Below are 72,089 nucleotides of genomic sequence, written 5' to 3'. Positions count from 1 at the left end.
CGATATTACAATTCTATAGCTGCCGGTAATTTAAAAAATCTTACACATTGTTCAAAACATGTATCTGTTCTCCAGGATATGACTCCAGTTTTGGTCATCTAATTCACAACACCCGGTTGCAGATTATGATTAATAAATGAAGCAATTTGTTTAGAGTCGTTACCTTTGCTCTAATGTGGCTAGAGTTCGCAACAACTGGGGCGTAATCAATTATAACTTAGAACCGATAGGTGATGTGTGTTTGCTATTTATTCTCAACACGTTACCACTTACCTTCGATCCGTAACCCTAACCTGGTCAGCAGTTACGACCTGATCAACATAATAATGTCGGCGGAAGACCATCAATATTTGTGCAACGATGTTGAAATTAAACTGACTTTGAATAAATGGAATCATGACTTCACCTGATTGTGTTACGTCATTGAATTGATGTATTCAATAACAATTCTGAGTGGTGAAACAATGTGACCATACGCGGATTTGATTATTTCTTTTTAGGAGGCGTTTTTAAAATCCTCTTTAAAAGGGGTTCGTATTTTATGTTGTTTAACACTGAACCATGAAGAAGATATTTTTGTTGCATGCGATGTAATAGATATAAGCCTCAAACTTTTATCATGTGAATATTGGTCAGCCTGTGACGTGTAGCGTCAGTGACAGTCCAATATCTTACAAAGGCAGTTTGAGGCGTATATCTTACTTAAATAACACTCCTCTTTGTGTTGATATTGGACAGATTCAATATCGGTTAAGCATGTGCAATCAACCACGAACGCTATTGACACAATATTTGACAGTTGTGTGTTGTTCCATACTTTGCTTCCATTACAGGCGAGAGGAATATGCCCGAGTAGAATTTAGTCTCATTTAAATGATGTTTTCCAACTGTGAAGGTGTGTTCCTGTCACAGTCCCATGTACAGTACAGGACTGGTACATTTTGAGCACAAGCATCTAGTATTGAAATGGATTAAGTAATAATAACGATTGATCTATTTAAGAAAGTGATTACAGTATACTTCTAGGATTATACATATATCTTTGAATGAAATAAACCAAATCACATCATTAAAGTGGAGAAAAATATGTTTTAACACCACATCTAAATGTTCTTATCAAAGATGTATCACCGCTATTTTTGAGATTATACATGTCAAGGGATATGACACGAAACAACGTTTGCTCACATATATTGTGGGGACAACGGTGAAGACTTCAACTTCAACTACAAAAAAATTCAAAGGAAATACAATTGATGCTGGAAATGTGTCTATCAGTGTTTAGATATACATGTACATGTATATGCATCCATACACAAATATGTTTCATGTAAAAAGGTGGTTCGTGATTCAAATCTGCTGTTAAAGGAAATAATTATAGTACATGGAAAATCGACTATTGGAACATTAACCGGACACACTATTAAGAATGTTGATATCAAAATTCTATGTTGAATTTAGTCACGTTTATTTTTCTTTTGCATGCCACCCCGTTGCTGATATTACTATGTGTTCTATTGTCAATTATAATTACGTGTTACTTACAATCTAATAAGTCTAATAAGATACCTGTAACCATCTTATAGGAAACCTGTAACTATCCAATAAGTTACCTAGAACCATTCAATAAGATACATGTAACCATTCAATAAGATACATGTAACTGTCCAATAAGATTCCTGTAACTGTCCAATAAGATACCCGTTACTGTCCAATAAGATATCTGTAACTGTCCAATAAGATTTCTGTAACTGTCCAATAAGATACCCGTTAATGTCCAATTAGTTACCTGTAACAATCCAATAAGATTCCTGTAACTGTCAAATAAGATACCTGTAACCATCTTATAGGAAACCTGTAACTATCCAATAAGTTACCTAGAACCATTCAATAAGATACATGTAACCATTCAATAAGATACATGTAACTGTCCAATAAGATTCTTGTAACTATCCAATAAGATACCGGTAACCATCCAATAAGATACTTGAAACTCTCCAATAAGATTCCTGTAACTGTCCAATAAGATTCCTGTAACTGTCCAATAAGATTCCTGTAACTGTCCAATAAGATATCAGTAACTGCCCTATAGATACATGTAACTGTCCAATAAGATTCCTGTAACTGTCCAATAAGATACCCGTTAATGTCCAATTAGTTACCTGTAACCATCCAATAATATACCTTTAACCATCCAATAAGATACCTGTAACCATTCAATAAGATTCCTGTAACTGCCCTATAGATACCTGTAACTGTCCGATTAGTTACCTGTAACTGTCCAATAAGATACCTGTAACTGTCCAATAAGTTACCTGTAACCATCCAATAAGATACATGTAACCATTCAATAAGATACAATGTACCTGTAACCATTCAATAAGATACAATGTACCTGTAACCATTCAATAAGATACCTGTAACTGCCCTATAGATACATGTAACTGTCCAATTAGTTACCTGTAACTATCCAATAAGATACCTGTAACTGTCCAATAAGTTACCTGTAACCATCCAATAAGATACCTGTAACTGTCCAATAAGATACCTGTAACCATCCAATAAGATTCCTGTAACTGTCCAATAAGATACCTGTAACTATCCAATAAGATACATGTAACCATCCAATAAGATACCCGTTAATGTCCTGTTAGTTACCTGTAACCATCCAATAAGATACTGTAACTGTCCAATAAGATACCTGTAACTGTCCAATAGATACCTGTAACTGTCCAATAAGATACATGTAACCATCCAATAAGATACCTGTAACCATCCAATAAGATACATGTAACCATTCAATAAGATACCTGTAACTATCCAATAAGATACCTGTAACTGTCCAATAAGATACCTGTAACTGTCCAATAAGATACCTGTAACCATTCAATAAGATACCTGTAACTATACAATAAGATACCTCTAACCATCCAATAAGATACCTGTAACTGTCCAATAAGATTCTTGTAACTGTCCAATAAGATACCCGTTACTGTCCAATAAGATATCTGTAACTGCCCTATAAATACCTGTAACTGTCCAATAAGATTCTTGTAACTGTCCAATAAGATACCTGTAACTGTCCAATAAGATTCTTGTAACTGTCCAATAAGATACCTGTAACTGTCCAATAAGATTCTTGTAACTGTCCAATAAGATACCTGTAACTGTCCAATAAGATATCTGTAACTGCCCTATAGATACATGTAACTGTCAAATTAATTACCTGAAACTGTCCAATAAGATACCTGTAACTGTCCAATTAGTTACCTGTAACTGTCCAATAAGATACATGTAACTGTCCAATGAGTTACCTGTAACCAACCAATAAGATACCTGCAACCATCCAATAAGATACATCTAACCATCCAATAAGATACCTGTAACTGTCCAATAAGATACCTGTAACTGTCCAATAAGATACCTGTAACTGTTCAATAGGTATCTGTAACTGTCTAATAGATACATGTAACTGCCCTATAGATACCTGTAACTGTCCAATAGATACCTGTAACTGTCCAATTAGTTACCTGTAACTGCCTTATAGATACGTGTAACTGTCCAATTAGTTGCCTGTAACTGTCCAATAGATACCTGTAACTGTCCAATAACATAAATGTGCCTGTAACTGTCCAATAATATGCCTGTAACTGTCCAATAATATACCTGTAACTGTCCAATATATACCTGTAACTGTCCATTAAGTTACATGTTACTGTCTAATAGATACCTGTAACTGCCCTATAGATACCTGTAACTGTCCAATAAGATACATGTAACTGTTCAATAGGTATATGTAACTGTCTAATAGATACATGTAACTGCCCTATAGATACCTGTAACTGTCCAATAGATACCTGTAACTGTCCAATTAGTTACCTGTAACTGCCTTATAGATACCTGTAACTGTCCAATTAGTTACCTGTAACTGTCCAATAGATACCTGTAACTGTCCAATAAGATACCTGTAACTGTCAAATTTGTTACCTGTAACTGCCTTATAGATACCTGTAACTGTCCAATAGATACCTGTAACTGTCCAATAGATACCTGTAACTGTCCAATAGATACCTGTAACTGTCCAATAAGATAAATGTGCCTGTAACTGTCCAATTAGTTACCTGTTACTGTCCAATAAGATACCTGTAACTGTCCAATTAGCTACATGTAACTGTCCAATTAGTTACTTGTAACTGTCCTATATTATACATGTGCCTGTAACTGTCCAATAAGATACATGTAACTGTCCAATAAATACCTGTAAATGTCCAATATATACCTGTATCTGTCCAATTAGTTACATGTTACTGTCCAATTAGTTACCTGTAACTGCCCTATAGATACTTATAACTGTCCAATAGATACCTGTAACTGTCCAATAAGATAAATGTCCCTGTAACTGTCCAATTAGTTACCTGTAACTGTCCAATACGATACATGTGCCTGTAACTGTCCAATAAGATACATGTAACTGTCCAATACGATACATGTGCCTGTAACTGTCCAATAAGATACATGTTACTGTCCAAAAAATACCTGTAACTGTCCAATAGATACATGTACCTGTATCTGTCCAATTAGTTACATTTAACTGTCCAATTAGTTTCCTGTAACTGCCCTATAGATACTTATAACTGTCCAATAGATACCTGTAACTGTCCAATACGATACATGTGCCTGTAACTGTCCAATAAGATACATGTAACTGTCCAATAAATACCTGTAACTGTCCAATAGATACATGTACCTGTATCTGTCCAATTAGTTACATTTAACTGTCCAATTAGTTTCCTGTAACTGCCCTATAGATACCTGTAACTGTCCAATTAGTTACCTGTAACTGCCTTATAGATACGTGTAACTGTCCAATTAGTTGCCTGTAACTGTCCAATAGATACCTGTAACTGTCCAATAACATAAATGTGCCTGTAACTGTCCAATAATATGCCTGTAACTGTCCAATAATATACCTGTAACTGTCCAATATATACCTGTAACTGTCCATTAAGTTACATGTTACTGTCTAATAGATACCTGTAACTGCCCTATAGATACCTGTAACTGTCCAATAAGATACATGTAACTGTTCAATAGGTATATGTAACTGTCTAATAGATACATGTAACTGCCCTATAGATACCTGTAACTGTCCAATAGATACCTGTAACTGTCCAATTAGTTACCTGTAACTGCCTTATAGATACCTGTAACTGTCCAATTAGTTACCTGTAACTGTCCAATAGATACCTGTAACTGTCCAATAAGATACCTGTAACTGTCAAATTTGTTACCTGTAACTGCCTTATAGATACCTGTAACTGTCCAATAGATACCTGTAACTGTCCAATAGATACCTGTAACTGTCCAATAAGATAAATGTGCCTGTAACTGTCCAATTAGTTACCTGTTACTGTCCAATAAGATACCTTTAACTGTCCAATTAGTTACCTGTAACTGCCTTATAGATACCTGTAACTGTCCAATTAGTTACCTGTAACTGTCCAATAGATACCTGTAACTGTCCAATAGATACCTGTAACTGTCCAATAAGATAAAGGTGCCTGTAACTGTCCAATTAGTTACCTGTTACTGTCCAATAAGATACCTGTAACTGTCCAATTAGCTACATGTAACTGTCCAATTAGTTACTTGTAACTGTCCTATATTATACATGTGCCTGTAACTGTCCAATAAGATACATGTAACTGTCCAATAAATACCTGTAAATGTCCAATATATACCTGTATCTGTCCAATTAGTTACATGTTACTGTCCAATTAGTTACCTGTAACTGCCCTATAGATACTTATAACTGTCCAATAGATACCTGTAACTGTCCAATAAGATAAATGTCTCTGTAACTGTCCAATTAGTTACCTGTAACTGTCCAATACGATACATGTGCCTGTAACTGTCCAATAAGATACATGTAACTGTCCAATACGATACATGTGCCTGTAACTGTCCAATAAGATACATGTTACTGTCCAATAAATACCTGTAACTGACCAATAGATACATGTACTTGTATCTGTCCAATTAGTTACATTTAACTGTCCAATTAGTTTCCTGTAACTGCCCTATAGATACTTATAACTGTCCAATAGATACCTGTAACTGTCCAATACGATACATGTGCCTGTAACTGTCCAATAAGATACATGTAACTGTCCAATAGATACATGTACCTGTATCTGTCCAATTAGTTACATTTAACTGTCCAATTAGTTTCCTGTAACTGCCCTATAGATACTTATAACTGTCCAATAAGATACCTGTAACTGTCCAATTAGTTACATGTAACTGTCCAATTAGTTACCTGTAACTGTCAAATAAGATACATGTAACTGTCCAATAAATACCTGTAACTGCCCTATAGATACCTGTAACTGTCCAATAGATACCTGTAGCTGTCCAATTAGCTACATGTAACTGTCCAATTAGTTACCTGTAATTGTCCAATAAGATACATGTTCCTGTAACTGTCCAATAAGATACATGTAACTGTCCAATAAATACCTGTAACTGTCCAATAGATACCTGTAACTGTCCAATTAGTTACATGTTACTGTCCAATTAGTTACCTGTAACTGCCCTAGAGATACTTATAACTGTCCAATAGATACCTGTAACTGTCCAATTAGCTACCTGTAACTGTCCAATAAGATATCTGTAACTGTCCAATAAGATACCTGTAACTATCCAATAAGATATATGAAACTGTCGAATAGAAACCTATAACTGTCCAATAAGTGCATTCGTTTGTGTACTTATTGGGCAGATAGAAGTAGCATAATAGACGGTTACTGGTGACGACTACGCATTTGCATGAAAACCGAACAAGATCTGTATTCTCACTGACTTTACAATTGATGCTGAATTCTCTATCTCTGTAGGTCAGGGTTTAAGGAAAAAAGTCATGCTTATTTCATGTGTGCTTTTCGTTTTCGCAAAGCTCAAGTCATGTGAAGCCATTGTTATAACATAGCACAGTTACATTACACTGAACCGTTACTGGTTTCATGTCTGTTATCACGGTTATAGACTTGTGCTCAGTGACAGCAGAATGACATCTCTCCAGCTGCTTTGTAATACTGACAACGGACTTTCCGGTACTTATCCCTCGGACTAACCGGTACTTATCCGACGGACTAACCGGTACTTATCCGACGGACTAACCGGTACTTATCCCTCGGACTAACCGGTACTTATCCCTCGGACTAACCGGTACTTATCCCTCGGACTAACCGGTACTTATCCGACGGACTAACCAGTAGTTATCCCACGGATTAACCAGTAGTTATCCCACGGACTAACCAGTACTTATCCGACGGACTAACCGGTACTTATCCGACGGACTAACCGGTACTTATCCGACGGACTAACCGGTATTTATCCGACGGACTAACCGGTACTTATCCCTCGGACTAACCGGTACTTATCCCTCGGACTAACCGGTACTTATCCCTCGGACTAACCAGTACTTATCACACGGACTAACCAGTACTTATCACACAGGCTAACCGGTACTTATCCCTCGGACTAACCAGTACTTATCACACGGACTAACCGGTACTTATCCCTCGGACTAACCGGTACTTATCCCTCGGACTAACCAGTACTTATCCCTCGGACTAACCGGTACTTATCCCTCGGACTAACCGGTACTTATCCCTCGGACTAACCGTTACTTATCCCTCGGACTAACCAGTACTTATCACACAGGCTAACCGGTACTTTTCCCTCGGGTTAACCGGTACTTATCCCTCGGACTAACCGGTACTTATCCCTCGGACTAACCAGTACTTATCACACGGACTCACCAGTACTTATCACACAGGCTAACCGGTACTTATCCCTCGGACTAACCAGTACTTATCACACGGACTAACCGGTACTTATCCCTCGGACTAACCGGTACTTATCCCTCGGACTAACCGGTACTTATCCCTCGGACTAACCGGTACTTATCCCACAGAATGTAGAGTTAACATACACCATTACTATAGAAATAGAATATAGAGAATGTATCTAGCACAATCATCATTTAGTCCGATGTTCCAAAAAGATGATTGGTTTGGTTTGGTTTATTTTGTTTAACGTCCTATTAACAGCTAAGGTCATTTAAGGACGGCCTCCCGTGCGTGCGACATGCATGTGTGTGTTGAGTGCGTATGTGTTTTTTGGGAGGCTGTGGTATGTTCGTGTGAAGTCTCCTTGTGGTAGGCCGGAACTTTTGCCGATTTAAAGTGCTACCTCACTGAAGCATACTGCCGAAGACACCCAGCAGCACACCTCACCCGGTCACATTATACTGACAACGGGCGAACCAGTCGTCCCTGTCTAGCACAATCATTATTTTGTTCGATGTTCCGAAAAGATGATATCTAGAACAATCATTATTTAATTCAATGTTCCAAAAAGATGAATCTATTTAACGCAATCATCATTTGGTCCGATGTTCCCAAAAGATGAATCTATCTAGCACAATCATAATTTAAGAAGATAGATTACCTCTAAAAATAATATATTATAATGTATATGCAATGTACATGCTTTGCCACAAGGATATACATTGTATATTCAATTCTAATTATATCAAATACTTCAATTAAAAGAGTTACATTACATGTAGATTTGTTTGAGGCTTTGTTTTAGTTATTTATTGATGTACATCAGCACACTTTCGTATTGTGTCGTCCTAAATATGTTTATAAATTAAAATACAACTAGATTGGCGAGATCATAATAAAGATTTCACATGGTCCATTATAGGTGTTATTACAAGAATTTTTTTTAAAAAATTCAATTTCTCTTTATACTTTTGTTGCATTATGTAACATTATATCTCTGTTTATTAGCTCAACCGAATAAAAATTAAACATACTTGAAAGGTGGCACATACAAAACCTTTCTCTTTGAAGTACACCGCAGAGAGCAGCTCTAGGTCCTTACTCATATAGAAACAAGGAAACACGCATTGCGTTACCCAACAAGGACGTCTGTCTACTTCACTATACCTATCTAGCCGTCGGGACGGTTACTCACTTCTTATAAAGGTAAACAGAATAGATGTGAAGCACACTTGCTTATATCACATTTGTACACGATACCGAGGATAAAATCGTTATTCATTACTTTATACATGCATATGATTAAGATCAATCTTATTATACATGCATATGCAAAATTTCCCTTCAACTTAAATAACAAATCCTTTTATTTGCACTACGATATAGCCATCACAAGGTACCCCTACTACCATCATTATAGGTAAATATGGCTGTAGAGTGTTAGGACTGTTGAATGTCTGCACGACAATAATGATCCCGGTGCCAGCATGTGACCGGTACAACTAATGTAACAAGAGGCCCAGAGGGCATGTATCGCTCACCTGGTTTCATGAGATATGAAACAAGAGAACTATGCTAAAGTATATTTGTCACTGGTATTGCTATGTCAATATATCATAAGCATTTTATATGGACGTACATGAACATTGGTTTTATTGTAATTCTAAAAATGTCAATTTAGCCAAATTGATCCCTTTTGGCCCCGCCCCTCAGCCCCCCGGGGGGTCAGCCCCACCAATTGTACAATTTTGAATCTCTACCCCAAGGGGATGCTACCAGGCGAATATGAGTGATATCCATTGCTTAGTTTCAGAGAAGAAGTTGTTTATATCAATTTAGGCAAATTGACACCTTATGGCCCGCCCCTCAGCCCCCAGGGGGGTCAGCCCCATCATTTGTACAATTTTGAATCCCTACCCCAAGGGATGCTACCAGTCAAATATGAGAGATATCCATTGCTTAGTTTCAGAGGAGAAGTTCTTTATAACAATTTAGCCAAACTGGCCCCTTTTGGCCCCGTCCCTCAGCTCCAAGGTGGTCAGCCCCGTCATTTGTACAATTTTGAATCCTTACCCCAAGGGGGTGCTACCAGGCAAATATGAGCAATATCCATTGCTTAGTTTCAGAGGAGAAGTTGTTTATATCAATCTAGCCAAACAGGCCCTTTTTGGCCACGCCCCTAAGACCCCCAGGGGGTCAGCCCCACCATTTGTACAATTTTGAATTCCTACCCCAAGTAGGTGCTACCAGGCAAATATGAGCGATATCCATTGCTTCGTTTATATCAATATAGCCAAATTGACCACATTTGGCCCCGCCCCAGAGGTTCCCAGGGGGTCAGCGCCATCATTTGTACAATTTTGAATCCCCACCCCATAATGATGCTACCAGGCAAATATGAGCGATAGCCATTGCTTGGTTTCAGAGAAGAAGTCGTTTATATCAATATAGCCGGATTGACCACATTTTGCCCCGCCCCTCAGGCCCCTGGGGGGTCAGCCCCATCATTTGTACAATTTTTAATCCCCATCCCATAGTGATGCTACCTGGCAAATATGAGCGATAGCCATTGCTTGGTTTCAGAGAAGAAGTCGTTTATATCAATAGCTCCAAATTGACCCCTTTTGGCCCCACCCCAGAGGGTCAGCCCCATCATTTGTACAATTTTGAGTCCCCTACCCATAGGGATGCTTCTGACCAAATTTGTTCAAATTCTGATCAGCAGTTATGAAGAAGTCAAATAAGTCAATTGCTGACGGACGGACGGACGGACGGACGCCACGGTATGGCATAAGCTCACCTTGGTCCTTCGGACCAGGTGAGCTAATAAAACAAATAAAAGTCAAAAATGTGATTTCCCTATATAAACTACAGTAAAGTTTACCTCTTCCTCAGGGGCAAACGGGAGACCCCTGGGTCATGAAATTCATAATTTTGATAAAGCACCTTAAGACCCTTCCATCTATGAAAAGTGTTTGATTCCACCATATCTGAGACTAGAGAAGAAGATTTTTGAAGTTTTAGTCAATTTGACCCTTTTTGGCCCCGCCCCTCAGGCCCTTGGGGGGTGGGGACCATATAATTTACAATTTTGGTTGAGCTTTAGCCATAGAAGCTTCCGGCCAAATTTCATTGAATTTGGTTTAGCGTTTTTTGAGAAGAAGTCGAAAATGTAAATTGTTTACGGACGGACGACGCCGGGCAAAAGGGGATTAGAATAGGTCACTTGAGACTTTGTCTCAGGTGACCTAAAAATATGACCGCCCTCGCCAAATGATTTTTCACACCAAATTTGGATGAAATCCGCCAAAGGGTTAAGGAGGAGTAGGATTTTAAAGCGAAATTTCAGCAAAGTTCCCCTTTTGGGGCCTTGCCCCTCTGTACCTAGGGGTCAAACCAGCCTCATTTATAACAAGAGCCCCATGAGCCTTAACGGTCATCTGACAAACACTTACAGCAAGGACATCCCCCTCAATCCAGCATAATTACCATAAATTATCTATACGCAGCCATGCAGTTATGTTTCAGATCAAATTTGGTTTTTATCCATTTTGGCTTAAAGGAAGAGCAGCATCTTGAAGCATAATTTTAGCCAAGTTCCCATTTTTGGGGCATGCCCCTCTGTCCCAAAGGGTCGGAAAAGCCTCATTTATATCAATAAGGAATGCCCTTCCCCAATGATGCTTCATACTAAATATGGCTGTAATCAATTAAGGCATTAAGGATGAGTAGCATTTTTGAAAAAATGTTTAACCTATATAAGTGCTCCTTTTGCCCAATCCTTCTTTCCCCAGGGGTCAGACCTTTCTCATTTATATAAAATATGATTGCAGTCCAAATCAAATTTGGTTGTAATCCACCCAGAAGTTAAGGAGGAGTAGGATTTTATAGCAAAAATTCACATTTCCCCTTTTGGAGTCTTGCCCCTCTGGCCCTAGGGGTCAGACCAGCTTTGTTATATAAAAGATGATTTCCCTCCCCAAATGATGTTTCACGCCAAATTTCGTTGTAATCCACTCAAAGGTTAAGGAGGAGTATGATTTTATAGCAAAAATTCACCAACATTCCCCTTTTGGGGCCCCGCCCCTCAGGCCCCAGGGGTCACATTAGCCTCATTTATATAAAATATGACTGCCCTTCCCCAAGGATGTTTCATACCATATTTGGTTGAAATCCACTCAAAGGTTAAGGAGGAGTAGGATTTTATAGCAAAAATTCACCAAAGTTCCCCTTTTGGGGCCCCGCCCCTCAGGCCCTGCCCTGCAGGTATGGCGTAAGAATTGTACCTGCTGCCCCCATTGCATGATCGTAAGAGGCGACTAAATTTGGGATCTTATCTTTTCTCTTCTTTCTGAACAACTTTCTTCTTCCTAATGTCTCCCTTGACAATGCCTCACTTTTGGCCTTTAGTTGAGCGTTCGCCGCTGTGAGGAAGGATTTGGATTCTGTCCCCTAGCCGAGACATATCAGAGACTTTAAAAATGGTCGTTGCTTCTTCTGCTTAGCGCTCAGCATATTTGGAGTGGGACGACTGGTTGGCCCGTTGTCAGTATAATGTGACCGGGTGGGGTGTGCTGCTGGGTGTCTTCGGCAGTATGCTTCAGTGAGATAGCACTTTAAATCGGCAAAAGTTCCGGCCTATCACAAGGAGACTTAACACGATCATACCACAGGCTCCCAAAACACACATACGCACTCACCACACGCATGCATGTCGCACGCACGGGAGGCCGTCCTTAAATGACCTTAGCTGTTAATAGGACGTTAAACAAAACCAAACCCCTCAGGCCCCAGGGGCCACACTAGACTCATTGATATAAAATATGACCGCCCTTCCCCAATGATGCTTCAAACCAAATTTAGTAGTAATCAGCCCAAGGGTTAAGGAGAAGTAGGGTTTTAAATCAAAATTTCAAAGAAGTTCCCCATTTGGCGCCCCACCCCTCTGGCCCCAGGGGTCAGACCAGCCTCTTTTATATAAAATATGATTTGCATCACCCAATGATGCTTAATATTAAATTTGGAAGTAATCGGCCTTGAGGTTAAGGAGGAGTAGGGTTTTGAATGGAAAAGTTTACGCACGGCGGACGGCGGACGACGACGGACGAAACACGATGGATATAGGTCATCTGACCCAAAGGGTAGGGACTGCATTGTAACTGGTACAACTCAGGTAATAATTAACGTTTGGGACTGCATAGCCCGAATTTTCTCTGGCCCTGTACCCATGTCTGGTGTAGGGGCCCTACACCATGGTGACAGGGCCAGAGAAAACTTGGGCTAGGGACTAATGTAATAATAAATGGTAGGGACTGTATTGTAACTGGTACAACTTATGTAACAAGGGCCCAATGGGCCCAAATCGCTCACCTGCAATGCAGTGATCTTTTCATATATGGATCCTGCAGTTATTTGAAAGTATGCTACAGGACCAATATAATGTCTCTCTGCACTTTGGCTTTTCACTAAAAGTCATTTAAAGATTTAAGCATACTTGATCGACGTGACCTTGAATGTGAGTCAGGGTCATTCATTTGAAAAAAACTTGGTAGCCCTTCACCGCAGCATGCTACAGACGCAATATTAACTCCCTGGGACTCTTGGTTATTGAGAAGTCGTTTAAAGATTTTAGCCTTTTTGACTCCTGTGACCTTGAATGAAGGTCAAGGTCATTCATTTGAACAACCTTGGTAGCCCTTTACCCCAGCATTTTACAGACCCAATATCAACTCCCTGGGACTCTTGGTTATTGAGAAGAAGTCGTTTAAAGATTTTAGCCTTTTTGACTCCTGTGACTTTGAATGAAGGTCAAGGTCATTCATTTGAACTAATTTGGTAGCCCTTTACCGCAGCATGCGACCGATCCAATATCAACTCCCTGGGACTCTTGGTTATTGAGAAGTCGTTTAAAGATTTTAGCCTTTTTGACTCCTGTGACCTTGAATGAAGGTCATTCATTTGAAAAAACCTTGAGAGCCCTTCACCCCAGCAGGCTACAGGCCAAATATTAGGTCTCTGGGACTGTTGGTCATTGAGAAGAAGTCATTAAAATTGTTTAGCCTTTTTGACTCCTGTGACATTTAATGAAGGTCAAGGTTATTCAATTGAACAAATTTGGTAGCCCTTTACCGCAGCATGCTACAGACCCAATATCAACTCCCTGGGACTCTTGCTTATTGAGAAGAAGTCGTTTAAAAATGTTAGCCTTTTTGACTCCTGTGACCTTGAATGAAGGTCAAGGTCATTCATTTGAAAAAAACTTGGTAGCCCTTTACCCCAGCATGCTACATACCCAATATCAACTCCCTGAGCCTCTTGGTTATTGAGAAGAAGTCGTTTAAAGATTTTAGCCTTTTTGACTCCTGTGACATTGAATGAAGGTCAAGGTCATTCATTTGAACAAACTAGGTAGCCCTTCACCCCAGCATGCTACAGACTCAATATCAACTCCCTGAGACTGTTGGTTACTGAGAAGTCGTTTAAAGATTTTAGACTTTTTGACCCCTGTGACCTTGAATGAAGGTCAAGGTCATTCATTTGAACAAACTTGGGAGCCCTTCACCCCAGCATGCTACAGGCCAAATATTAGGTCTCTGAGACTCTTGGTTATTGAGAAGAAGTCGTTTAAAGATTTTAGCCTTTTTGACTCCTGTGACCTTGAATGAAGGTCAAGGTTATTTATTTGAACAAATTTGGTAGCCCTTTACCCCAGCATGCTACCGACCCGATATCAACTCCCTGGGCCTCTTGGTTATTGAGAAGAAGTCGTTTAACGATTTTACCCTTTTTGACTCCTGTGACCTTGAATGAAGGTCAAGGTCATTCATTTGAACAAATTTGGGAGCCCTTCACCCTAGCATGCTGCAGGCCAAATATTAGGTCTCTGGAACTGTTGGTTATTGAGAAGAAGTCGTTTAAAGATTTTAGCCTTTTTGACTCCTGTGACCTTGAATGAAGGTCAAGGTCATTCATTTGAACAAATTTGGTAGCCCTTCACCCCAGCATGCTACAGACCCAATATCAAGTCCCTGGGTCTTTCGGCTATTTAGAAGAAGTCGTTTAATTTTTTTTAGCCTATTTGACCCATGTGACCTTGAATGAAGGGCAAGGTCATTTATTTGAACAAACTTTGTAGCCCTTCACCCCAGCATGCTACAGGCCCAATATCAAGTCCCTTGGCCTCTTGGTTATTGAGAAGAAGTCGTTTGAAGATTATAGCCTATTTGACCCATGCGACCTTGAATGAAGGCCAAGGTCATTTATTTGAACAAACTTTGTAGCCCTTCACCCCAGCATGCTACATGCCCAATATCAAGTCCCTGGGCCTCTTGGTCACCTGCTCGGGCAGGTGAGCTAATAATAAATGGTAGGAACTTCATTGTAACTTTTACCACTATTGTAATAATTATTACATTAATAGTAGCTATATAAGTCTGCACTGTAACTTCTACCATAAATGTGATAATTATTACATTAACGGTAGGGACTGTACATCATAATTACATTTTGTACAACATTGTTGTAATAATCATTATATACCCGTGATATTATCGTATTCTCTCTGTCCGTGTCACTGTGATTTCCAATGTAAAACCTGTGTTGAATTTCCTATTGAAACATTTTATGCAAAATGAACTTGTAAAACATAATTTTATTGGCTTGAATGACCGAGTTACTGTATATAAACAGGCATCAAATCTGTTATAAAAGTTAAATATTGACTTAAACTTAAGATAATTTCCCACTATTTTATAGACAAACATATATATATATATATTTTTACAAAGTTAGACCATAATCCATGAAAGAAGGAAGTCTTTAAGTGTTTAAATTGAATCAGGTGATGATTTTCCATATATAGCAATTGTGACTTGGCCTTGACATTGGACCCCGACACATAACTTATATATGTTTACTTGTGTACTTGACATTTGTATAAAGTTTGTTCAAAATCTGTCAAAGGATGAAGTTGCTAAGTGTTTACATTGAATCGTGACGGAACGGGACGGGACGAGAGGTGACACGACAGGACAGACATTGGCAACACTATATCCCCCTCTTTTATGGTGCAAGTATAATAAAAGTTTACACACTATTTTGTTTGGAAGTTGTGAAATGTACTAGATGCTTACTGATTCTATACATACATTTTAATGTATCCAACACATTTGGAAATGCATGGGAGCATACATCTTCATCAAATATTAAAAAAAAAAAACTATCCCAGTCTACCGATGTAGCTACACCATATTTGACTTACTAGACATATACCTGGCCCTAAAAGCACACACCTACCTTTATTCAGGATAAGATGATGGGTGTGATAATTGAAACCTAGAAAGAAATGTTCTGTCATGTCACTGATCTGTCAATATAACTTTTTACCATATATAGACTCTAAATTGTTTTTGCTACTTAAAGGTATGTAAAAGGAATTTATTTACCAACCAGATTTCATACTTAAACTTTTTCCATTACAAAATTTGGTTTTAGTAAGAGCACCCTTATTGTGGTTTTTCAAGCAAACAGTGAGTTTATTAGGTTCATTATGGTACTAAAAGAATTCTCAGTACTAGTAACATCGGTTGCTCAAATCTAATTGATAACTAATTACAAGGAAAGCTCAAAAACAATTTTTTCTTTGTATTGAACACAAAATGTTTTAGAGTTTGAACATATTGTACGAGCAGCTCTGATATTATCTAAAAAGGATTGAACAATACACAAATTAATATACATATGTAGCACCCTTAAATATTAATGATAGTAATGTGTTTGTCATTATATTGTGCATTTTTTTTTTTTTTTTAATTTTGACTAGTTAAAGTAAAGTTTGTAAGAATAACAGAATCATCATCATAATCTTCCTCTCCTCTTGAATATATATATAGCAAAGTCTGGCTCTCATTTATTTTTATTAATGCTCTCTCCTCATGTATCGCTCACACTAAATTCCTCCCTCATCATCTCCTTTGCAGCCTCCCTCTCGGCAGAGACACCCACAAGCTCTGCTTCCTGCTCCAGCTGAGCATGCTCACACTCATATTTGTCCATGATAGCATTAATAAGTTGACAGCGTGAGGCCCCACATGTACAAGGTATAGGATGTTCTGGACCTTCCTGTTCTTCATCCCCCGTGTCAAAGTCATCCTCGCTACCCTCGTCCTTGTCAACCATCTCCAAGGAGATATTATACTGTCTTTTATTAGCCTGGTCCTGACTTAGCTCGAGTTTACATGTGATTACCTCCCCTACCTGGACTAAGAAGGCTGATGGCAGAAAGAACACAGTTTGTTTCCAGTGTGTCGTTGAGGCCCCAGGAGCTGTAGATAGGGTAACGGAAGTACAGCTGTCCTGAGGAGAAGTTCCCACTGGACCTTGGAAGTCCACATCAAACCAGGCAGCAAATCCATGCACAGTGCCATCCACTAAAATGTTAAAACTAAGTTTAGCATACAGCTGTTCAATATCCTCCTGTGTTGTTTCATACAAATTCAGATCCACTACTGTCTGAGGCTCAGCAAGCTTTTCATCGTTGGATAAAGTTGTAATTACAGGTTGTTGTATAGCATTGGCCATGGCAGTGGATTTAAGGGGAGATAAGTCATATCCATAGACATTGTCCCAGAACTGGAAATGTTCCCAGATATAATCGTCCATAGCAACAGGCATTAGATACAGGGTTGCCACTGATGGCAACATGAGACCACCAGGAGCAAGCCATCGGTCACGAGCCACTATCACAGAGTCCAGCATGGACTCATGGACGAGATAGAATCCCATCCACTCTGAGATAATTATGTCTACCTTGTCTACAGGAAGTGTCACACTTTCCACACAACCATGGATCACCTCAATTCGACCTGCTAGATTACATTTATTCATTTCTACAATTTTCTCACAAGCACTTGCCATTCCGCTTGCCTCCACAGCATAAACAATTCGGGCACCAGCAGATGCAGCAAATAGAGAGAGAATGCCTGTCCCTGCTCCAACATCTAGAACTGTTTTGTCTTTAAACAGATGGGAGTTTTTCTCAATGAAATTTTTATATGCTAATGTACGAGGTTTATCCTTCAGCATGAGCTCATGTACACTCAGGTCACCATAACTTGTAAAGTAGGCCACATTACTTGCCCTGCCCCCAGTGGCTCCCTCTGGTGGTTGATTAGTGTCTGAAGAGTCCATCCTTCAGTAATGTATCTAAAGATTCATTTGATCTGAAATTGAAACAGATAAGCATTAAGTAAAATACTGTATTCTGAGCTGCGTAATAACGAAACATTACCAATAAAACATTAAGGAGATCCTGTGATATGTAAGTGATAAAGAATATGTTTTAAAAATGGTTGGTCTCAGATCATGCTAAAGTGGAACAATATTATTCAATAAAAAATAAATAAAAGACCTGATTAATACATTATGGATAAACTTGTTTTATCTTTTTAAATTATTAATAATGCTAGTTCCAGAAATGGCTCTGATTTTTTTGAAAGGAAATAAATTTTGCCATTGGATTTGCTAATATTGGGCAATGTATAGGTGAAATACACAGATACTAGTGTCATTGGATTGTAAAAGTGCAAGGTAACCTGGGGTCCATTGCGGGTAAAGTATACCTTTTCAATGAAATCTTACATAACAACGAGTTCAGTTTCGTTAAACACCCAATGCAGGACCTCACCAGGAAAACCTGTTTGGAAGCCAGTATGGTGCCCGTGGTCAAGCATGACGGTGTTACAATAGGATTCACTGAGTGTTGTCTCAATAGCCCTGGGCATATACTGCCAGGTGTGATTACAGTAGTTGCTTCGTAAGAAGCCCTGGGTTTACAGGTAAAATAAACCTGAACGGAGATTTTATGTCAGAAGTGTGGACATGTACCAACCTTGCAAACCTACATATTTACTTGGTACAGTTGGTATTAATCTTGCGACCTGGTACAACATTGTTTATTTAGAATATAGCAGTTATACTGATCTGTTTACATGTCAAAATGGCAAGTTTAATTTACCACGAGCTGCTGTACACGTTACACCTTGTCCGTCGAAACAGGTGACGCTAGAAAGGGAGAATACACATTATCATGAATGGGGCCTTATGTTTTCTGACCATGTTTACGCTGAACATTCTTTTTCTTACTATCATATTTTCGCAACGGTTTTAGCGCTGAAAACGAGTCGTTAACTGCTCCTATCTAAACAAACTTACCTATTAACTGCTTCTACACAACACGTGTTTAGAGTAACCGGAAATATAACGTAGAATATAAACCAAAAGAATTGAAACCAACGTCGGATTTTCCTTTCCGGAAAAATGAAACTTTATGTACGTTATTTTATACATAACGATAGTTAGGAACAAATATACATTGCACGTCAATAACAATAAGAAACCAATTGGCTATATATGCATGTGCTGATTTATAACTCGAGCACATATATCACATTTAAAGAAAAGAGAGAATGAAAGATTGAAATAAACTACACTTAAAAATATTTACAACAGGATATGTGATTTGCAGCTATCGTTTAAACTTTCTCATTTATTTTGTCAGCAGGTACGCATCTAACTATTATCTTAACCTTCGCCCTATACCATCAACGCATTTTCTGTAAAATTATTACTGTACAGTCGTTTTAACATGATAGTTAAATAAAAAGCGCTCAAATCGAACGCAATTGCAATCAAAACCAAGACAATATATCGTTCACAACAAGCGACTAGTTAGCTAGGATTTAATGCCTAGTAGGGATATTGCATTGTCTATGACTTCCTTCAGTTATGAAATTCTGTATTAAAAATCACATGCATCGACTGCACATAGACACAATGTTTGTTTATAACTAGACTCCCTATATATCATATCTACTTAGACGACTTATGACGACTATCTTGGGTTTGTAGGCGATTAAGAAAAGAATTAATGCTCGTTAGGTACAATTTGTGAAACACAGTATTTGATGAAATTTTTCAGCTTTCGAAAACACTTGTCTTCCCGAACCTAGATATATCAAAAAAACAAAAAAAAAAAACAATGTCATTTGGCAGTAAAACATCGGGACATGATGACGTGTTACATTATAGAATAACAATGACACATCATTAATATACTTCACAACATCGAGACCAATAGCACATTAACTACAGAAAGTGGATACAGACATTGTCTTTATAAAAACAAACAAACAAATAAACAATAAATAAATAAATGAATAGATACTCCCTCTCCCAAACAGATAAAAAATGGAAGAAAAATAAAGAATAACAAGAAATATCTATAAACGGCATAGTTTTAATGCTGGTGGTTATAATATAAAACTGCTGGTGAAATAAATCAACGAACTAATGCGTTCCAGGACGGATAACAAAATTATATCAGTTTGAAGAATTTTTGGTGATAATAAGACTGCATTTGAATCCGAAATATAATTTTATGAATGTGTCATTTGAAAAGATACATCCGCTTATTCAGCTTGCATTCAATCTTAACTTTGTTTCGTTTTTAACTGCATACATGTACATGTATCTGCATTTTCCATCTATCGCTACATTGACCAATCACATACTTCATCTTGACCAGTAACGCCACCTGCCGCGTCATATCCGGGGTCAAAATAATATTATACGGTTAGACATGGACCAGTATCTACTAGACTCGATTTGTACATTATAACATGCACCTTTATGGCGTTCATAGTATCATCACGATATGGTGGAAGGGAAGTAACTCGTTCTATCAATACGGGGATGTTGTACTGAACGGTAATGAACTATGTCCTTCAAGAACTAAGGAAAATACAAGAAGATATGTATTTATAACATATATAGAGTACATGTTATTTAATGAATTAAATAAATGTTAGACGCAAGACAAAAATAACTAGTTAAAGTAGAAAGAACACCATCGTTAAAAATGTCTCCGTTGTGTCACCGAAGCTCCGAAAGCATTATAATCCGCTTCAGGTGTTGGTGGGGTTTTCTAGTGTATAGGAAATTGGAAATTTTGAAAAGGGGGAGGGTGCGTTGGTGGGGGTGGGGGTGATCTTCAAAATTAAAAAAAATATCATACTCATAACTAGACTTATATATACTGATGAAATACCTTTGCGACATTCATGGTACAATATGTAATTATCTTCAGTATCATGGATTTATATTGAGTGTTAGAAATTTCTTAATATTTTCAATGAACCAACTAAGTTGTTTAGTTTTCTAAATTATACCCTAAAATCTTGAGATGTTCTTGGAAAAGAAACGTGGTCATCAGGACAAAATTCTGTTGTTATAACTGACCAAAATAAATGGAGAACCATGTTTGACTGTGATCAAGAAACTTGAAAGCAGATATATAATGTACCCTTAATGTCTGCTAATAATACTAAACTTCAGCGGTTACAATTTCAAATATCACATAATTTTTCAAAAACTTAATCATATCATAATAAGATTGGACTCTCAAATAAGCCCCATTGCACGCTATATTCTTTAGAAAGGGAGATAACCACTCATATATTATGGACGTGTACTGAAGTGCCAAACTTTTTATCAGATTTTGAAACGTTTGGCATTCTTGTTATTCTTTTTTCAATCAATACAGATTTTTTTATTTATCAATCAAGCTGAATTATATAATAGGACTGACAATGAAATTATTCTCCATATGAAGCATTACATCTACAAAAGTAAATGTTTACTTAGCTCATTAAATGTAATATGTAACGAGTCTAAAAGGAGTAATTTTGCTTTAAAACTCTGCCTCGGTAGATTGCAACCTTTACTACTAAACATCATTGGAGGAGGACAATCATATATTAATGAGGCTGGTCGACCCATGTTGACAGCAGGGCGTACCGAAGAAATAAGAACTTCGCAAAATATAGCTATAATACTCCTCTTCAACATCCGGAGTGGATTACACCAAATTTGGTCTTAAACATCATTTCACCGAAAGTGGTATATTTGTCTCAGATGACTGTTTAAGCCCATGGGCCTCTAGTTTATGAACTCGTGGACAGCTCTACATGTCACTAAGCCAGTAAGATAGTGAGTGGGTACAGCATTATGTAGGCTGTATGTCTGTCAGCTCTCGTCTGTCAGCTCTGTCGTTTGTGTGTAGACTATGACTCAGGATGATTGTCACTGGTGTAGGAGGACACCAGACACGTGACACCCAACTAGGAAATCACCATTATTTAAATGGCTCCTATATTACATCCAACTTTTTATTAGCAAATTAAGAATTATTGTAGTAATCCGATGGCTATAAATCTGCATCATTAGGATCTACATTCAATGATAAATTCACGATATCAGTATATGCATGTACATGTGTATAATACGTTACACACGATGAACAGGCATATCTTCCTCACTTCTAATGACTGTTTATTGAATATGCACATCTGAAATATAAATTTCACATTATCAGATAAAAAACACATCGGAGAATTCCAGTATTCATACTATCATCAAAATATCCAATTTGTTTGTTGTTGTTTATCATGTGTTAGTATTAGTATATTAAGTCCTTATACACTGCCCAGTAAATTGATATTCAGAGAAAGTAACTCTGGAGTGAAATTTAAAGATAAATGAACTACATTGTACTAAACAAATAAAAATATATATAAAAAAAAATGGTCATTAAAAAAAACTAATAAAAATTGTATTAGAAATGTAATTTTAATTGATCATTAATGTTTTATTGTGATTTGAAATTATTAAATAACTAAATTGTATTGACCTATCACTATGTCTCGTTTTCAGCAGTTTTTTTTATTCTATTATGATAGATAAGTTATATATGCTAGCAGCCAGATCATACTTACGAAAGTAGGAGAACACAGATCATATTCTAATGCTCTGAAATACTACCATAACAACTTCACAAATCTCACACCATCCTCGCCATAAACGGTTTCTTTGTTACTTATGGTCCCAAATTACACGAGAATACGGTCCTGGAAACGACACAGTAGTTTCAACTCAAATCGCTAAAGGAGGGAAACGTTTGTATGGAGATCATTGCAACATTATAAGATGAATAAGGCTAGGAGTTCTTGGTGTCTTTTACAAATACTGCATCGACAAAAGACGCCAGATAATATAGGTCAAATAACATTATCAAGATGAGGATTGGAAGGTAACAACATTTCAAAACGCCCACTCACTAACATCATCATCAGCCAACATCATGTGATTATTTATGAACTGTACATAATACCAAACAAGAAATATCTTTAAAAAAGATAAAAGGCATAGTTTTATGCTGGTGGTTATAATGTAAAACTGCTGGTAAAATAAATTAACGAACTAATGCGTTTCAGGACGGATAACAAAATTATATCAGTTTGAATCATTTTTGGTGATAACAAGACTGCATTTAAATCAGGAATATAATTTCATTAATGTGTCATTTGAAAAGATACCTTCACTTATCCAGCTCGCATTCAATCTTAACTTTGTTTCGTTTTTAACTGCATATCTGCATTTTGCATTTACCGCTACATTGACCAATCAAATATACTTCATCTTGACACCTGTCGCGTCATATCCGGGCCGAAAGAATATTATACGGCTATGCCGAAAAAGAACAATTTGTGTGTATATATAGCATTTACATGTATATATCTACAACCAGGAGGCGTAAAATTATTATTGAGAAATAATTATTGGAAACCTAATTAACCAATGCGTAACCGTTGTGTCACCATGCATGGAGACTTAACCATTACTCCTTAAAGAAAAGATGAAAATGTGTCATCAATAAGCTTTCAACGACACTGAGACATGTACAGCGATTCTGTCATACAAGCTTTTTCAGTTGCAGATTTACATTAACACTTTTCTCGACAAAGAGTTATTATGACGGGCCGAAAATAATAATACCTTATTGTATTTAAAAAATAAATAATTTTGCAATGCCAATCGTTACCACTCTTCAAAAGTTAGAGCTTCTGTTTCTATCTTTAAAACTTTAAATGAATGAGGGATGATTTATAGCGTCGGACAGAAATCGTAAGAAATGTCTCAATCCGAAAGGGGGTGTGCAACAGATCGATGATTAAATAAATTTCATTATTTCAAATGTATGATAAAAAAAGACCTTCTTCGACACAGGTGTAGCATTTGACATTGTTGACAGGTAACATTTCAAAAATAAATACTTTTAACAATATCGGCGTTACTGTTAAACATGATATTATGTTTTTTTCGTTCGTGAGTAAAATCTAGGAACACGTGTATATCATTTGATGTACATACACTGTAAAAGATCCTAAGATGCCAGTATGCTCCAAGTATTCATAATCAATGTATTAGTATACTTTTTAATTTGAAGTTGTCCTATAAGTGCTATTGAAACAGAATCAAGGTATCTCGATTTTCACAAAAGCATAAACGCTGAAAGATACACCACAGACACAGTAACTAATATTCAGAAAAAATATTAACAAAAGAGAGAAAACAATACAGGAAATATTGGTGTCATTGACAAGTTTAATGACAGTGTCACATCATTGACAAGTTTAATGACAGTGTCACATCATTGACAAGTTTAATGACAGTGTCACATCATTGACAAGTTTAATGACAGTGTCACATCATTGACAAGTTTAATGACAGTCACGAACGTTTGTTCCTACCTACCTGCCCTGTATATGTAAGTAACCTGGTGTACACCTGATTTAGGCCATATACATCGGTATGCTCTTCTTTATTACTATCGACTAGACGTTTTATTATGACTTCCTCAAAACAGACAAAACTTTTATTGATTCTGCATTATTTTATGGTCAAACTCATTTTGTTACAATTAAAGTTAGAAAAACAAAAAAAAAAAAAAAAAAAAAAAAAAAAAAAAAAAAAATAAATAAATAACCAACAAAAAAACTGTTAACCACCCTTCGTTTGTACTTAAATGAAGGTATCTGTACGGGAAATAAAATATCGTGTACATATGTACATGTACATAAGATCACGGGATACGTTATGTATATACTGGACAATCGTTAACGCGGCTAATGTAGTAATTAATTGAACATGCTGGATTCTGTGCTATCCTCAGGTGCTGTACAAATTGGTACAATTTTGTCAGGTTTCATATATATATATATATCATTATGTTAGACTTATTTAAGTTTTGACAAGTAATCGTGATCTTCTTTCATTTTTCGAATCTTAGTACAAAATATTAGTATTGATATCGATCAATCAAAACAGACATCTTTTCCGTTGGTGTGCAATGAGGCAACTCCGAATGATAACCATTATCGTAGGCTAAACATATTGATTTACATTGTTTTGATAGATATCAATATCAAAATGTGCTATAGATTTGTGTCATTTATGCGGTACTCTGAAAAAGCGAGATTGTTTCCCGATCTATACCAAGGGAGGACATCTGATGAACACTGCGGTCAAAAAAAGAACTTTTATTATCGTGTTTACATGTTTAAGGCACGTTAACTGAGGCATGACGAATGCATGTCCACACACACATAACAATAAACTACGGAATGTCGTTTGTATCTCTCTTCCGATTCTGACGGTTTTGGGCGGGGCGACTGTAACACGCTTTACGACACCAAATGTTACTTACCGGTGATTTGGTGTAATGATGTGTGCGAGTGACCTTTCTCTTTGGTATAATGGCTATTGTTTCATGTTTCATTGATCGGTACACTAATGTACACGTCTCTCATACAATTATTCATCATTTGATCTAAACCCATGTAGGATATTGTGTCTCTGGTATGTAATGTGTACTTTAAAGTTTTCTTTCCAGGGGCTCTATTTTAACTGTTTTCGAGGGCGAAATGAGAAAATTATGATCCGTTTCATGGTTTCAGGTCAAATCAATCATATGTATTCCAGTTATTTTGATGGTGATTTATGAAAATCATAGTCCGATTAAGTTAAACATTCACATCGGATCTTAAAACAGTGTTCATTTCATATGAGATTTTATAAAACGAGTCTTAAACATGTTTATGCGATCCTTAATGAGCAAAACCTAACACTTCTAGACGAATTTAATAAAATTTCATATGAAATGAGAACAAACTTAAGTTTTATCACATAAATCAGAAACTTTGACCGGTTTTAAGTAAAAGAATACACTTTAAGAACTTAATCAAACAGGGACAGCCATTTTGTTAATATTAATGTGATGTCACAACGATATCTGATCAGCGTAACAGACGGAACGACTTGAAAAACGTTATATATCCAGAATGTTGATCAACAGCGAGATATTTCCCTTTTATAAATAATAGATTCTTATGCACATATTTCATCGAAATTCATCATAAAACCAATGTTTTACCGAGATGTCCCATTAACACTTGATATATATACATGTATATATATATATAAATAGATAAAAAACAAATAGGTTCAAAACAATTGTTTTATATGGTGGCATATATCTGCCATCGAGTTGCCGACTTACGACTTATAAGATGTCGACATATTTCTGAGAAGATGTCGACATCATAAACAAATATGTCGATATAATTCGAAAAATATGTCGACTTATTAGCTTAACTGCCGAGATAATAATGCCGTGATAATTATCTAGGAAGTCGCAAACTCGGCTTTATATCGCACGGTGGCATATTTCTGCCATCGACTTCCTAGATAATTATCACAGCAATATTATCTCGATAAGTAAACTATTAAGTCGACATATTTTCCGGTTTATGTCGACATATTTTTTGATGATGTCGACATCTTCTCAGAAATATGCCGACATAGTTTTACAATGATATGTCGCTTTAATTATGCATCATTGATAGTCGCCATTATTGATATATATTTGAAACAAAAACCAATCATAGGTAAGTAATGTATATCATGCAGTTTGATGTCAGTGCTAATGATACCTTTGTGTATACTTAACGCGGTTATAGTTAGGAAAAGAAAACTGTAAATGTTTATAAATACCATACCTTAATAAGGTGTGTCGTGAATACCTTTTAATTGCGTTCACTATATAGCAACGCTGCATTCTGTGTACACTTTAAGAAAATAGGTCATGAGGTGTATAATGTTTTACATCAGTTAATTTGTTCACATCATTCGTCCTTCACATGTTGAACAATCCGTGTTTTAGTGATGTGTTTTAGACGTATTTATGGCGTTGTATATGATTAATTATTGTTACATGTACACGCACGTTGTGGAGTGGTGTAGATGTTCATTAGTGCGCGACAATTATATCTAGATGTGCGCAGAGGAAAGCCTATCAGCCTATCATATGACAATATCCGCCTTCTTATTTATTAGTAAGTGTATAGGATGTATACACATCCTAACTAATTATAAGATGGGTGTCAGACGAATACCTCGGGGCATGCGCAGGGTGAGGTGTATACAGCAAAAACCGAGTCAAGTAGATGTCCAGCACATTTGTACATAATTTGTGACTTTATACAGTGCGTTGAGTGACGTATCCTAGCACGACCATCCGCATTACTGATCTGGTATCACAGGACGTAAGTGATCCTCGTCCGTCAGGGAGAACATGTCGCCAACATGACCTGTTATGATTGGTGTTTTACAGTGATCGTGTGTTTCAATGTAGAAATGACTAAATGATGAGTTATAGATAATATTTAACAAATCTTCTCGATTGTGTAAATTCTGGGATGATAACCAACTTTAGTAAGTAAATAAACATTTTATATTAGTACTTTTTTAAACCTGTAGACACATGCGTTGTTCTCGTGATTTGTAAAAAAAAGAAGATGTGAAGATAATTAACATTATTCGTCGAATGAGTGACAGCGTGACAACAATTCAGTGGCTGATTTTGGATTACTATGGAAAAGGAGGAGTGACTGGTTTGATTTTGATTTATTACGCGATAACTATCTTAAATTAGTTCCAGTTTTTACATGGCAACAAATTACAGCTAATGGAATGACAATTGTTGTCACAAAATACAGTCATCGATTCCACGAGAGGAAAATAATACCGTGGCACTGTTATTGTGACAAGTGACCCACACAACACTGTGTTTTTCCTGTGAAAACCAATTATTAAGTGGTTGCTTAAACTGACTATATATATTATAAAAGCCACTGTTTTAATTTCTTAAAATCAAACAACAAGATGGAAACTAACGCCACGATGGACGAGCCAAGTTTATCTGCGTTAGAATTCCAGGATTACATTGACAATGATATCCCTGTGTCCGTATACCTCGCCATTCTTTGTGTTGTTGGAACTATCGGTAACGGACACGCGTCGGTGGTTTATTACTTCCGGTACAAATCATCAAACCATAAGACGTTTGTTGTTTGGTTGGCGGTTGTCGATTTCATCGCCTGTTTCTTTAGTATACCATTTGAACTCTTTGACATCCGGTTCAGCTGTACGTTTACCATAGATTGGTTGTGTCGATTCTTCCGATATTTGAACCACTTTGTAAGTATTTGCAGTGGTTCACTTCTTGGTGTTATCGCGGTAGAGAGGTTCCGAAAGGCGTGTAGGCCGTTCGATCGACAATTAGAAGGAAATGGCGCCAAGATTGCCTGCATGTTAACTGTTGTTATATCAGCTTTAATATCGATACCTTCTCTTGTGATGTACGGTGTCCAGGTCGAGGTGGTCGACGGTTACAACATAAACGGCACAGACTGTAAAGTGCTTGACAAATTCAAAGGCAGTTTAGCATTCAAAGGATTTAACTTAATGTTATTGTTAATATCCACCGCCGTGTTCACCGCATGTGTGGTTATATATCTATTCATTGGGCGTGTTTTGTACCAACAATATAAGTTTAGAAGTTCTCTACAGATTAAGAAATCAGTGACTACATTGTCAGATAAACCATCGGCAACATCGGACATTAATCACACCCAGCAAGAGGACGAATCCAGTGTGGCCAATCCCGCGATGTCAAGGACGAAAATTTGTGATCAAAACGGAGATAAACCAATGCAAACCAAGAAGAAAACCCCAAAACGGTTTGATAGAAGCAAACAAATAACATTTATGTTTCTTGTGGCGACTGGTGTGTCGTATTTGGGGTATCTCCCTTATCTAATTCTTACAATCATCAAAGCAGTAACGAAGAGTTCCAGTTCAGTTATCGATAGCGTGCTTGGCCCGTTTGGCGATATCCTGTTGAGGGGCTATTTTATAAGTAACGTCACAAATCCTTTAGTGTACTGTTTCCTTGACGATAAGTTTCGAGAAGAGTGTAAGACGTTGTATAAAACACTGGGGGCTCGTATAGGGAAATGTTTACATCGCTCTTAGTCAAGGGGGCGATGAATGATGAGTGTGTCATTATCAGTGAAACCAGAAAATTGTAGTATGTTATAATTAGTTGTCAGGTGATTCTGCTATACCAAGGAGAGTTTCCAACACGGGGTATAGCGTTATAATGTTAAACATTGATACAAGAGAAAATTCCAGTGCTCTACTTGATGTTGTAATATCCACATATACAGATACCCCTGTTGTACATTAGAATATTTTTCATTCATTTGTTAACTTGTTAGCTGTATAATAACGTGTAACGTGTACATGGAAAATAACAAGACAATGTATACATAACATTAAATCAATGTTGATGTAGGTTGGTCTTCTTCAGCTCTAATGACTTTCCAATAATAAACATGTCTGTAGTATGATCTTGGAAAAAGAAATTAAATAAATCATTGAGTGAATAACAACTTTACATAGTCTTTTATTCCGTGGTTGCTTTTTTATTCTACCTGTATCTATTCCGAGGACACCTTTACACTAGATCCAGGTATACTTCTACTATCTTACTGTTAAGGTTGTGGTGGACACATTAACCTTACCGAGTGGTATCAGGGTCATGTGTCTGTCACCATCTTAACATGATAATACAAATGTATATACAATATATAACTGGATTTATTGACCAAATGGTCCAGGTGCCTTATGACCTATAATGACCCTGATACTTTGTATACTGTTATTATGATTATATAATTATACTATAAATACCTTTTTATACACTGTTTTCATAAAGTAACACATACTTCCGTTTCAAAGTATAATATTCATAAAATGTATATAAACCAAATATTGCATTAGTAGCAATTAAATAAAACCACTCAGATAATTGGTTACATGGTCGTTAACACTATACAGTTTTAGAGACTATCAATTACCGGTATATTCTGTCTTTCTACACGATTCATTTAGTCCTGCCTTACGGAGCCTGGATCAGATAATAACGTTAAATAACGTTAGGTGAAAGCAAGCTAGAACGGAAACTGCAATAGGCGGTGAAACGCTGCGTGGCAATTCTCGTATAATCTGACGTGGTATTGATCCCGACTATTCAAATATAGCAATTGTTGCCTTAAAACGTTTCAAACTGCATTAACATTTAGAAGAGAGAAAAAAAGAGACCCCTGTGTTGTTTTCAATGAACGATATTTTGTAGTAATATTTGAGATATTCTAGTTGCCCCACCACACGAAATGCACAATCCATTTCCCCGTGTAACATTAGATGTCTTCTATATAGAAGCATATACTTATCTCCAATTAGAATCCAATCGCATTGGACGTCATTTATCTCTTGCCCTCAAAATGAAGATTTCAATACTTTATTAAACACGCCCATTTGTAAACGATCCCCACTAGACTTGAAATATAAAAGAGAATGAATTATACAAATATAAGAACTTAAAATCTCAAACCTTGTGTAATTTGCCTGACCAGCTCTGGTTAAAATATCTCCACGGAACAGGACCATGTAAGATTCGATTATTTTTCAGTCAATTAAGTAGAAGATAAAGCAGAAGACGCTCGCCCTATTGAAACACGTGGTCTTATTCTTCTGGTACTTTTTGTTGGGTGTCTATGCAAATCGATATAAATGTATATTGTTTGTATCCTTCCTTCTTTAATCGATTTTGAGTCTGAATTGTAGTTTGATTATTATGTCGGTATTCTTTGTCATCATTGTTCTAAAAATATTCCTTTCGATTTGACACAGTATGCAATAAAATGTTGGCCAACGTGGAGCACTTTACCATCAAAACACAGTGTCTGATATCGCTGGAAGGAAATTATTTACTGGCTTTCCAGCAAGGTTTTTCCTAAATGAATATTCGTTTTTATACCATATTTAACTTCCTCTCTCCAAATACGTTCTTCCTCATTTATTATATAACTCTTGTGCATCCAGATTGCAGTTTCGATGATGTCAATTTTAACACACTCACTCTAGAAGAACCGGAAAAGGAAGATTAGTCATTATGTTTGAAACGGAAATAGGGAATGTATGCACCCATAGGGAAATGGGAAAACCTATGGATCTTTTCAGGGAAAAGAGGTACGTTTTGCTTGATACAACTATTTGTCTTTATGGTACATACAATGTACATGTATATTGTCTGTCACTACATACAACTGTCAGCTTTCAACTTTATTTATTTCAAATTATACTGTATAGTAAACAAGGAAGACAAATCTATAAGACGTTTTAAAACAAACGTTTTATAAAAAGAATTTGATGTTAGTAGCATTCATTAGTTCTGTTAGTTATGGGACAATTTTTTTGTTTCATTTGAACAAATTGTATTAATTCAACAAACGGATTAGACAACAGGCAATACCTATATAAGTCTTCTACTGAAATAGTTGATAACATCCAAAATAACTAGAAAACTTAGAATTACATGCATGTAATTGTAACATTTTTTATCAACATTGTTATCAAATGACCCAAACAGATATAACGCCAACAAATAAAACCTACCACTTGTTAATGCTAGTTTATATGGTGTATTATATGTATCGTAAGTACGGATTGTAAGAGATACCAACGAATAAATATCACCCTAAATATGTGTTTAGTAATTATAGATGCATTTCGTACTGAATAATGAATTTCGAACGACATCATACAGTTGGTCCGTCCTTCTAGGTCTCGTCTGTGATAACAGCATCATACAGCTGTTCCATCCTTCTAGGTCTCGTCTGTGATAACAGCACCATACAGCTGTTCCATCATTCTAGGTCTCGTCAGTGATAACAGCACCATACAGCTGTTCCGTCCTTCTAGGTCTCGTCAGTGATAACAGCATCATACTGCTGTTCCGTCCTTCTAGGTATCGTCTGTGATAACAGCACCACACAGCTGTTCCGTCCTTCTAGGTCTCGTCAGTGAAAACAGCATCATACAGCTGTTCCATCCTTCTAGGACTTGTCAGTGATAACAGCATCATACAGCTGTTCCACCCTTCTAGGACTTGTCAGTGATAACAGCATCATACAGCTGTTCCATCCTTCTAGGACTTGTCAGTGATAACAGCATCATACTGCTGTTCCGTCCTTCTAGGTATCGTCTTTGATAACAGCACCATACAGCTGTTCCGTCCTTCTAAGTCTCGTCAGTGATAACAGCATGATACTGCTGTTCCGTCCTTCTAGGTCTCGTCTGTGATAACAGCATCATACAGCTATTCCGTCCTTCTAGGTTCTCGCCTGTGATAACAGCATCATACAGCTGGTCCGTCCTTCTAGGTCTCGCCTGTGATAGTAGCATTATACAGCTGTTCCGTCCTTCGAGGGAAGAAGAAGAAGAATTGAAATTGTTCAATTAGAAATAAGTTTATAGCGAAAGTATAACTTAACAATGCAGTTAGGAGGTATGATTCAAGAGCTACTAAAGTTCTTGTCCTAATCAGACCGGTGACGTCACATCAAATAATACGTTGCTAAAACGGGTTACAATCAATGCAAGCATTTCATAGCATATTATACATAATTACATAGAGATAATTGGGCGAGTGTAAACAGATCTTAATTAAACGACACATGCGTAATTGTAATAAACCCGGAAGAAATGCCACGGCTAGAAATCTGTTTATATTCCTGCCTACCGGACTTTGTCGGCAATATCGTGTAGTATGACTAAATGCGATACATTGTATTTAACATGGCGGCGGTACATTGTATTTAACAAGGCGGCGGTGCACTGTATTTAACATGGCGGTACATTGTATTTAACATGGCGGCGGTACATTGTATTTAACATGGCGGCGGTACATTGTATTTAACATGGCGGCGGTACATTGTATTTAACAAGGCGGCGGTACATTGTATTTAACAAGGCGGCGGTACATGGCGGCGGTACATTGTATTTAACATGGCGGCGGTACATTTTATTTAACATGGCCGCAGTACGTTGTATTTAACAAGACGGCGGTACATTGTATTTAACAAGGCGGCGTTACATTGTATTTAACAAGGCGGCGGTACATTGTATTTAACATGGCGGCGGTACATTGTATTTAACATGGCGGCGGTACATTGTATTTAACATGGCGGCGGTACATTGTATTTAACATGGCGGCGGTACATTGTATTTAACAAGACGGTGGTACATTGTATTTAACATGGCGGCGGTACATTGTATTTAACATGGCGGCGGTACATTGTATTTAACAAGGCGGCGGTACATTGTATTTAACATGGCGGTGGTACATTGTATTTAACATGGCGGCGGTACATTGTATTTAACATGGCGGCGGTACATTGTATTTAACATGGCGGCGGTACATTGTATTTAACATGGCGGCGGTACATTGTATATTTAACAAGTGTTTATGCAAATTATAATTCCTATAAACCTCCTTTTCTAGAGAAGTGGTCTACAGTGACGGCGGTTATATAGAGAAGGGGTCTACAGTGACAGTGGTTATATAGAGAAGTGGTCTACAGTGACAGTGGTTATATAGAGAAGTGGTCTACAGTGACAGTGGTTATATAGAGAAGTGGTCTACAGTGACAACGGTTATATAGAGAAGTGGTCTACAGTGACAGTTGTTATATAGAGAAGTGGTCTACAGTGACAGCGGTTATATAGAGAAGAGGTCTACAGTGACAGTGGTTATATAGAGAAGAGGTCTACAGTGACAGTGGTTATATAGAGAAGTGGTCTACAGTGACAGTGGTTATATAGAGAAGTGGTCTACAGTGACAGTGGTTATATAGAGAAGAGGTCTACAGTGACAGTGGTTATATAGAGAAGTGGTCTACAGTGACAGCTGTTATATAGAGAAGTGGTCTACAGTCACAGTGGTTATATAAAGAAGTGGTCTACAGTGACAGTGGTTATATAGAGAAGTGGTGTACAGTGACAGTGGTTATATAGAGAAGTGGTCTACAGTGACAACGGTTATATAGAGAAGTGGTCTACAGTGACAGTTGTTATATAGAGAAGTGGTCTACAGTGACAGCGGTTATATAGAGAAGAGGTCTACAGTGACAGTGGTTATATAGAGAAGAGGTCTACAGTGACAGTGGTTATATAGAGAAGTGGTCTACAGTGACAGTGGTTATATAGAGAAGTGGTCTACAGTGACAGTGGTTATATAGAGAAGTGGTCTACAGTGACAGTGATTATATAGAGAAGTGGTCTGCAGGGACAGCGGTTATATAGAGAAGTGGTCTACAGTGACAGTGGTTATATAGAGAAGTGATCTACAGTGACAGTGGTTATATAGAGAAGTGGTCTACAGTGACAGTGGTTGTATAGAGAAGTGGTCTACAGTGACAGTGGTTATATAGAGAAGTGACCTTTATAAGTACAGGGATAGCGCCTACCGAGTGGGTGTGGAGACAGTAACCGGTATATAATTTCAGAATGTCATTAACTTTAAAATACACTAATAACACCAGTAATGCTTAATCACGTTATTAAGTAGAAAAACCGCTGTGTACATATTACTGTAATATCGGCGTGTCGACGGTTAGTACAAATATGATCGACGAGTGTGTATCTACCCTCTAGCCTTAACACTATGCTGACAGGCGCTCTATCTTGGCGTGTAGGACATACCTATATACATATATTACTGATTTTGTCGTTTCAAAAGTTGAAATATTTCATATCTTGTTATTGCACAGAACATCACATTCACACAAGTCCAACAGTGAACATTTGGTTTGGTTTGGTTTGGTTTATTTTGTTTAACGTCCTATTAACAGCTAAGGTCATTTAAGGACGGCCTCCCGTGCGTGCCACATGCATGCGTGTGGTGAGTGCGTACCTGTGTTTTGGGAGGCTACAGTGAACATAATATGGTCATCATCATATTCACATTTTAATATTTTGTGTGCTATTTTCAAAATTTTGCAACTTGTATTTTAAGTTCAATGGCCATAATTCAAAGCGTGTGATGCTTATGCGAATCATGTTATTTCTGTGAATGGTATTATTTAATATAAATTGCCGGTTGACATCAATTTTGAAACTTGTTTTTTTCCCCGATAGATTGAAGACTAGTTACACATTTTTCATGATTCTCTACTACCATCCAGTAGATACGGGGGTACATGGTAAATACGAGGGTACATGGTAAATACGAGGGTACATGCTAAATTAAAGGGTACATGGTCAATACAAGGGTACATGGTAAATACGAGGGTACATGGTAAACACGAGGGTACATGGTAAATACGAGGATACATGGTAAAATCGAGGGTGTATGGTAAATACAAGGGTACATGGAAAATACGAGGGTACATGGTAAATACGAGGATTCATGGTAAATACGAGGGTACATGGTAAATACGAGGATTCATGGTAAATACGAGGATACATGGTAAATACGAGGATACATGGTAAATACGAGGATTCATGGTAAATACGAGGATACATGGTAAATACGAGGATACATGGTAAATACGAGGATACATGGTAAATACGAGGATACATGTTAAATACGAGGATACATGGTAAATACGAGGATACATGTTAAATACGAGGATACATGGTAAATACGAGGATACATGGTAAATACGAGGATACATGGTAAATACGAGGATACATGGTAAATACGAGGATACATGGTAAATACGAGGATACATGGTAAATACGAGGATACATGGTAAATACGAGGATACATGGTAAATACGAGGATACATGGTAAATACGAGGATACATGGTAAATACGAGGATACATGGTAAATACGAGGGTACATGGTAAATACGAGGGTACATGGTAAATACGAGGATACATGGTAAATACGAGGATACATGGTAAATACGAGGATACATGGTAAATACGAGGATACATGGTAAATACGAGGATACATGGTAAATACGAGGATTCATGGTAAATACGAGGATACATGGTAAATACGAGGGTACATGGTAAATACGAGGATACATGTTACATACAAGGGTACATGGTAAATACGAGGATACATGGTAAATACGAGGATTCATGGTAAATACGAGGATACATGGTAAATACGAGGATTCATGGTAAATACGAGGATTCATGGTAAATACGAGGATACATGGTAAATACGAGGGTACATAGTAAATACGAGGATACATGGTAAATACGAGGGTACATGGTAAATACGAGGATTCATGGTAAATACGAGGATACATGGTAAATACGAGGATACATGGTAAATACGAGGATACATGGTAAATACGAGGATTCATGGTAAATACGAGGATACATGGTAAATACGAGGATACATGGTAAATACGAGGATACATGGTAAATACGAGGATACATGGTAAATACGAGGATACATGGTAAATACGAGGATACATGGTAAATACGAGGATACATGGTAAATACGAGGGTACATGGTAAATACGAGGATACATGGTAAATACGAGGATACATGGTAAATACGAGGATACATGGTAAATACGAGGATACATGGTAAATACGAGGATACATGGTAAATACGAGGATACATGGTAAATACGAGGGTACATGGTAAATACGAGGATACATGGTAAATACGAGGATACATGGTAAATACGAGGATACATGGTAAATACGAGGATACATGGTACATACAAAATTCAGGTAATTCAGCTTTTCAAATAGAATATCTAAAGAGTAATGTTTCTTTATTGTTGTTTACTGGTATGTAAACTGCAAATTAACATATACATTTTTGTATTTTAATGACGTTAGGTTGACATTTCTGGTTAAAAAGGCAGTTTAAAAACAAGTAAACATAAAATAAAGTTGTAAATATTTACAGTCTGACATTTTTTTTAGTTACACCAATGCTAACAAAAATCCATTTCCTTCATTCATTGGACGTTTTACGAACTGACGGAACAGCCCAACAACTGACGGAACAGCCCAACAACTGACGGAACAGCCCGACAACTAATGGAATAGCAAAACAACTGATTCCAGTTGGACGGGAAATGTTGTCAACTACATTAAACGTATTGTTTGTATTTGCATCCTAGATTATAAAAGGTAAATTTTTAATTAGGGGAAAAACGGCTGACCGGCCTCACTCACTGTCAATTACAGTGTAACCCAAGTGTAAAGTCATTTCATTGTTACAATTATATAAGGTCATCTAGAAAATACACACCAGAAATGTAAACATTGACGCGTGAACGGCCATTATCAGTAAAAACGTGGTAAAATATTGATATACACGAATACTCCTGAAAACGTACGAAGAGAATAAGCCTATGTGTTTGAAAAGGGTTAACGTCTCTTACTGAAAGTTAAATCAGAATCTCTGGTAACAATTTGAAATCTTTTTAAAAATTACTCGATGTGTAAATATATACCAATTCTAATTCTTTATTAGTCTTAAGAGTGTACATGTCATCAACCATATACAATTACAAAGAATATAATTCAAGTCAGCTCGGATAGAGCAATGCACTGGCATATGACATGATAGCATGCATAAGCCTATATATAGTATGGATCAAACTACTAGTTTCTAGAAGCCATCAGTGTAGAACGTAGTAAAGATGCTTGGTATACAAACTTGCCCAGATTACTTAATACTTTAACATTACCCGGTTGATAGTAAATTTATTAACTTATAAACAGAGGGATTAACCCGATAATGAGGCTTTATATATTTTATTCTGAGAACGTTAAATGAGGGACATTTTAAAATGAAATGGTATGCATCTTCTACGTCATTTTTACAGAAAGGACAAAATCTTAAATGGTGAGGAATTTTTCTGTACCGTACAGTTTCTATTGACAGGTTATGTTAAGACAAACGTATTTTGACAATTGCCTTTTTATATTTAACAGGAAAAGGCTTACTTAAGTAAGGTTGCAGACATACATAGTCAATAATATGTTTATGCAATGCGCATTTGGATGAGGTTAAAAAGAAAGACTCACAATCTTGCTTAAAAATGTCTAATAACCGTTGTTTTACTAACTGAAGCCATCCAATTTTTATAATGTGGTTTGATATGTACCTATATGTATATATCTTGATAACATGCACTTAATATACACTTACTAGACCTCAACAATCTACACCAGTACTTGAAGATTCGTATTTTGCGCAAAATGAGAGGAGGAAATCTATACCACGTTCAAAATAGATCAGGCGCTTTGTGAAAACCCTAAACCTCGCACGCATAGTTGGCTACACTTCCAACGTATGAGTCAAAAAGAGACAGCAAAATACAGAAATTGAATAACATTGAATTACATGATAATTTAAGAGAAAAAAGTGCTTTCCTACACTGTGAAGCTAACTGTTTCTGTGTCAAATTAAAATTTCTATTGTAGTTAAGTTCAACCCCTTAATACGAAAAAGATTATACGCAGAGGGACAAGGAGGTACAATGAAGAAAAGAAAACAGCAGAAATACCAATACTTTCTTTATAAGCTTTGACGATAAAATGAGTTAATCATGCATGGAGGAAGAGACGATAAAATGAGTTAATCATGCATGGAGGAAGAGAGAGAGGTGTAAGTAAAGGGAGGTAAATTAACATCTAACTCCCGGAACAGTAATTACCTTCCTCTCGTTGTATGTTGTGTACATGTATACAGTGTAGTTAATTAGGAGTTGTCATTTACACCTATACTTACCTTTGGCAAGCTTTCCTTAAATAGCCGCTAATCACTGCGGTATCCTGTCACAGACGACAAGGATGACACCAGTAGGTATGTTTAGCAAACGTGTGAGTCACAAGGGCTACTGTACCATCTCATCCAGTACTGACGACGACAACGTTTACTCTGATGATGATGATGCTGCTGCTGATGCTGATGAGGATGACGATGACGATGCTGATGCTGATGAGGATGACGATGACGATGCTGATGCTGATGCTGATGCTGATGAGGATGAGGATGAGGATGCTGATGCTGATGATGGGGACGACGACGACGACGACGAGGAGGAGATATATTTAATTATACTTTAACATATCTTAACATATAGTTCCATATATCTTCGTTCGTATTTTATGACATCTCCCAGTTATATCTTAAAAGCAGACAGTGATATCAAGAGGTCATGCTTTGTGATGGCTTACTCATAATGAAAACATGTCAACAACGTCCAGCTACTCAATACAGACATACATGTACTTAAATTGTTTTTTAAAAGTCAGACAGTGTGCAACAATCCGATGGATTAATAAAAACGTATATATCACAAGACATTGAAAGTCAAAACGAAAATATAATGTTTATATCTTGTAGAACAATACTTCACTCATTGTTTCAAGTTCCTGATAATGTTTTCTCTCTGAGAATCCAATAGGGTTGAAAAGAGGCTTTAAGGGGTTGTATCCATCCCCCACCCCCAATCCGTCAAGCCCCAACCTTACTCCAACTCCACAGCCCCCTCCCTCCAACCTTACTCACACCCCACCCCAGATAGCGAGGAATGTACAGTGTACGTAGTACAGATGTACTATAACATCTGTGAGGTCACAAATGACAGATGGAAGGAAACATGGGATGACCATTACGTGGATTTGAGGGAAACTAGATACTGTTTGAGGTAGGGGCGGTTCTTTATTATTCAATAAATCAAAGCTTGTAACGTCAGTTGCGAGTCCAAGTCACCATCGATACTCCAGAATAACTAAAGCGCTGATTCAAATATATCCTATTGACATTCAATACATCATAGAGAATGGGCACGGGTTTAAGCACCTCTTGAATATCGGGGAAGATCCTGATCGGTCAAAATATAGCTTCATGCCATCATCTTACTTAAACCATTACCTCCTGCACGCGTTACATATATAATGTAAGTATCTATCTGATCTTTTATGCCAAGTATGTGAATAAGAAACTATAAAGTTCAGGATTGACCCGATGAAGGATTTAAGGAATGTGTTTATGTAGACAGGGATACGTGATGTGTATTGGATGTGTAGCTACATATGTAGAACGTGCCATTATTTTTAATCAAGTGGATTTAAAGATGATTATTGTGTACATCGTTTATGAAACTTAATTTGTAGTTTATCCTAATCTAGCATAGTTCATCTTACTCTCAGATCTCAAGATCGGTCTTCCTTCCTTTCATTCTTCTTTGCTTTTCGTTCTTTATAAATTATCATAAGTATACTGTGTTGCTATCACAGTCTTTGAAATATATCATGGTGGAGAGGCCTTTTATAAGTTGTTTAAAACTTGTGTCCAATCCAATTGCATTTAAACAATATACAATAAAGGCCTGGCATGGTCAACACTTATGATACATCCGTATTGTGTGTCTAGGAAGACGATGTTCGTTGGGCGAAGTACAAGTGGTGTCATTTACCTAATCACAGCATTCCTAATCTAAATCAACAAATGTTGCATTCAAACCCACTCTGAAACCAAACCAGACCCATCACTTAAATTGTACAATGCACTTCACCGTATCACCCATCCCGCTTGTTCCGCAGTCTATTGATGCGCCGGTTTCCGGTTTTTGTCCGATTAAGTTTCCTACTTGGACAAATGACGTCAGATCACGTTGAAGTGCATAAGAACATTTCAGATCTGTTCTCTTCTAAACTATCCAATAGGATAAAGAACACAAACACAAAAAATTGTATTTCCCAGCGACATAGGCACTGACTAACTGATGAACTGGTATTTCCCAGCGACATAGGCACTGACTAACTGATGAATTTATTGTCAAATAACAATACATGTATTACAAAATAACATATTTCACACACACAACTGCTACCCTAACCTAACCTATACTGTATTATAATACACCATATGAAAATTACCCTTAAAAGTTTAAAATTTACGTGTGATCTGGTATACCTGTGTCGCCTGAATGACACGTATACGCTATACCTTGCCCGATTTGCACGTGCAAATACCAGTAACGCCACCTATTGGCGTACCTCATACCGAAGAGAAAATAATTACATCCTAATTCCTACCGTCAACCGGTTGAAATTATATTTACTGTCTGTTTTCCTGGATAACCATTACTGTAGTACAATATTTTGCCATGTCTGATTTGTACGGCACAATTCACTTTACATTGAACTTTTGTGTTTAGAATGGAGGGTCGCCTCTTTTAAACTTAGTCTTACGAAATGGACAAATCCATGTCATGCGAGCGCGATTTACTGATACAAAATCAGACTAAAATATCAGATGCACACAAACTTCAGTGATTGGTTGACAGCCTCTGTAAACAATGCTAACTATAATTGTCAACCAATCAAACTATCCGTTCTAAAACAGCTTTAAGATCGAGAGCCTACTTCCGTTCCACAATCGATAATATGTCACACAGTTTGATTTTTTCTATTTATGAGAAAAGAAATGTGTAGAACAATGGCGCACAAGGTCCGTGACCTTGATTGTAAGAATTGTCATCTGGAAAGCATGTTAGGTTGTTTATTTGCGACATGTGTACGTATAGTTACTAGACGGCGCCCGACGTGTTTCTAGGACATGGCGAGGTCATCCAATGTGTCTGCGCCCTGCGGAAGTTTAAGGACTTTATTTAAGCTATAGCGTACTTTGGAACGCTATCTAAGTACAGTATTTAAGGTACCAGGTTCTGACCCAGTACAGTATACATTGTATGCGGTGCGCCCTATTATCATCATAGGTTGATATCATTCAGAAAGTGAAGAAGTTATACAGTTTCATTTACAGTATGTTAAAATGTACATGTGACCGTCTCTCATTCACTCATGATAAAGGAAAATATTGACATATGTAATGAATGAACTATTTTTTGTATAAAGTTTTATCAAGGAAATGTTGTCTGTAACCCAAAGACAAGGTGTAATAACATGTATTCCTAAGGGAGGTAAGCCCAGACAATTTAAAAAAAAACAATTGGCGACCCATTACACTTCAAAATATAGTTTATAAAATAGCCTCAGGATATATAGCAAATAGGATTTAAAATGTTTTAGATAAGATCAGACAGGGATTCTTACTGGTCGCTATATTGGGGAGAATACAAGACTTGTTTATGATATTATGCAGTATGCCTGAAGAAAAATATATTCCAGGTATGTTACTCATGTTAGATTTTGAAAAAGCCTTTGATTCTGTGCCGTGGAAATTTGTAAATAAAGTTCTGAAATATTTCAATTTTGGTCCAGGTATACAAAAGTGGGTTAAATTGTTTAATACTAATATTACTGCAACTGTGAACTAGGGGGGGGAATTTATCGTCTTTTCTTCATATCAAAAGAGGCTTTCGTCAAGGGGACCCGCGATTTCCCCATATATTTTTATTCTGTGCGTTGAAACTCTAGGAATCAGGTTAAGAAATAACAAAAAGATTAAGGGCATAGATGTAGGTAATTTTCCCATATTAATGTCTCAGTATGCTGATGATACCACACTTATACTTAATGGCTCAGAATTATCTTGAAAGGACTCCATTACTGAGTTGAACACCTTTGCAAAAATCTCTGGGTTAAAACTTAATGTTGATAAGACACAAGTTGTTTGGATAGGGAGCAAATGTTACAGTGATGCTAACTTTCTACCGGAGTTAAACTTACAAGGGGTGAAAGAAAAAATACAAAGGCTGACAGGTACATTGACAATACCACTTTGGTATTATAAAAGTATAACTATTGGAGGAAAGACAGTTTTTTACAAGTCCTGGCATAATAGAGGTGTAACAATAATTAATGATGTGGTAAAAGATCCTGGTACAAGCTCCTTCTATACAATTCAAGAATATATATCAGCTCAATACAAACTTTCTTCAATTTCAGCTTGTAATCTCAGCTGTCAAAGCACTTTTAACGAAGCTGAAAGATGAGAATCGCACGAAAATAGTATATCCAGTTATTCCTAATAATATATTATTGCTCATGAAAAGTGTCTTTATGATATTATGGTAAAAAATGCTCTTATATCAACTGATAGAAGAAAATGGGAAGAATCATTTGAAGATATTGAATTGAATTGGGTCAATATATTTAATGATCTTTTCAAGGTTACTAAAAGCACAAAATTACAATGGTTCCAGTATAGGATAGTTCAAAATATTTTAACGACAAATTCGTTTTTATTTAAAGTGGGATAAGTAAATAATCCAATATGTAATTTATGTAGTCTTGAAAGAGAAACTATCGTTCATATTTTATGGGAATGCAGAGAAACTCAGAGATTTGTGCAAAGTATAGAGACACTTTTGGATGCCCTGTATATCCCATTTCAATACAATAAACAAAGTTTTTTTTTGGTGTGTTTTTAAATAATAGATATTCTCCTTTAAACAGAATATACACTGAAATTTTAATCATAATTAAGTTTTATATATACAAAACAAGATGCTTGCATAAAATGTTAAGTCCTCATGCCTTAATTAATTCAATTAAGTATATAGCCAAAAGTAAAGGTGAAGGTGCACAACTGAAATGTGAAAATTAATGGAAAAAATGGGAAAAACTAACTGAATTATCTTATAGTTAATTTTCGTTACAATTTTAATTTAGTGCAGCAATATATGATAATATTATTATTTATGTAAATATATATGCGTACTCAGTTGACGTGGCAAGAGCTGATATGACCAACACAGAAACTGAGCGCTCGACAGGATTGATCAGGCTACCAGGAAACTGAATGTGTGTGTATGTGTGGATGGATGTATGTTTATCAGAATATATATATACAGGTAGGAGTATGTATGTTTTTTTTTATGTATTTATCCTTGTAGTTTAATTGATGATGATGATGATGATGATGATGATGATGATGATGATGATGATGATGATGACTACCCAGATAACAAGGGTATGTTTAGAACGAATATTCATACCCTGCCTACACTGCTCTCCGGCAGGGTATGAAGTCCCTCCCATTGCCGATAGTGTAGCAAGCCCCGATGTGATTCACATCGGGCAGTATTAGCAGTGGTAAAATTTTCTCGGATAAAAAAAAAACCATGTAAATTGATGATTCTGGTATCTATGATGAATATTCAAGCAACAAACCTGCACATTACTTCAAATGTTTGACAATAAATAGTAAAATCCAAAACGAGCAAGACACACGGAGATATCAGTTTAATCATACCGCCATCTTTGATACAAGTGTAAAGGTTAATTTCCTTATAAGGGAAATCAAAATAAATTGATGCTAATGAGGTTTCCCGCGAGATTTCAACAGAAAAACAGATTCGGAGTAATATATCTCGGTAAGGAAGGTCAATTCATTCTGAAATTATTTAATTACGCAAAGTAAGATTCGCTTTCTTCACAAGAGTTACAAAAGAGTGGTTAAATATATCTGATTATGTATTTATTTATCGTAGTAGCTTCATCCATATATGGATCACGGGTTCCATATTTGGGTTAGAATCCTCGCGAGAGTTCTTCGAGAAGTATCATGGCGGATCACGGAGACAACTCCGAGCAGTATGATATCAGAATATGCGAATTAAAGATTTCTAGATTAGACGGTAGGCTAATACATTGCAAAATTGAATTAGAAATGTTTAATTATACGAACTATTACTCCAAAGTTAAACGATATCCGCTATTTGTAGCATTTTCGAGGTTCACTGTTTTGCTACATTACGAGCAATGGGAGGGAATCGTAGCTCTGACGACGACCATCTGTCAAAAATTATCCGTCCGTCGTCCAGAGCTACGTTATCGCAGCTAGGGTATGTTGGGCCAACATCGGCCAATCGTTGTATAGTTGGCGGACCGTTGTGGTTGGATTGCTAACGTTAGATTTGCCTGTTGAGATAATTGTAAGCGAAAAAGTTGTTCTCAGTTGATATGCATTACGTAATGTATGGAGCTGTATTTCGAGATTTATTGGCAATAAGTTAGCAAGAAAGTTAGGTGCAATGCTATTTGATATAGAAGCTCATTTTTTTTATAAAGCGGAATCCAACACGTTTCGCGGTATAATAGTTTTGTTTAGTGTATATGGACCGTAGCCCTGTGACAAGAGCCTTAGAGAAATCACAAAATATTAAAATAGAGTGCTCATGATTTTCTAGAGAAGTGATAAGGAAGTCGTACGTTTCAATAAGCTGGTGTGTTGTAGAATGACTAGATATAATACAGGGGAGTGGTCAATAGGCTGGTGTGTTGTAGAATGACTAGATATAATACAGGAAAGTGGTCAATTAACTATAAATTAGATCATATTCAAAAGAAAAAATTATAAACATACTTGTATACTTAACGTTCAAAAGTTTACCTATGAAACTAAGCAGTGAAACTTAGTGTATCATTGAAAGTACTACTTGGATCATTAGCCTTAAAAACAGGCATGACATGAGCTACTGTCCATCAATCAGGGTATACACAAGAAGATAATGAATATTAAAACATAATAGAGAGAGGTACAGAGACTTCTGTGGTTACTAGTTTAAGCATTTTATGGATAATACCATCGGGGACTGTTGCTTTGTTTACATTTATAATATCTTCTACTTCACTGGGAACTATCTTTTATTTCAGGCAAGACAGAATTTGTACGCCCCTCAAAAAAGGTAAATCTTTATCTAAAACTGTTTCTGATAAATTACATACAGAATTAAGATAGGTATTCATTATCATATATTATTTCATTTGTAACACTGTCTAGTAAAGAGGATATACAATGTATATTTGTTTGTCCTTTGAGTATAGTACGAAGAAGTTTCCAATACATCTTAAGGTTTTTATTACTTTTATCTATCACTCTATCTTTATTACAATAAAATATTTCTTTGGCTCTTTTAATCATGTTATTTACTCTATTTCTCATATGCTTATAGTATTACTTATTAGGACCTGTGTTGTTATTAAACATTACCCTTTTAAATCTGTCTCTTTTTCTTACATTACGTTTATCCACGGTTTGTCAATATAACGTACTATTATTTGTTTAGAAGGTATACAAATATTGGTAGCTATTATTGAATTTCTCCGTGAAGAAGTCACACGTTTGATTAACATTTAATATATGTCAAAAAATATCTAACCAAGGAATACTATTTATCATGACCTTCAATTTATCCATATTTGCCTGATCATACATCCACACCTTTCTGTAAACAATTATAATTTTTACAGGAATATTGATGATAAGGAATACAGCGTAATAATCACTAAGGGGATGGTTTTACACAAGCTCTAAGCTTGTTACCAAATCCTCTTGTATACTTTGGATTTATTGTTTTGTACAATTTATTCTCAAATTAGATATTGTTCAGAAAAAGCTACATAAATAGAATCACTAACAATAATAAGATCAAGAAGTGTGGATGAATTGTCAGGAAATTTGATGATATGCCAGTGCAAAAAAGTAGGTCAGATGCAAGAATGTGCAGTGGTCAAAAGGTCGCCATCAATTGGCCTGTGTACGTACATTGTACATGTATACACGGTCATAACTGACCACGGCAATGCTCAGTGACATGCCAGTCATTCCTCCTCCCTGATTCACCAGATGAATGTTTTAGCTGCTAAAGTCGTATATATCGAATGTAAATATGTTTGAAGTACTTTGTCAACGTGCCTCTGTTTACATAACTAGCGTGATCGACTGATGGATATAATCTATAAATCTTAAATCTGGCAAATAGTCGGAAATACAAATTCTTAATTCGATTCCATCAGAGACCTATATTGTGATATATAAGGTATCTGATCCCATGTTGTTACCGTTTTAAAGTTGCTATGATGAGGACGTCAATACATATCCAAGCATTCTTTAATTAGGGTGATAATAGAAGTCAACTACGAAATGTGATCGTGTTAATATGTATGTCGGGATAAAATATTGATTCAAGGGAATAGCCTTAATTACTCCTTTGGACCAGGGGCCATGTAGTTTTATCAGCGTTCCCTAACCTTAACAAACTCCTTAATATAGTATGTCTTAAGGCAAACATAACAGAATTTAAGGAAGGTTCCTTAACTAAGATTGTTTTCTTAATTCTGTAATGCTTTCTGATGAAAATAATTCTGTTAAATGATTTCAATTAAATGATATTTACACCATATCTCAGTTAGTTTCCTCCCTATACTATACATGGACATCAGTCACCACGTCGTCACGATCAGTAGTTGATCATACATGTATATGATCGGTCTAGTGTGAAAAGTGTGCACAGACCGACGCTGCCATGCAGGTCCACACACGAACTCGAATACCTACATATGTATATCGACTTGAACTCTATATCAACCGTCATAGAACCATTAATCAATAATATTTTCACATCTATTAATATTCCATGCCAACCGTCATAGAACTATTTATCAATAATATTTTCACATCTATCAATATTCCATGCCAACCGTCATAGAACTATTTATCAATAATATTTTCACATCTATCAATATTCCATGCCAACCGTCATAGAACTATTTATCAATAATATTTTCACATCTATCAATATTCCATGCCAACCGTCATAGAACTATTTATCAATAATATTTTCACATCTATTAATATTCCATGCCAACCGTCATAGACCTATTTATCAATAATATTTTTTCATCTATTAATATTCCATGCCAACCGTCATAGAACTGTGCCCTGCAGGTAGGGCGTAAGAATTTACCTGCTGTCCCATTGCATGATCGTAAGAGTCGACTAAATTCGGGATCTTATCTTTTCTCTTCTTTCTTAACAACTTTCTTCTTCCTAATGTCTCTCTTGACAATGCCTCACTTTTGGCCTTAAGTTGAGCGTTCGCCCCTGTGAGGAAGGATTTGGGTTCTGTTCCCTAGCCGAGACATACCAGAGTCTTTAAAAATGATAGTTGCTACTCCTGCTTAGCGCTCAGCATATTTGGAGTGGGACGACTGGTTGACCCGTTGTCAGTATAATGTGGCCGGGTGGGGTGTGCTGCTGGTTGTCTTCGAAAGTATGCCTCAGTGAGGTAGCACTATAAATCGGCAAAAGTTCCGGCCTATCACAAGGAGACTTAACACGAACATACTGCAGCCTCCAAAAACACACATACGCACTCACCACACGCATGCATGTCGCACGTACAGGAGGCCGTCCTTAAATGACCCTAGCTGTTAATAGGACGTTAAACAAAATAAACCAAACCGAACAAAATGTCATAGAACTATTTATCAATAATATTTTCACATCTATTAATATTCCATAAGGACCGTCAAAGAACTATTTATCAATCATACTTTCACATCTACTAATTGATATTCCATTCCAGCCGTCATACAACTATTTATCAATCATATACTTTATGTTCCATACCGACCGTCATAGAACTGTTTATTTACCATACTTATAGAACGATCAATCATACTTTTACCCATATCAACTTATACTTTATACCGACCGTCATAGAACTGTTTATTCACCATACTTATAGAACTCTCAATCATACTTTTACCCATATCGACTTATACTTTATACCGACCGTCATAGAACTGTTTATTTACCATACTAATAGAACTATCAATCATACTTTTACCCATATCGACTTATACTCCATACCGACCGCCATAGAACTGTTTATCAATCAAACTTTCACATAAATCGGTTATATCCCATGCCGACCGTCAAGGAAATGCAAATCAAACATACATGTACTTCTACATAAATCGACGTATACTCCATACCAACCGTCATAGAACTGTTTATAAATCATACTTTCACATAAATCGACTAATACTCCATAACGACCGTCATCAAAATGCGTATCAATAATACTTTACTAGTGAAAGAAAAAAAAATCTATTTTGGCAAAAGCTAATATCGTACATCACAACTGGAAGATCCTTATGAAAACTATATAACTTTACGATCAGATATGATATATCTAGTATTCACTGTAGCTGATGAATTCCAATATTTTCGCTACATTAATAAGATTGTACTAACCTGAACATTTGATATTATTTTCGCTTACAAGCTTTATCCGAAAATATTATATAATCGTCATCATTTCGCTATCTCGCAGTCGTTTTTTCGCGTTCTCGTGTTTTCGACCTGATTTTAATTTAAACATGTTTTATTGTAAATAACAAATATTGCTAATAAGACACATTGAACAGACGTTTTGCTAAATCACCAAAAGACCTCTTCGACAAAAAACATAGACTTGCAATACACATCACACGAATGTTTATGAGTTATATATGTAGCATAATATGCATGCATACATTATAACAAGAAAAACTTGTAGATAAGAGAGGGGACAAAGTAGGAAGAGAGATTTATCGAAAAAAGCACTGCAAACATCTAACATAAGTTGTATCGTATGTCATAATGTGTTTCCATCTAGATTGTGAACTATGTGAGTGTTCATTTATCTCGCACACTGACTAGTGATATACTGATCATTGTCCACACACCTTCAGCTTATCTATTGTCCATCACATCCCGCGCCTTGTTGGTCTTTCTTCTTGACATCCCTTCCTTGTTTTCGACTTGAAAAGACAAGGATACACGTGATGATAGGTATCACCTGTCCCGTTTTCTCAATAATTCAACAAAAGTTCAGTATTGTGTCTACATCTACTTCTGCTTCTATATACAAAAGTAATAGTATGGAAGCGCCCCGTATACATTATAGACTTGTACCAATATTGATGCATTGCAAAACAAACGTCAAATCTCGGAAGCGAATTCTTAAAATTTACCTAAATATGTCTAGTCGGTCGAGTAAAATAGTCTGCAGTGTTAGGATTAAAAACAGCATTATTTTGTCAAAATAGAAGTATTTAGCATATGTGGTCTTTAATAAAATACAAGAATACATTATAAATTTGATAATTTAATAATTATTCCATGTTTATAACAACAATGTAGAAAAAGTGAAATCGTTCCGCGGAAGGATTTTAACCATGTATTCATACGCACTGATCGGTGTTAATCTGGTCAAATTCATGAGCAAATGAAACAGCTTAAGTTTGGTAGTTTCATTGAGTCCAACTTGAGTAGAAATTGAAATATTAAAATTTGGCTTTAACTTCGTTGTACATTCTGAAGTTGCAAGAAAGATTTTATATCAATTTCCCCAAATCTAAGGTTTTTAGCCCTAAAATACAGCAAATTAATAAAATTCATGTTACCGTAGGATGTGTCGAGATGTCCATACTTCAATGCTACAAAATTCAAGGCAAGGCTGAAATAACATTGATACTTTTTGAGAAGTTGAGCTAAACACAAAACTTTTAAAGTCCAGATTCAAAGCATCCCTAATTTCCAGAGTCACTGGATCATAAGTTCTGGATGATATTCCGTAAACGAAGACCGTGTTGAGATGTCATCTCAACTGTCGCCGCCGAAAATGTAACACCACATTCTCGCTTCGCGACTTCGTCGAAGACGAGACAAAAACCTCCCTTAAAATTGCGCACGCATCCTTGCCATCACCCAACCCATCTCTCTTTTTTCAATATTATTTTTTTTATCTATGTACATTTAGGTAAAATACTGAAATTTATTAACATTCAAAGTTTATTTTTGGGATGAATACCAAATTTTTTTCAAAGGTATGGAAGATAATCTCTGTTCTATCATTAGACTTTATGAGTGGTCAGGTGAGGTACAATGTGCTAGAATGGTGCATACAAAAGTGACCGCGAGGATCTTTGATATGGTTTATGTTAATCATGTTTGGTGACATTATACTCAAGAGGTGTTGACGATCAATTTCAAAATTCTGCGCGGAAGGGAACTTGAACCGCCGAAACGAATTTCACCAAAACCATCGACGAAGCTGATGCCATGATCACCATCAGGTAATTCATCTGAAAACATCACGCAAATTAATAACGAAAACAGAAATAAAACGAAAAAGGACAAATATCTGATACGATAAAAATATAGTGGTGAACACAGATATCGTACAGTGTATATAGATATTGGTTAATACATATATATATGCTGGTAAATACCTATAGGATTATATATAGATAATGGCAAATACCTATATATGATTATATATAGATAGTGGTAAATACCTATAGGATTATATATAGATAATGGTAAATACATATAGGATTATATATAATAGTGGTAAATACATATAGGATTATATATAGATGATGGTAAATACGTATAGGATTATATATAGATAGTGGTAAATACATATAGGATTATATATAGATAGTGGTAAATACATATAGGATTATATATAGATAGTGGTAAATACATATAGGATTATATATAGATAATGGTAAATACATATAGGATTATATATAGATAGTGGTAAATACATATAGGATTATATATAGATAGTGGTAAATACATATATAATTATATATAGATAGTGGTAAATACATATAGGATAATATATATAGATAATGGTAAATACATATAGGATAATATATATAGATAGTGGTAAATACATATAGGATTATATATAGATAATGGTAAATACATATGTAAATTATATATAAATAGTGGTAAATACATATGTAATTATATATAAATAGTGGTAAATACATATATAATTATATATAAATAGTGGTAAATACATATATAATTATATTTAAATAGTGGTAAATACATATGTATTTATATATAAATAGTGGTAAATACATATGTAATTATTTATCCTCCAACTTGCACCGCATTTTCCGAAAGCACCCACCATATATATATTTGCTGAATACGGCAGTGACGGAAAATTGCTGTATTTTCGAATCTTAGCACGTGTATCATTTCGACTGACCTACTTCCAAGTGAAACAACATTTAAAAGGCGAACACATTTGGCACTTGTGATATGAACTACATATTTGTTACATGCATTTTGTTTATAAATTGATAATATTGATAAATATTTATTTCAGATACAATATAACTGAGGTAGTTTAGATTAATATATAGTATATGTTTTAAATGATATACATTTGTATATGTAAGTCATAATAACTGTGATTACTAAATTATTGATAAATTATTTGTAACTGGTTAATAAAATAAAACATATAAAATATCAAAAATGTGGTGACTTCATTCTCTTCCGAGTTTACCTGTGTCTACCTGAGCTGTCATTGTGTTTTGATAGTAGGCATCTGTGCTGTTTTAGTAAAATACACCTATTCCACTCTGGCCAAAGATTTTCCTTTACCTAGTTCTCACCTAAAATCTCAAATATTGGCTGGAAGACATCTTTGGGACTCTGTTGATACCATTTCATTATAAAATGATTATTTTTGATGACTGTTACATGATAAATTGAAAACATGGTCAGTGTCTTAAAATATAAACTATATTGCTAACTCGGGACAGAAAGACACAAGTGGCTCGCCAAGGCTCGCCAAGGCTCGCCACTTTAGTTATACATTTTAAGACACTGACTATATATTCTCTATGTATAGATTGCGATACATACAAAGTTATACATACTTTTTAATTCGCCAGAGATTATGATGGTAATAGCCTTAACACGATCAGAAACTTGAAAACAAACAAATGATAATTTTAATTTTTTTTCAAGAGCAATGTGATGGGAACAGGTTCAGTCACATGTCAACCGGAAGTGTGATACGTATACTTGTGTAAATGTGGGAAGTTTAACGGAGGTCGGGATTAAACATGTAGTGTGTTCCAGCGTAGTGTGCTGTGGTAACACTAACCAGGAACAGTTATAAAGTGTTAGTAGCTTTACCCAGTTTGTAATTGCTTCCCTAAAAATGTGTAAATTCCGATACAAGGACATATTAAAAAATAAATAAACAATTTGTTTTATTTTCATTAAAAACAACTTACCTCTAGAACATAGCTTGGAATGAGTTCTAGCTTCCTAAATCAACAAATTTTTGACATGCGAGTTAATTTTTACTTATTTACTTGCTGAAAACGTTGCCAAGATTTTCTAGTTTAACTTTACATCATGTACATAACCTCTATTAAAAAATATGTTCGGGGGGGGGGGGGGGGGGGGGGGGGGGGCAATTTCTCTAAATAATGGCATTCAGTTTGGTGTGATACTTAATCCCTACCATTATCGTAATGATATTCAGATATTCATCTCAACATAGCCTAGTTGCTTTCATTATCAAGAATTTATTATATTGAAATGTTTACTGTGATTCGTATTCTCCAAATATGTTGGTTGGTACTGTACCGTCTTAGAAATTGCAACGAGGTCTACTTGTCGAATATTTAGACTAGCTAGCTTTTACAGATGTTTGAAGTATCTATTGCATTCTAATTCACAAGTGCATGTTATTCAAATTCATAGTTGCATGCTAATACTGTATACAATTATGTAATTACATATAATTCTCCGCCAGAGAAACCTTCCCAACTAAAACAGGAACATGTCTCATATAAATTAACCTTCCCAACTAAAACAGAACAAGTCTCATATAAATTAACCTTCCACTTTGTGTATCGTTATAATTTTCTGTAAAAATAAACATAAAAAGATAATGAAAACATACAGGAAATGTCCGATTGTTAAATCAAGCTAAATGGTATACAATGTAGGACTTAAAAAAAAAGTGATTGTTTTTATATTTTATCATACAAACACAAATTGTCACACGATGTGTTTGTAATGTAAATTGGATGGGATATTACACAAACTAGTTTTGATATTACACCAAATCATTTAAAACCTTTGTTTTAGAGATCTACCCCGATTTGCCCCCGTTCACACTGTTACAAGCATTAATCAGACTGTGTAGCAGTCTGCTATCACGCATCGCCAACAGTCCATTCTGACCTTAAGTTAATTAAGACATATCTAAAGCTTTTATCTTAAAACACATTCTACATAATATCTTCCAATCTCTCTGACACTCGCAATACTGAACGCGAGTAACGAATGGAGTTTAAGTGGAAGTCAGCGTTTTATTAAAGATGACCTCGGCTTCGAGGTTTCTGTTCGGGTCACACGAGTGTAGGTGATTGTAAGTCTATATTTCTCACGACTGGTATATATACGTACTGAAGTAGGTGATACTACGGCGACAGTCAAAGGTCACATATTGAAAATCTTACTTTCGACTTGTGTTCCGGAAGTGAGGGCTTAGTTGGAAGTGTTGAGGCCACACGGGGTATTTGTATGTACCGAAATATAATTGTATTCATTATAAAACACATGTATGATTAACTAATTCACATGGACATTACAGTTGTGTAACTTTTGTGGGTACTGGTTGATGCACAGAAGTATTTGATCGTGCACGAAAACATTTTGATATATCTGTTTCAAGAATAAAGATCCCGTCGTGAGCCTCGGGGGTACCGAGTCATCGACCATGTGAGATCATCCTTGTGCTATATAGATGATACCTATGTCAGTAAATATCATCCATGACAGGGAAATGGCTCGAACTGTCAACAAAACAATTAACATGTCAAGCTGACGGTGAAATTAATTCCGACGGCAGGATGTGAGATACACCGGAACGTAAAACATTTACAAACAATGGCCTCCGCCAGTGGGCTTCCATCACCGTTAACTACGACCACAAACAGAACGGGTGTGTTTGGATCTACAATCCCGGTTAAGTCTTCAAATGTGTCCAGTTCTGCAGACTTGTCTCGTATTGAATTTGACTTGTTCGTACAGAATGACCTTCCTGTTGTGATATACCTGGCCGTGTTGTGTGTTTTAGGAACAGTGGGTAACGCCCATGCCGTGGCGGTTTATTTATTTCGATACAAACCATCAAATCACCGCACGTTTGTGTTATGGCTAGCGTCTGTGGATCTCACCGCGTCATTGTTAAGTATGCCATTTGAAAGTTTTGACATTCGCTACAATCTTACATTTTCCATTATTCCTCTGTGTAAGTTTTTCAAGGCCCTGAACTACTTTGTCAGTACATGTTCCGGGTTTCTGCTTGGAATAATTGCTGTAGAACGGTACCGGAAGATATGTGTTCCGCTCGGGATGCAATTGACGATGCGAGCTGCGAAATACGCATGTTTGGTTGCGACACTAGTTGCCACGGGACTTTCGTCCATTTCTGGTGTAGTATACGGTATTGTAACGAGACAAGTTCCGTCATTTGTAAACCTCACCGGAACGGAATGTACGGTAATGGATAAATATAGAGAAGCGTCTCTGTTCAAAGGATATTCGGTGTTCCTATTGTTCATCAGTACTGTTGTGTTTGTCTTGTGTATATTTACCTATTCATTTGTTGGCAGAATACTCTATAAACAAATGCTGTTTAGGACAAAATCCCATTCAAATTCATCCGCCTCGACTTCAAATCGGAAGTCTAGTACCGGAAATGAGAATCAAGACTTTGGCAGTAGTGGGCACCAGGAGGAGGAATCCAGTTTTGCGCATGTCACAACTAAAGAAATGATAGCTGTGACGTCACCAAGAGAAAACGGTAAACAGAAGGGCAGAAGAAAGCGAGGCTTGGACAGAAGCAAACAAATCGCTTTCATGTTTCTAGTCGCTACAGCAGCCTCGTATGTGGGATATTTACCAAATATGGTGCTGTTAATCATCAAAGGAATACGCAGTGAAACGTATGATGCCATTGATGAACGTCTCGGAGCTTTTAACGCAATTCTTGTGAGATCTTACTTCATGAGTAACGTTGCTAATCCAATTGTATATTGTTTTGTAGACGAACGATTTCGACGAGAATGTAGACTACTTTACCAGAAGTTATATCGCTACGTATGTAAAAATGTCAGATGTCAGCGACAGTCTTGATCAAATGCTATCATCTTCTCTATTTTTCCTTGATGTATATAGCGAAACAGTCGTATTTGTGTCATATTAGATAGGACAATGCCAGTAATTTGGATAATATCACCAATGAATAATCCAGATAACACGTGATTAATGTTTGTGCTCCGGATAAACGGTTAACATGATGCTTGTTGCATGGATGAAAATGTCGGGTTCTGGAAATACTGTAATTGCTGGTTTTACCAACGTTTATCATGACATATGGGGGAGGGGCTGTTATTTCGAGAATTACTGAACTCAGTATTGTTACTTTAACCTATGTGCTTGTTTTTAAAAGTTTATAAGATCGTTTATTTTCCCCAGTTCAGATTTGTTTTCACTAATTATTTATAGATATTGTATTTGTTCGATTATTGATTGAAAGTTAACCCATTCCCCTGTACCAAGTCTTAGTCTAACAGCATACATGTTGTTGAATAGTTTTACTGGCATTTAGCCTTTCGGCCAATCAGTATGACATGGACATGTACAACACATAATCAAAAATAAATTGAGTGAATCAGTAATAATATGTGTAACATTCCCAGTTGTATGATTGTCTTCCAACTCTGATTATTTGACATCATTTTATACATACCTCTTATTGAAATAAAAATTAAAGAAATATAACCGTTCAATAAGTATGATTTATATTTTTGATTGTTCTGTGGCTAACTAGGCTAAATAGTTGAAAGTTATGTAAAGTGGTCTAGTGTATCACCTGTGCTGTCCTTGCCGGAAAAGATCTGCCACTTGATCTGATATACCACTAATATAATGATGATATATATGTGTGTGATTGAGTATAGATATATGTCAGTTCAAATGTGTTATATATGCGTGTGTATGTTAGTTTGTATACTACTTAACATGCATATGTTATTTTCCCTTTAGTCCATTTCATACCATGATCCCTCCCACATTCACCCTCATTTTTCCCGCTAATTCTCATTCAATACATGTACATACTTATCATTTTTTTGGCATCTTATGATGTACATGTATACTAACAAAATGTACATGAAATAATATTACAAAATGTATTAGGAACGGGCGTTATAACGTTCTTTGCCCAAATCCTATCCAAAAACTAAAATGTGTATACGTATACAGATAGACTATTTGAAATAATAAATAAAAAACACTTCGTCGGAATAAAACTTTTGCAAAAACACATAATGCAAATATTTTTTGACAACATCTAAGAGATACACTTCCGATTTTCAACGAGCATTAAAATTCCAAAGAGTAAAACCAATTTGAACATGTATGTATTACAAGGAAGGGGATACTTACCAATAAAATAACATTTTTTGTTACCAATTCAATATGTTTTAATTCACGTAAGGATCTTGGTAAAGTTTACGCCTCGCTAGAGCATACTGCGATAGTAAAGACGATTTGATTTTGGTCGATACGGAATTGATAGACCTTCCCTCGTTTGTTGACCAATAATGGAGCTTCATTATGGAACAGTCGAAAATGACTTCGGGTAATCGTATTTCGTTTCCGAAACCTCTCCATATTGTTGAAAGGACATTTTTTTACACTTAAGTATCAAAAACACATGGTGACTATTTGGATGTTTTTTTCACTTCAGTACAAAAGTTTTGCACTTAAAGATGCACACCTCTGCGATGTCAAAAGCTTTCCTGTATTGAACTTTTTCCTCATATACACTTTTGGAAATAGGAGTTAAGTGCATAGCAAGAATAATTATATGTCTGTATGCTCTGTATTTTCTAGTAGGAGCTAGAAGAGTGTTTACTGCAAAATATTTGAAAGATTTGATACCCGTGAACTGGGTCCAACCGAGAGAACAAGTATATGTAAATAGTATCACCGTGAAATTGAATACACTAGTATACCGATAACGGGCAATCCAATCCTTGCTGTCAACCATCAAGCGAAGGTCAAGCAGAGGTCAGCGAGGACACGACTGTGTCTCGGACAGAGGAGAGAACGCTTGTATGTCTCGACCAAGGGACATATTTCTGGTATGTCTCGGACAGGGGACACAGCTCCGGTGTGTCTCAACCAGGGGACACAGCTCTGGTATGTCTCGGACAGGGGACACAACTCTGGTATGTCACGACTAGGGGAAACAGCTACATGTACGGTATGTCTCGACCAGGGGACACAGCTACATGTATAGTGTACATGTATGTCTCGACCAGGTTACACAGCTCTGGTATGTCTCGACCAGGGGACACAGCTACATGTATGGTATGTCTCGACCAAGAGACACAGCTCTGGTATGTCTCGACCAGGGGACACAGCTCTGGTATGTCTCGACCAGGGGACACAGCTTTGGTATGTCTCGGACAGGGGACACAACTCTGGTATGTCTCGGAAAGGGGACACAACTCTGGTATGTCTCGACCAGGGGACACAGATCTGGTATGTCTCGACCAGGGGACACAGATCTGGTATGTCTCGGAAAGGGGACACAACTCTGGTATGTCTCGGAAAGGGGACACAGCTCTGGTATGTCTCGACCAGGGGACACAACTCTGGTATGTCTCGACCAGGGGACACAGCTCTGGTATGTCTCGGACAGGGGACACAACTCTGGTATGTCTCGAACAGGGGACACAACTCTGGTATGTCACGACCAGGGGAAAGAGCTACATGTATGGTATGTCTCGACCAGGGGACACAGCTACATGTATAGTGTACATGTACATGTATGTCTCGACCAGGGGACACAGCTCTGGTATGTCTAGGACAGGGGACACAACTCTGGTATGTCTCGGACAGAGGACACAGCTCTGGTATGTCTTGACCAGGGGACAGAACCAAAGGGGAACTTTCAAACTAAAGGTCAAAAGTGTGAGAATGTCAAAAGAGAGAAGAGATAAAAGTTGAATCCAGATTAAGTCGCCTCAATTATACAATGTGGATAGCAGGCCCTTCACTACAGCAAAATCGTGCAGTAGTAGAAGTGGTGTAAGGAAAATAATATGAAAATAGGGGTTGGGTTATATATATACCGCTGACAAAGGCTATTACATAAGAAATACATTTACTTCTAATTGAGCACATTTACATTGCTCACAGTTGTAAGCTCAGGAGTGAAGTCACGCGCGTTCGTGTACTATACCGAGTCAGGTTAGGTATATTAACACGAGCCGGAAATTGATCGGTAGTTAATGTTTCCGGTGTGGGTCACGCGACAAATACTAAGATTCTGGGCGCGAGCTTTGCGATATGTTTAACATAATACAGTACTTCGCACAGCTTATCACTACAGACATTTTCTTTTAAATTCCGCAGTGAGTGCATGTATGGTAAAACCAAGAATAAAATTAATAGTAATAAAAAATGAATAGATAAATAAATAGTTAAATAAATAAATAAATAAAAAAGTAAATAGATAAATAATTAAGTAAATAAATAAATAAATAAGTAAATAAATAAAAAAAGAAGCTGCTGGTTTGTCCTTAGTAACATATAACATATAGGGGAGGTGGCCTATCACGTGACTTGCCATAACGAACCTCTTTGGGTGAATAAGGGCCGAAGTGGTCTTACACTGCAATGTACTGTAGTGAAAGCTATAAGTGTGCATACAATACTGAATTCTTCGTTATTGAAATGAGTATAACTCTATCATTTTACAGCATTTAACTATATCGCTGAGCAAAAATCTACATTTACTTAATACTTACAACCAGAATTTGGGAACAAATTAAGGTGATTTTTCGTGTTTATTTATTAAAAACAAAGTCCCAATGATTACAAATTATGTCTGGTGTACAAAAACCGAGATTAGGTGTAGTACTTCTGTAAAATGTGTCTCAACATTTGAACATTTTTTTCTTTAAGATTGTGTTACATATTTATTGTATAATATCTACCTACATATTTGAGTTTGTAATTTGTAGCAAATCATACTCTTGAGAATATGAGAGCATTTACAACATGACATTTTTAGATAGTTTTCGATAAAAAGGGAATGCTGTCGTACACCTATGGTCGGCAACGTTAACACCAAGTAGGCCACAACACAAACCCCTTAAATCTTTAGATTTTTTTGTCTCTAAGTTTGCTACAAAAAACTCCTGGTTTTGGGCCAGATTTTCTTAAATGAATAATTGGTAAAGGGACCACAGAACCAAATCAAAAATAGAATGTGGGTTTTCCCCGTTTGGGCAATTTAATAGGAAGGTGAATACATCGGGGCCTACTGATTGGATATTTAGATAAGAGATGTTTCCAAAGTTTTAATATGTGGGTTGGGCAATACATGTAGATGTAAAATATATAGAAAAACAGTTATTTTTTTGCTAGCCTGTTTTTGTCAGGGGGAGTTAAGTAAGTGTGTATTTTGTTGTTAATTTAGATGAATTTTTGGTGCTGAATTCAATACAAGATGGCGGCCCCCATATAAAAAAAGTTCAAATTGGTAGAATTTTTTATAATTCCATTTAGAGGTTTCCGAGATGACACACTTCAAAATTATGGCTACTGGACCAGTGTTGAAAACTGTGTTGAGTACAGTGATAAACGTTAACATTACCGTCTATGGGAATATGGGTGTTCCGTGGTCCCTATAGGACTTGGATACGTACGCGTGTGTACTCCGCAGCGGCGCAATCATTTATATGAGGTGTGTGGTTGGGCGGAAAAGTGGTACATGTAAGTACTCTTGAAATGATGACAGAACTTTATTTTGACCCGGCACCATTCCGTAAGAACGTAACAATGCTGTCACGGACACGTGGTTCCTTGTCCACTAATAAAAGGATTACCGAAATTAGCATTTTTTCGTGTTGATCACATCCCGCTCAAGGTAAACACACATTTCTACAAATATACAACAATCCTAAGTAATCTAGAAATGATGACAGAACTATATTTTGAACTGGCTCCATGTCGAAATAATGTAACAATGCTACTGCGGACACGTGGTTCCTTTTCCATCAATAAAATGGTTACCAGAATGAGCACATTTCCGTGTTCCCCACATCCCACCCGAAGTTCATACGAATTCTTACCTAGATCCGACCCTTCAATGCTGCTGCGGACACGTGGTTCCTTTTCAATCATTAAAATGGTAACCAGAATGAGCTCATTTCCGTCTTCTCCACATCTCACTCTAGGTCAATACCTTTTATGACAAAGATCCGACCGTCCTAAGTACTCTAGAAATGATGACAGAACTGTATTTTGACCTAGTACCATTCCGAAATAAAGAATGGAGTGTAGTAAGAGGCGATAACTCTGTTAGCACTTAATGGCACTTACAATTTTGATGGTTTTTTGAACCATTGTAAAACTCGGCTCGATTTAGGTCTGGATGTATCTGGTATCCCTGTGGAAATTCGTATTTATGAGATAGTTTGGGTCAAACATGCCAAAATCGTCATTTTGACTAAGAGGTTCTGTTTAAATCGCCCTCAAAATTCCAAACAATATCCAGAAACACTGTATACACATGTAAATACATCGTAAACCCAAACCAGCGTTCAAGTCTTTTCGATAACAAATTTCTAAACTCGTAAGCTTCCAGTACTAGGCTAGTGTAAATGTCATACGTGTTCATTAACGTTTTAGAGACAGGCGACGTTTGAATATGTAATATTTATTTTCTTTATTGTTTATTGTTTGTTTGTTTAATGAAATTATACTACAAGTATTTCGTTAGGTGATGCATGTTTATGTTTTGATATCTTGATCAGCTGATATTTGTTTATGTCGAGGAGCAACGTTTCGAGAATCATATCACATACACATTAGCTTACGATGACACGAACTTTCAATTACTTCAGTACACACTAGCAGGACATTAAACAATTTGTTTTCAATAATAGAAGGGTTTTTTTCCTCAAATTTTTAATGGAATATTTATATTCAAATGCTTTAAATTTTAAAATAAAAGTCTCTGACATGCCCTTTATTGAGATGATTCTTAGGACAGTGTCAAATTATATCATCTTTTGCATTATTCAATAAATGAAGTATTTCAAATATTTGCCTCAAATACCATACAACATATTTTAACCTATCACTTTCATGCACCGAAGAAAATAAAATGCAAGAAAGCTTTTCTGATAAATTTAAGCTAACATATTGTCAATTATTATGTCGCATTAAATAAAATTCAGTTACTTTGGGTGTAGAAAGATGTCGTGTTTTTTTTTTATTTTTTGAAATTAAATTAATTTCAACTTATTACAAAAAAGTAAAAGATGGAAAATTATTGACAAAATCAAAGAGTTACCAGGTTTTAGCTATCACAATTTTACAAAATAGTCGACTTTGAAATTTAATAAACTAGTAAGTTTTGAAATATTTATAAGTTGCTTTATTATAAATTTCATATCAACATATTTCAACACTTTGCTTACATGTGTCAAAGAAAACCATGTGCCAGAAACCTGTTGTGACAAAACTTTACTAAAATAATGTCAATTGTTATATCACATTAAATTGATTGACTTTTTAGGGTGTGGAACCATGTTGTATTTTTGTTTTATCTTTTTAATTTAAATCAATTTAACTATTACAAAAGGTATTATAGAAAGCTACTTCGACACAATTAAAGAATTACCAATATTTTGTTATCACTATTTTACAAAATAGTTTTCCTTCAAAATATCGTCTTACTACACTGGAGGCCGAAAATACTGAGTTACGACTTAAACTTGACGACCTTGAACAGTATGGTCGGAGATCTTTGGTAAGATTTTCCGGTCTCCCTGAAAATGAAAATGAAAACACAATCAACCTAGTCCTTGATGCTGTTACAGCATGTGGCATAGATCTGACCTCTGATGATATTGAACGTTCACACCGAGTTGGTAAACCTGGTAAAGGTAAACCGCGCCAAATAATCATGAGGCTGAAATCTGTTGATACTAAATTTAAACTTTTAAAATCCAGCCGCGAATTTCGGAACAACCCTACGTACCGCAACATATCTGTGAACGAAGATCTCACTAAATATCGCAACGAATTGGCGTTCTTCGCGAGGAAACTAGCGAAAAACAGACTTATTTTGCAAACATGGACAACCAACGGTAAAGTTATGGTCAAGGACAAATCGTCCAAAATATATCAAATAAGGGCAGAAGGCGATCTAGTTCCATTTGGTCATGTAATGGACGTACCCAATGACCTCCATCCATAATCATCCATGTCGTCATTGTGTAATGACACCGGTGGTATGAATGACAACGGGGTATTTACGGACTGTTACCCCCTCATTTGTCACCGCCTTTTGTTTCTTTTACATTTTTCAGTTATTCCACTTATAAATACGTCCAATCCACAATGTGTGCTCTATTTGGTACATCAATGTATGATCTTTTTGATTTATAGCGTACGATTTGATTGATATAACACTGTATGATCCATTATATAACATCGAATAATGTCTTACTATTGTTTCAAAATGTATGACATGTCCCGATAAAAGAAATCTATTCCAAATTTTGATCTAACATTAAGCACTCTGTTCGATAGAACAGCTTTTTGATTGATTAATATGATGATATCAATGTTTCATTAGGTATGACTTCTTTTAATAACTATTTAAATTTATATTTCACTCTAAGATAACATGATCTATTTCATGTTTTATCTGACCAATCAAAGTGAGAGATATTTTGATAAAAAATGTATGATATACTTGATCTCTTTGATCAAACAATGTATGTCTATTTATATTCACCAATGTATGATCAAGTTGATATTACATGTAATAGTTCATGTTGACGCCAACATTGGCTTATATATCTGATTCAAAACGTGTTAAACACTTGATTGAATAATGTATACAAACAATGTGAGATATGATATGATCTTAAAATGTATTGTATGTAATGTGCTTTATTTATCAAACAATGGATGAACTATTTTATTCAACTTTTTTTTGTAGTAGCTATCTTGGTTTAATAATGCTCAACTACTTACCAGTGATTCATAATGTTTTATTATTTTAATCCACCAATGTGTGATACATTTGATCTCTCAATGAATGTATGATTCACCTATATATATCCGGCTAACGATACTGACAATGATCTATTATTGAATGATCCATTTTGATCCTATATAGTATGATATATTTATTTATCATAACATAAGTTATGTTGGTCCAATTGATCAATAAGTATCTGATATAGTTGATATAATTTTATTAGAAATATATTATCTTATCGAAATGTACGAGCTTTTTGAATATTTATCTGACCTACATGTAAGTATGTTTGAACCATCCGTTCTGACTATGTACAATTTTTCATGTGAAATGAACTGAAGCATACGGTTCAATAATGTATGTTACATGTGATTCATCAATGTGTAATACAACTTATCTATTGATGCTCTAATAACATATAGCATTTTGATCCATCAAAGATTGATCTGTAAATAGTAGTAAATTCAGTAATCTAAATATTTATCTGATCTAAAATCTAGTAGGACCTATTAAATCCATCAATGAACTAATCATCTTATCAAACATTTCTTTTCTATTTTTCCTCTCTCATTTTTAGATTATTATTTCTTCTTCTTCGCGTTACCAAATGTTGAAAATGCTGAAATAACAATGTATGATCTACCTGACTGGACAAAACGATATGACCTCTCTTACATGTACCCTGATCAATTAATTCATGACATATTCCATCCTTTACTGATTGATGTGTGTTGGTTGTACATATGGTTTGCAATCATGGTTGATATTAATATTCTCGTAAAGTCATATCTCCGTGTTTAGTTCTTCCGTGTCTTCATTCCCTCTATGAACCCCATACTCGTCTTTGTTCAAATGTTCTTTTGGAGAAGTCATGGTCCCCTGAGCATATTTTTTGACTGATTTATCTTACTTGACATTTTCATCGTTTGCTTGGATATTAACCAATTTTAGTAAGGCTTCCGCAAATAAGTTGATACTAAATATGTTAACTATATGTCACTATATATTTATGTGTGTGTGTATGTGTTTGCGTGCGTGCATGTGCTACACTTGTATTGAGAAATATTTTTGTACGAATCTAACTAATATAATAATTGTGCATCAATCTAATTTTCTTCAATGCTATAACATAGTATGGTCTGCTCTGATTCCATATCACTCTGATGTTCTTCTTTCAATCATTGTTTCTGTTTTATTTTCTGTTCTTTTTCTTTTCCCAGCTCTCTACTCTGTTGTTTACTATGCCATTGACTTTACCTCGTGCTGATGTACCAGTTCCTGCACATCGTCCTTATTTATTCATTGTTTGTTTTGGCATAACATAATGCCTATTAGTTTAGCGATATATCGTGCTCGAACTGGTGTCTTTAACAACTGTGTACAGTCTGCAAACTATGCGATTTTTGTGACCGTCCTTGACATACTATGTGTAAGGCTATTACTACTATTTATATACCTGTTATTATCTTATGTCAGTCCTTACACATCTTCACTCTATAAATGTTGCAATTATAAATCATCTTATCACATTTTCTATTTTTCAGTAGACGTTCTGAGTGTTATTTCTATATATTTTGTTCTGATTCACTGGCTCTTATCATTATCTGGTGACATTGAATCAAATCCTGGTCCTTCTTCCATTAGTTCATCAGATTCATCCTTGATTTCAAATATTAGTGATCTGTCTGTTTCTGACAGTAACTATTCATTTGTCCATCTTAATGTTCAAAGTCTCAAACAAAAGCTTGATGTACTGTATACTGAACTAAACAAATTTACTATATTATCCTTCACCGAGACTTGGTTAAATGAAAATGATATTTCCCCGGAACTTAGCATGCCTGGTTATTCTGACCCATTCTGTTATTGTAGGCCCGATCGTATTGGTGGTGGTATATCTGTATATGTTAAAGATTATATATCTGCGAAAAGAAGGCATGACCTAGAGCTGCGAACTATAGAATGTATATGGATAGAAATAGTTCTTGGTTCAGAGAAATTTTTATATGGCACTTTCTACAGACCTCCAAATTCTCCTGTTATCACTTGGACCTATATCTCTCAGTCTATTGAATATGCTTTTAACACTGGTTTATCTAATATTGTAATTACGGGCGATTTTAATGCTAACTTACTAGTTGAAAACCAGTCTTCTCACTTACGTGATATGCTTATTTTATTTAACTTGTCACAACTAGTAGAATCCGCAACATTTTATACTGAAGCTTCGTCTTCACTGTTAGATATAGTTTGTGCCAGTGATATCAATGTTATTAATAAATGCATAGTACGAGAAAGTTTTCTTGACCAACCTGTCAGATATCATTGTCCTACTTACGGTACTTTTAACGTAACGAAGCCGGCGAAGCACACTTTTAAGCGTAACGTTTGGCTCTTTGATCATGGTGATTACAATGTTTTTAAAGATAAACTGAAACATATTAATTGGAACGCATTGATTAATGTTAACGATATAAATGATTCGGTTAAGAATTTTACAGACACATTGCTTGACATCGCAAAAACTTGTATCCCCAATAAAAATATTACTGTCAAATCTAACGAGCCTCCGTGGATGTCTAATGAAATTCGAAGACTAATTAGAAAACGGAAACGTGCACACAAAAGAGCCAAACGTACACTTATCAATGATCATTGGGCTAAATTCCGTCTCATTCGTAATAAATGCATTAACACTATTAAACATGCAAAAACCGCATACATTAACAATCTCTGTGGTACACTCAAGAAACCATCTAATCTCAATGTGAGGAAGTGGTGGAAAACTGTATACTCATTATTGCCAAATTATAGAAAATCCCCGATACCACCACTTCTTCACAATGACACTGTAGTTTCAGATGATTTCGAAAAAGCTTCCTTGTTCAACGATTTTTTCTGTGCCCAGTCAACTATTGATGACTCAAACGCTGAACTTCCAAACATTAATTACGAATGTAACCACACTCTTTCTAATATACATATCACTGCTACTGATGTAAAAGACGCTATATTAAATCTAGACTGTTCTAAAGCCATTGGCCCCGACCTTGTGAATCCTCGATTGCTTAAAGAATCTGTTGATATTATATGTAAGCCCTTAAGCACACTGTTTAACCTATCTCTAACATCTGGTATTTTCCCAACAGAATGGAAATCTGCTAATGTAACCCCTGTACATAAAAAAGAAAATAAGTCTATCTTAACAAACTATAGACCGATATCCTTATTATCTATTGTTGGAAAATTAATGGAACGATGCATTTTTAAATATGTTCACAATTTTTTGCATGCCCACTCGCTACTTTCTCCTCACCAATCTGGATTTAGACACGGCGACTCACCCGTTAATCAACTTCTTGCTATAACTCATGATATTTACTCTGCTTTAGACCATGGTAAAGAAATACGAATGGTCTTTTGTGATATTAGCAAAGCTTTTGACCGCGTTTGGCATAAGGGACTACTAAGTAAGCTTTCAGGTTTTAGAATTCGGGGTTCACTTCTAAAATGGTTCGAAAATTATCTCTACAATCGTAAACAAAGAGTTGTTATCAACGGAAAATTTTCTGATTGGTCTGAAATTAAGGCCGGGGTTCCCCAAGGCTCGATACTGGGCCCCCTTTTGTTTCTTTTATTTATAAATGACATTGTGAAAGACATACGAGCTAATATAAAATTATTCGCAGATGACACCTCTTTGTATGTCATTATCGACTCACCTAGGATAAGTGCAGTCGATTTGAATTTCGATCTTCGTAAAATTCATGAATGTTCAGTGAATTGGTTGGTTAACTTCAATCCTACTAAAACAGAAACCTTATTAATATCCAAAAAGACTAATTCCCCAATTCATCCCCCTCTACATATGAACAATATTTTGCTTTCTGAGGTAAGTTCACATAGGCATCTCGGTTTGACTCTGTCCAACAATGGCGGTTGGACTGATCATATCAACTTGATCATATCCAAGGTTTCACCAAAATTGAATATTTTACGCAGATTCAAATTCACTTTAGATCGTACTTCCCTTCAAACTCTGTATTTTACTCTTATCCGACCTATTTTTGAATATGGGAACATTGTTTGGGATAACCTTACAAAAACTCAGTCTGACATGCTAGAAAATCTCCAATTAGAGGCAGCGCGTATAGTTACTGGCGGAACTAAACTCACAAGTAGAGTAAAACTTTATCTTGAAACAGGCTGGCTTCCCTTAGAGCAAAGACGTAAACACCACAAAATAATTCATTTCCATAAAATGGTTCACGGTCTCCTTCCTCAGTATCTACAAGAAATTCTTCCTCGACGTAATAATAGCATCCATGATCACAATACTCGTGTTGGAAATAACTTTCGCCCTCCTCCTTGTCGCACAAGTCTTTACATGAAATCCTTCCTGCCATCTGTAATCCCTTTGTGGAATTCCTTGCCAGATGCAATCAAAAGTGATCCGTCCATAACTAAATTGAAAAGTCATTTGAATAAACCACGCCACAAAGTTCCACATTACTTCCTTAGCGGTAATAGACTGGGTCAGATTCACCATGCAAGATTAAGGATGGAGTGCAGTCCACTAAAATTTTATCTATTTCATAAAAATCTTATAGATAGTCCTCTATGCATGTGTAATCATGAAGATGAGACCAACGAACATTTCTTATTACGTTGTCCACTTTTCGCGCAGTTTCGCTTACGTTGTTTTAGTGCTCTAAATTATCCCTTATCAACTGAAATACTACTCTTCGGTGATAACGAACTCACGTATGATGAAAATCTTTTGATTTTTTCCAGTGTTCAAGAATTTATGATTATTTCTAAAAGATTTGAATGATTGTTTTTATTTTTTTTATTCTTTATTGTTTGCACAGCTGTTACAGCAGGTTGTATATCTCATGTCATGGCATAAAATTCCTCTCTGATCTTTTTCTTCTGGTCTTTTCATCTCTCCTCTTTCCGAATTTCCCCATTTTTCATTTATTCAAGTATTACATTGCTCACTTACGTATTCTCCCACTTGCTGCCGTTTACTCAATGTGTCATAAAAGGAAACGGATTAATATAAGTCTTATACTTGTTTCCGAATCCTATTCACATTATGATTGTATGATTGTGTATTGTATATGTATGAATTGAATGAATAAAATAAAGTTTATATTAAAATATCATCTGCACACAGGTAGAAATTAGTAAATTTTGAAATATCTTTGCGTTCAATACCATACCAACGTATTTCATTCTTTCGCTTACATATACCAAATGAAACAATGTACAAGAAACCAATTCTGACAAATTGATACTAAAAGTTTTTGAACTATTATGTATTTATTGAGTCACACTAAGTTAAATTCAATGGATGGGACCATGTAGTTGATTTTTTTTTATCTTTTGAATTTAAACTTAACTTATTGATAAAGGTGTTATAGAACATTATTTGACAAATTCAAACAATGAACAGGATTTAATGATAAAAATTCTACAAAATAGTCTTCTTCGAAATGTCATCTGCACACAGGTAAAATACAGTAACACAGGGACTAGTGTGAATAGTTTATATGTTTCTATTTTAGGCCAACGCCACCATATGCAAATATTTACATTAGGAAGCGTGTTCTAAATTGCTGGCCAAAGACCGCTGTTAATTCCCCTACGTTCTACTGAAGAAACAAATTCAGAATTTTTAAACTTTAAATAAAATATGGTTTTAATTTCATATTGTAGAACTATTCTCTCAATTTCAAACTATTTTGATATTGGGATAACACCATTTTCTTCAACCTTTACAATTGCAACTGTGACAAATAAGAAGAATTTAAAAGTTTTAAACAGTTATTATAGTTGCAGGCCTCAGACCTCATATAATTACCCTCTATGTTCTGCTAAAAAAAACTTCATTAAAATATTTTTGAGACTTTGCATAAAATATGGTTTCCTTTTCATTTTGTAGAACTATTCTCTCAATTTCAAGCCGTTTAGATATTAAGAAACACATTTCTCCATAATTATTAATATTTGAGTGGTTAAGATGTTTTTTTTTGCACGTGGCGGTAGGTGTGCAAGTGAAGATGGGGTGTGGGTGAGGATGTGTATGTGGTGTGATACTACTTTTAACTAACTGTACATATGTGTATGTATGTGTTATGTTCGTTTTAATTTGATGATTAAAATCTTTTGTAAAATAAAAAAAAAAAAATGTCCCGACACTGTATCACTAGCCCTCCACCTCTGGGTTGCTACGTTGGGCAGTTGCCTGGTACTGACCGTACAGGCCAGTGGTTTTTCTCCGGGTACTCCGGCTTTCCTCCTACCCCAAATTCAGGCACATCCTTAAATGACCCTGTCTATTAATGGGACTTTAAACCAAATATACCAAGTTTATGATTTTGACAACATATGATATGCATGACATTTCTTTATTTTAGATGGCATATGTCACTATTTATCTATTAGAATATTGCGATTACATCTGCTACTAAGCAGAACTTAGGTTTGTTTGTTTGCTTGTTTTATCACCACGTGTACATGGTTCAGTCTGGATCATTTTGAGGCTGGGTCTCATTGTAGTATTTGATGACTACCTCATTGAACAACACACAATAGGCCCTGAACTTATGCTTGGATAGATGCCAATTGATGTCTCATAATCAATTAAAGTGTCATATTCCAGAAAACTGTGGAATGGTGATAATTATTATTATATAGGAGGTACCAGGTATATATTGTATAGGAGGTATATATTGGTATAAGAGGCGACTACCTCATTGAACAACACACAGGCGACCCTAAACTTATGCCCGGATAGATGCGAATGCATGTCTCATAATCAATTAAAGTGTTATATTCCAGAAAACTGTAGAATGTTGGGGAATTATTACACTGGTAACCCCAAAACCTTCAATTTCCTCGCGCCAGTATGAATGTTTAAACGTAATTAAATGTCGCGTGAGTCAATTAAGTGCAAGTGAGGGCATTAAGTGAAATTGAGGAAATTAAGTGCAAGTGAAGATATTAATGCTAAAGGAGGGGATTTATTTATTTGTATCCGTCTTTCGTCCTCATTACACTTCATTCTATCTGTAACACTCCTTTAGGTGTCACCCCACTAGTAATGTAACAGTGCTGCCGCGGACACGTGGTTCCTTTTCAACCATTAAAATAATAACCAGAATTAGCACATTTCCATGTTCCCACTCGAGGTGCACACGAATTCTGACCAAGTTCCGAACCTTCTAAGTACTCAAGAAATGATGACAGAACTGTATTTTGAACCGTCACCATATTCCGTGGTGTTGTAGCAATGCTGCCGCGGACACGTGGTTAATTGTTCACCAATGAAAAGATTACCTGAATAAGGATACTTTTCTGTTTATCACAACCTATTCGCGATGGACACGAGTTCTGATCAAGATCCGAACCTTCTTAGTTCTCAAGAAATGATGACAGAACTGTATTTTGAACAGTCACCATATTCCGTAGTATTGTAACAAGGCTGCCGCGGACCCGAGCTTAATTGATCACCAATGAGAGGATTTCCGGAATAAGCAGATTTTCCTCTTTATCACACCCCACTCGAGGTGCACACGAATTCTGACCAAGGTCTGAACCTTTTAAGTACTCAAGAAATGATGGCAGAACTGTACTAACGTATTTGGAACAGTCGCGATATTCCGTAGTAGTGTAGCAATGCTGCCGCGGACACGTGGTTAATTGTTCACCAATGAAAGGATTGCAGGAATAAGCAGATCTTACACGAATTCTGACCAAGATCCGAACCTTCTAAGAACTCAGGAAATGATGACAGAACTGTGTTTTTAGCCGTCACCTTATTTCCGTAGCAATTTAACATTGCCCTCGCGGACACGTGGTTAATTGTACACCAATACATGTACAATTATTACCGGAATAAGCATTATTTTCCAGTTGATCACATCCCACTCGAGGTGCACATGAAGTCTGACCAAGACCCGAACCTTCTAACTACTCAAGAAATGATGACAGAACTGTATTTTGAGCAGTGACCATATTCCGTAGTATTGTAACAAGGCTGCCGCTGACACGTGGTTAATTGTTCACCAATAAAAGGACTGCCGGAAAAAGCAGAATTTCCTGTTGATCACATCCTATCCGAGCTGTACACCAATTCTGACCAAGATCCGAACCTTTTGAGTTCTCAAGAAATGATGGCAGATCTGTACTAAAGTATTTGGAACAGTCACCATATTCCGTAGTATTGTAACAGTGCTGCCGCGGATACGTGGTTTATTGTTCACCACTGAAAGGATTTCCAAAATAAGCAGATTTTCCTGTTTATCACATCCCACACGAGGTGTACACGAATTCTGACCAAGATACAAACCTTCTAAGTACTCAAGAAATGACGAACGAACTGTATTTTAAACCGTCACCGTATTCCGTAGTATTGTAACAATGCTGTGGCGG

At 36.2% G+C, this 72,089-nt stretch overlaps 3 protein-coding genes across 4 annotated transcripts; 2 read left to right on the top strand and 1 right to left on the bottom strand.

Moving 5' to 3' along the window:
- Positions 1–16,633: 16,633 nt before the first annotated feature.
- Positions 16,634–26,913, bottom strand: LOC117317064 (protein arginine N-methyltransferase 1-like). Of its 2 annotated transcripts, none has more exons than XM_033871850.1 (2): positions 26,807–26,913; positions 16,634–18,073 (listed from the first exon to the last, which is right to left on the bottom strand). In XM_033871850.1, exon 2 carries the CDS (start codon positions 18,039–18,041, stop codon positions 16,785–16,787), a length of 1,257 nt encoding a protein of 418 aa, XP_033727741.1. In that variant the 5' UTR covers positions 18,042–18,073; positions 26,807–26,913; the 3' UTR covers positions 16,634–16,784. The 2 variants fall into 2 exon arrangements, with proteins under 2 accessions (XP_033727741.1, XP_033727740.1); XM_033871849.1 differs by lacking the exon at positions 26,807–26,913 and adding an exon at positions 19,065–19,121.
- Positions 26,914–27,989: 1,076 nt separating this feature from the next.
- On the top strand, positions 27,990–29,123 carry LOC117316287 (orexin receptor type 2-like). Its single transcript, XM_033870825.1, has one exon. The coding sequence runs from the start codon at positions 27,990–27,992 to the stop codon at positions 29,121–29,123; it is 1,134 nt and encodes a 377-aa protein (XP_033726716.1).
- A 25,154-nt stretch (positions 29,124–54,277) lies between these two features.
- LOC117316822 (cholecystokinin receptor-like) lies at positions 54,278–56,364 on the top strand. The gene has a single exon (XM_033871598.1). The coding sequence runs from the start codon at positions 54,455–54,457 to the stop codon at positions 55,703–55,705; it is 1,251 nt and encodes a 416-aa protein (XP_033727489.1). The 5' UTR covers positions 54,278–54,454; the 3' UTR covers positions 55,706–56,364.
- Positions 56,365–72,089: the final 15,725 nt, after the last annotated feature.

This window comes from Pecten maximus, chromosome 18 (genome assembly GCF_902652985.1).
Source record: "Pecten maximus chromosome 18, xPecMax1.1, whole genome shotgun sequence".
Lineage (NCBI taxonomy): Eukaryota > Metazoa > Mollusca > Bivalvia > Pectinida > Pectinidae > Pecten > Pecten maximus.
Note: the sequence above shows the minus strand (reverse complement) of the source record. Positions and strands in the feature narration are given on the sequence as shown.

Excerpts from the sequence above, each read along its gene's own strand:
- LOC117317064 (XM_033871850.1), bottom strand. The coding sequence starts at position 18,041 with ATGGACTCTTCAGACACTAATCAACCACCAGAGGGAGCCACTGGGGGC.
- LOC117316287 (XM_033870825.1), top strand. The coding sequence starts at position 27,990 with ATGGACGAGCCAAGTTTATCTGCGTTAGAATTCCAGGATTACATTGAC.
- LOC117316822 (XM_033871598.1), top strand. The coding sequence starts at position 54,455 with ATGGCCTCCGCCAGTGGGCTTCCATCACCGTTAACTACGACCACAAAC.